The 72,089-nt window shown below is 37.0% G+C and overlaps 1 protein-coding gene across 1 annotated transcript; it reads right to left on the bottom strand.

Annotated features, from left to right (window-relative positions):
- Positions 1-21,758: 21,758 nt before the first annotated feature.
- On the bottom strand, positions 21,759-31,627 carry LOC131076383 (dynamin-related protein 4C). The gene is given in 6 exon segments (XM_058013527.2): positions 21,759-22,308; positions 22,510-22,667; positions 22,943-23,204; positions 28,926-29,800; positions 29,802-30,842; positions 31,516-31,627. Coding segments are annotated over 5 exon segments (2,457 nt in total). The 5' UTR covers positions 30,809-30,842; positions 31,516-31,627; the 3' UTR covers positions 21,759-22,153.
- Positions 31,628-72,089: the final 40,462 nt, after the last annotated feature.

A 72,089-nucleotide genomic window follows, 5' to 3' on the forward strand; every position in this document is an offset into this window, starting at 1 on the left:
AGATTGAGAGGTGTAAAAGGAGGTCGGCTAGGATTAGAGGGTAGGTAAAAGAAATAATAAAATAATGAGAGGGGTAGGTAGTGTATGAATTAAGAGATGAATGACATGTGTCATAGGTAGAAAAGACTAATGAATTAATTAATTAAATAAAGATTTATTTAATTAATAGAAGAAGTGGGATCAATTAAATAAATATTAAATAAGATATTTATTTAATTTAGGAAAATGATAATTTAAATAAATAAATGTATTTATTTAAATGAGAAATAAGGCTAGAAGAGGATAAATGAATTAATTAAATAAATAAGGATTTATTTAATTAATAGAAGAATTAAGCTTAGATAATTAAATAAATAAAATATTTATTTAATTAGACATGACAATTTTAGGTGTCTACAATATTAAATATAGATCTCTAGACACATGTGCATCAAATCTGACTATCTAGTTAAATTAAAATTAAAATATAAATTGTAACGCACATACATACATGTAAATATATACAAAAAACCATAACTAACTTGTCCACTAACAGTATTGAAAGAATCTCTCCTACACACACGCTTAGAGCTCAAGCTAGGAGTGACATGAGCTAACTGTTATACATACATACATACATACATATATATATATATATATATATATATATATATATATATATATATATATATATATATATATATATATATATATATATATATATATATATATATATATATATATATATATATATATATATATATATATATATAAGGATTAGTCCAGGATCAATTTAAATAGATACAAATTAACTTAGAACTATTATTTATTAAATGATCTACATATTTAAATAGATACAAATTAACTTAGAACTATTATTTATTAAATGATCTACATATAGATTTATCATACATTACAACATATACATGTCTTGTAAAAATTTAAACACGCATGTATGAACATACCTATGTATCAGGAATAGGTTGTATCGTATGATCATGTCCTATGATCATATCAACCACACCACTCGTACCTACATATCTCTCTCTGGTTGTACGTATGACTGAGGAGTATAAGGGGCTAACTAGATGACTAGGCATCGTGGAATAAGTGTCTGATTGTAGTAGCATATCCATAAACCTAGTATGGCTCAAACCTCACAGATACTCCTTAAATGAATCCAAGCCCTCATCTGTGATATTGATCTGATCAACTCGTATCTCCTCCTCTGCAACAACAGAGTGATCTGTAGGTGGGTTAGTGCCTAAAGCATGCGTAGAGTGATGAGAATATTGTGACTGCCTTGGGGTATGCGTTGATGCAACAATAGCCTTCCCGTCTCTAAGAATATCCTCTCTAACAGCAGTCAATGGTATCCCAAGTCAAGATGAAATAAAATGGTAAGAATGTAGTAGGTCCTCGGCTAAATATTGCGGCATTTGTACATGTCTACTACCTCCGACTATAGTTGCTACCTCATCTGGGGAGGGGATGCCAGCAATAATATACTGATCTTCTAAATCTAAAGCCACCCTATGACTAGAAGATGCATGACCTGAGGATGATCTCGAACGTGGTCGACTCATCATATATCTGCCCAGCCTGTCAGATGATATGGTGTCTGCTACTGATGCAATCTATCCAATCCTATCAATTGCTTCTCTCTGAGAATAAATCACAACGTGATCCACTATGGGGGCGAGGGTTGGGACAACTGTCGGAAATCTCTGGCCAACAAGGTCCCTGTGTCTAGGTAGATCTCTATCACACCTATAATATGCATCTCTATCAGCAATCTTGCCCCTCCTATGTCCATAATATGCTAGAATATTAAGGTAGTTTGGTTTCATCTGACAATGAACCTCAGCAAATACCTGTTGTGCAAAGTATAACAGTATCTGGTCATTATTAGGATAATAACCATGGGCAGCTAAGAAGCATGGGTAAACAAATGATGCAACCTGTGGGTTGATACATCTCGTGACCTGATATCCTCTCACCTTACTCTTCTCTTGATACTGTGGAAAGCATCTATCCTTGATGGTCTCCTTCGAGACCACCCTCACCACATCAGCAAAATAATCAGGACCCCTCACCTCACTCCTCAACTATCTATAAATATCCTCTATAACCTTAGGTGAGAATGGCGTGTGAGAAACTAAGTGGTCCCTCAATGTAGACCTGCAAACTATCAAAAATGGATGTACATGTACTCTTGTACATGCCATTAGTATGTTGGTCATCTAATATGAACCTCAACCTATGCAACTCACAATCACTGTACTGGAAAATGGTAGCAATGTCGAGCAATGGGGGATCCTGGTGTGGAGGATCTATATCATCAATGTGTGGCTCTTGATCAGGAGCCTGTGCAGGTGGATCCTGGGATGCCATCTATCTAGGTAGGTCATAAAGTTTAAAATAAATACTTAAGCACACACACACACATGAAGTGCATTCAATTTAAAACATTAAAAATTAAAATCAGTTAAATTCTAGAGAGAGAGAGAAAGATCGTTAATCTTGAGCTCATTAAAAATTAAAATGTACACATGTGAAGTTCTCGCATAATATATATATATATATGTACATGTATATTTTAAATTTAATTAAAACATTAATGAGAGAGAGAGGGAGATCATTTTCATGAGAGAGAGAGAGAGAGAGATCTAACATTAATTTTAGAGAGAGATAATTTCAGAGAGAGAGAGAGAGATAACATAATTAATTTCAGAGAGAGAGAGAGATCTATCATTAATTTCAGAGAGAGAGAGAGAGATCATTAAAGATATTTACATACAACCTTACTAAATTAAAACATATATATATATATATATATATATATATATATATCATTTTAATCTTGAATACATAAAAGATTCAAGAACATGATATATAATTTCTATAAGTCAATAACAAAAAAAATTAGACCTATATCTTATTGTAACGTATAAATATTTTTGTGTATATCAAAATTATTTTTTTAACATTCACTAAAACATGGGCATTGATCATAAAATGGAATGTAACTTCAATAAAATTTTTGACATTATTTGTTATTGAACTCCATATCTCAAAAAAATAGAGGTCATTGTATTTTTGTAATGGGCATATGATTATAAAATTATTAAATATGTAATATGTGATCCTAAGGGGAATTTCGTATGTACATTAGGATGTTATAAGGTGTCATATGTGGTCCTAAGGGGTCACACATGTTTTAACGCATGTGTGACCCCTTAGGACCGCATATGACCCCTTAGTACACTATGTGATGGTCTAAGGGGTATGTTGTTCATACTAGGATTTTATAAGGGGTCATATACGGTTCTAAGGGGTCACGTATGTGTTAGAACACATGTGTGACCCCTTAGGACACTATGTGATTCTAAGGGGAATGTCGTATGTACACAACGATGTTATAAGGGGTCATATGTGGTCCTAAGGAGTCATGCAACTGTTAATGCATGCGTGACCCCTTAGGACCACATATGACCCCTTAGGACACTATGTGATGGACTAAGGGGTATATCATTCACACTAGGATTTTATAAGGGGTCATATACGGTTCTAAGGGGTCACACATGTGTTAAAACACATGCGTGATCCCTTATGACACTATGTGATCCTAAGGGGAATGTCGTATGTACACTAGGATGTTATAAGGGGTCATATGTGGTCCTAAGGAGTCACGTATGTGTTAATGCATGTGTGACCCCTTAGGACCACATATGACCCCTTAGGATACTATGTGATGGACTAAGGGGTATATTATTCACACTGGGATTTTATAAGGGGTCATATGCAGTCCTAAGGGGTCACGCATGTGTTAGAACACATGTGTGACCCCTTAGGACCGCATATGACCCCTTAGGAAACTATGTGATCCTAAGGGGAATGTTGTATGTGATGAATAATTATAAACTACTAAGGTCCTAACTGAACTGAGAGGGGGGGTGAATCAGTACACACAAAAACTTGCTCTGATACTTTGACAAATCAAAACACAGATAACCAGTTGTCTTCACCATTGTACTTAACCATAGCAATAACGGTTAACCAGAAATACTTTAGACAGCATTCAACAGATCTCAAATCTTGATGACTACTTCATCGATATAATCATGCATGAGTTGTATCAATTATACCACAACCATTTAACGCTTTATGCATATCTAACTTAATCTGAATCACACAATCATCACATGAAAAACTCACAACCCATAACACACAGATTTTTCACGTGGAAACCCGAATGGAAAAAACCACAGTGGGGATGAATACCCACAAGCTTGTTTGTGAACTCTTTTGAAGTCCACTCTGTTAGGAGCCTAGTCTGGTTAAAGACTTTACAATAAAGGTTCTATTAGGAACCGATCCTGTTAGGGATCACCCGGTTAAGGGATGGCTATATACCCTGTTAAAGGTTGAAACCCTGTTAAGAGTTACCTCGCTAGAGGATTTAAATAACTCAATGAACTTGAGCCACCTGGTTAGAGGATTTACAACAAATCCTGTTAAAGCTACCCGGTCAAGGGATTTACCTTCTATTGAAATGGTTAGAAGAAAACAAGTAAAACACCAATCTGATAACAACACTCCTTGCTAAGGCATATCCTTTTCAATTCCTCTCTTTTGCAATCACATTCTACAAATTCCTCACTCTAGTTTGGCAAGTATCAAAACATGTGGACACAAACACAATGTTTGTCAACACTACAATAACAAAACTCATCGACCTTATAGACAACAATTAGGCCGGTACCATAAACCCTAAACCCTAAACATTTTAGGTTTACAATTACAAGCGGTACAATCCTGACCATCAAATACATTACAAATAATGAAACAATCTAAAACAGATATCAAGTCATTCTGCATCGTCCAATCTTCACCGCATCTAGAAAACAGTAACCCATCACGTGCTTTTCACATATCGCTAAGAAAAATGCACATTCCTGAGGTAGACATTCAATGCATTCAATCTTCATGTGCAAGATCCTCAAAGAGAACCTTCATGTGCACATAGTTGACGTGGCATCTTGATCCTTATACTTTTTCTTAACTAACTCATCACAAAACATCATCGGTTGCACCGCACAAGCCAAACCGGAAACCCTAGAGCTGAACTGAGACTACCAACCGGTAGTCACACTTAGTGAACCCTGACACTAGTTCACTCCATCCCGGTTGACCATAACCACTTCCAATCTTCATACCAGTTCACCTGCTTGAGCACTTATTGACATCAACACTTATTGACATCAATGACAACATACATTATCACCACTTCATCATACACCAACAATCTCCCCCTTTGGCATTGATGGCAATACTCAGTGTATCATCGCTCCCATTCTCAATAACATACACCAATTCAACTTAAAAGTCACCACCACCACCTGGACTGGTCAGTGTGCACTTTGCTTAGTTACTTCTCACACTTGCATATTGTCCTTCAAACATATATCTTCTCCCCCATATATCTTCACCATCAGATATCTTCTCCCCCTTTGACAGCAATTCCAAAGTGGAGGCACATGCTTTCGATCTCCACTATGCTTCTCCCCCTATGGAGTAGCATCCTTCAACACATCAATCCTGTAAGATCTGACATGGCAATACCTGACTGATGTGGAGCACACAACTTTAGTTTACTTCATGAAGGGGCAGAACCCCTAATTCACCTCTCAAATAGGTAAATGTATCCTTCGGCAAGGGCTTAGTGAATATGTCTTCTAGTTGCTCCTTACTGGAAACATGTTCTAATACAACCTCTTTATTCTGAACCTTTTCTTTCAAGAAATGATACTTGAGCTCAATATTCTTTGTCCTAGTATGCAATACCAGATTTTTGGAAATATTTATTGCACTAGTATTATCATAGAAAATACTCACTGGTTCAGATATAGTCATTTTGAAGCCATTCAGTACATGCTTCATCAAGATTGCCTAAGTATAGTTCATAAATGTTGCCACATACTCCGCTTCAGTTGTAGACTAGGAAATACAACTCTGCTTCTTGCTCATCCACGAGACTAGTCTTCCACCAAGGAAGAACGTTCCACCAGTTGTGCTCTTCTGGTCATCCACATTACCTACCCAATCTGCATCGGTAAACACTTTGAGATCAAAGTCGCCATTGTATTGATACCACAATCCATAATCAACTATCCCTTTCAGGTACCTAAGAATCCTCTTTACCGCTACCAAGTGAGATTATCTTGGACTTCTAAAAATGGGCCACTATGCCCACTGCATGAGCAATATCTAGTCTGTTGTGCACCACATAGTGCAACTTATCGATCATTGACCGGTACTCCTTCTCATCCACCAACTTTGTATCATCCTCTTTTGTTAATTTGCAGTCGGTCACCATCGACATTCCAACCGGTTTTCTCTCCTCCATGCCAAAGGTCTTCAATACCTCTTTGATATACTTGGACTAGGTAATGAAGATACCCTCTTTCATCTTCTAAATCTGTAGACCAATGAAAAAATTTATCTCTCCAATCAGAGACATCTCGAACTCCTTTTTCATCACATCTGCAAATGCATGACTCATATCATCATCTCCACTGAAGATTATATCATCTACAAATACTTCACATATCAGAATTTGATCACCTCCAGAATTCAGGTAGATGTTGTTGTCCTCACTTGTTTTTTGAAATCCTATCTTCACAAGATGAGAGTGTAACCATTCATACCATTCCCTTGGTGTCTGTTTCAATCCATATAGGGCCTTGTGTAATATGCACACCATGTCACTATCTTCTAACAAAGGAAACCCATTTGGTTGCTCAATATACACTTCTTCCTCCAGGATTCCATTCAAGAAGGAAGATTTCACATCCATCTGGTATACCTTAAATCCCTTGAATGTTGCAAATGCCAGTAGCATTCGGACACCTTCCAGTATAGCCACTGGGCCAAAGGTTTCTCCATAGTCTTCTCCTTCTTCTTGAGCATATCCCTTGCATACAAGTCTTACCTTGTTCCTTATCATTGTGCCTTCTTCATTCAACTTATTCCTGAAGACCCATTTGGTACCTATGACATTCTTGTGTTTCAATCTAGGTACCAAGGACCATGTTGCATTATTCTTTATCTGATACAACTTCTCTTCCATTGCCTTTATCCAGTCTTCATCGGTAAGTGCCTCTTTAGCGGTCTTAGGCTCAAATTCTAAAATCATGCAAGAATTTTCTCTCACCTTTCTCCTTGTAAGTATTCTTGCATCTTTGTCTCCTATGATTTTCTTTGGATCATGATGCAATCTTACATACCTAGGAATGATCGTAGCTGGTTCAGTTTGCTTTTCCATCCTTTTTCGCTTCATCTTCTTCTTCACCTACTGAAGCTTCTACCGATATAGAAAAAATGAGGTCTTTGTAGTGTTTGTCACTTGTTTCTTTCTTAATTGGTTCCCAGAAGGCTAAACCCGGTTCATCTTTCATTTTCTTGATGTCGGTTTCCTCAAACTTCTCAAGGGATTCATCAACCCTAACATTGATACTCTCAACAATCTTCTGAGTACTCCTCTTGTAGCACTTGAGAGCTTTGCTTTTAGTGGAATATCCAAGAAATATTCCTTCATCACTCTTAGCATCAAACTTGCTCAAGTGCTCACCTCTCCTGATATAGCATTTACTCCCAAACACTTTGAAATAACTTACATTGCGAGTTCTCCCGTTCCAGTATTCATAGGGGGTTTTGTCTTTACCTTTCTTCATGAGTACCCAGTTCATGGTATAGACTGCAGTGCTCACCGCTTCTCTCCAAAATGTATGAGCTACATTTCCTTGGATCAGCATAGTTTTGGTCGCTTCAACTATAGTCCTATTTTTTATTTATGCTATGTCGTTCTGTTGTGGTTTCCTTGGGGCAAACAACTGCCTTTTGATACCATTCTCCTCACAGTACTTATTGAATTCATCATAAGTGAATTCACCTCTCTGATCGGTTCTTAGGAATTTTATCCTTCTACCGCTCTCCTTCTCCACCAATGCCCTAAAGGATTTGAACTTTCCAAATGCCTCAGACTTGTCTTTCAAGAATGTGATCCACATCATTCTTGAGCAATCATTGATAAGAATCATGAAGTACCGATCTCCCTGAATCCTTCTAATTTTCATTGGACCACACAAATCATTGTGCACTAGATCAAGTAAGTTCTCAACTGTAAAGGACTTACCTTTGAATGTTGAGGAAGACATCTTCCCAAGTTGGCATTCTCTGCACAAGGCATTCTCTGGTTTGTTCAGCAAAGGCAATCCTCTTACTGCCTTGATCTTACTAGCCTTTATAATATTGTCAAAATTTATATGAAAGAGTATCCTATGTCGTATCCAACTGTCATCAAATTTCGCCATTAGGCACTGACTAATCTTGGCATTCAGTTGAAATGGGTTTCCTCTGGTCTGCTTACCGGTGGCAATAAGTTTACCACTCTTTCCAATTATTCTACAGAGTCCACCTTTGAACTCCAGAATGAGTCCTTTTTCATTCAGCTGAGCAACACTCAAAAGGTTGTGCTTAAGGCCTTCCACCTAGTAGACATCATCTGCACTTCTTTTTTCATTCAATGAGATGGATCTTTTTCCTTTCACCATGCAAGGTGCATCGTTACCAAACCGGACAACACCACCATCATATTCTTCAAGAGTCGGAAACTTTCTCCGATCACCAGTCATGTGGTGAGAACACCCGCTATCAATGATCCACTCGTTGGAGTTGTCAATGTGTGAGACAAGGGGTTTCTGGTCAGACAACTCTTCCTTGATAGCCACAAACACTATGTCCTCATTCTCTTCATCCTCAAATTCCTCATCGGTAACACATTCATCCATTGCAACAAGACAATTTATCCTACCTACTCCTTTATACTTCCTAAACCTCTCTGGTTTATCCTTATTGTTATTGTTAGGATAGTTAATAGCTATATGTCCTATCTTATTACAAGAAAAACACTTCAGAGGAAGCTTACCTTTGTATTTTCTTGTGCCTTTTGGAAGTCTCTTGGCAAGAAGGGCTTCAAACTCCATCAGAATCTCCTCATCGTCCATATCTCTGCTTGGCCTGGATTCATAACTGGTACTGACCTCCTTTCCTTTCCTAGTCGGTGCGGAGGAAGCAGATGCTCTAAAGGCTAACTCGGTCTTCTAAACACTGCCATCATAGCCATTCAATTCATATGCAATCAACTTTGCAATAATAGAGTCTAAAGATACCTTGGTTTTGTTGATAGACCTTAGCTCTTGAATAGCGGCAACCCTAATTGCATAGACCTGTAAAAGTGATCTCAGAACTTTACTGATAACAGTGGCATCATCAATCGTTCCACCAGTGCTCTTGATCTCTCCAACCACTGTCTTGATTCTTATGCCATATTGTTGAATGGTCTCTCCTTCAATCATCCTCATATCTTCAAACTTTCCTCTAAGGCTTTCTTCCTTAGCCTGCTTGATATGTTCATCACCGCCATAAATGGATTCCAGTTTGTCCCACACATCTTTCAAATTGTCCTTATCTTGTACATAAATGAACTCTACATTAGACAAGCTGCTAATAAGGGCTTCCATGACTTGCCCATTTCTTGTATCTCTCTTTTCTGATCATCGGTTAGAATACCAGAGGGGATTACATAAGCATTCTCAACATAGTTCCAGTGTTGTGCACCCAAACTCTTGATATATATCTTCATTTGTCCTTCCATATTTTAAAGTTATCCCTATTGAACTTAGGACCTTCCCTCTTCATCATTAAAGCATGATCTTTTGCCTCAAGCGGTTAAGCTTATATCACCGAGGACCTAGATGAGCTATGATACCAATTGATGAATAATGATGAGCTAATAAGGTCCTAAGCGGTACTAAGAGGGGGGGTGAATCAGTACACACAAAAACTTGCTCTGATACGTTGACAAATCAAAACACTATAACCGGTCGTCTTCACCATTGTACTTAACCATAGCAATACTGGTTAACCAGAAATACTTCAAACATCATTCAACAGATCTCAAATCTTGATGCCTACTTCATCAATATAATCATGCATAAGTTGTATCAATAATACCACAACCATTTAACACTACATGCATATCTAACTTAATCTGAATCACACAATCATCACATGAAAAACTCACAACCCATAACACATAGATTTTTTACATGGAAACACAAATGGGAAAAACCACGGTGGGGATGAATACCCATAAGCTTGTTTGTGAACTCTTTTGAAGTCCACTTTGTTAGGAGCCTAGTCCAGTTAAATACTTTACAATAAAGGTTTTGTTAGGAATTGATCCTATTAGGGATCACCTGGTTAAGGGATGGCTATATACCCTATTAAAGGTTGAAACCCTATTAAGAGTTACCTCACTAGAGAATTTAAATAACTCAATGAACTTGAGCCACCTGGTTAGAGGATTTACAACAAATCTTGTTAAAGCTACCCATCAAGGGATTTACCTTTTCTAGAAATGGTTAGAAGACAACAGGTAAAACACTGATCTGATGACAACACTCCTTGCTAAGGTAGATCCTTTTTAGTTCTTCTCTTCTGCAATCACATTTTGTAGATTCCTCACTCTAGTTTGGCTAGTATCAAAACATGCGGACACAAACACAACTTTTTCCAACAATACAATAACAAAACTCATCGACCTTATAGACAACAATTAGGTCGGTAGCATAAACCCTAAACATTTTAGGTTTACAATTACAAGCGCTCCAATCCTGATCGTCAAATACATTACATAGAATGAAACAATCTAAAACATATCTCAAGTCATTCTACATCGTCCAATCTTTACTGCATCTCAAAAATAGTAACCCATCACGCGCTTTTCACATATCGCTAAGAAAAATGCACATTCCCGAGGTAGACATTCAATGCATTTGATCTTCACACGCAAGATCCTCAAAGAGAACCTTCACATGCACATAGGTGACGTGGCATCTTGATCCTTATCCTTGTTCTTAACTAACTCATCACAAAACATCATCGGTTGCACTGCACAAGCCAAACCGGAAACCCTAGAGCTGAACTGAGACTACCAACCAGTAGTCACACTTAGTGAACCCTGACACTGGTCCACTCCATCCCGGTTGACCATAACTGCTTACAATCTTCATACCGGTTCACTTGCTTGAGCACTTATTGACATCAATGACAACATACATTATCACCACTTCATCATATGCCAACAGTATGTACACTAGGATGTTATAAGGGGTCATATGTGGTCCTAAGGGGTCGTGCATGTGTTAACGCATGTGTGACCCCTTAGGACCACATACGACCCCTTATGACACTATGTGATGGACTAAGGGTTATGTCGTTCAAACTAAGATTTTATAAGGGGTCACACATGTGTTAGAACACGTGCATGACCCCTTAGGAGACTATGTGATCCTAAGGGGAATGTTGTATGTACACTAGGATGTTATAAGGGGTCATATGTGGTCATAAGGGATCACGCTTGTGTTAATGCATGCATGACCCCTTAGGACCACATATGACCCCTTATGACACTATGTGATGGACTAAGGGGTATGTCGTTCACACTATGATTTTATAAGGGGTCATATGCAGTTCTAAGGGGTCACACATGTGTTAGAACACATGTGTGACCCCTTAAGACCACATATGACCCCTTAGGACACTATGTGATCCTAAGGGGAGTTTCGTATGTACACTAGGATGTTATAAGGGGTCATATGTGGTCCTAAGGGGTCACGCATGTGTTAATGCATGCGTGACCCCTTAGGACACTATGTGATGGACTAAGGGGTGTGTCGTTCAAACTAGGATTTTATAAGGGGTCATATGCGATTCTGATGGGTCACGCATGTGTTAGAACACATCTATGACCCCTTACGACCACATATGACCCCTTAGGACACACTGCGATCCTAAGGGGAATGTCGTATGTACACTCTAGGATGTTATAAGGGGTCAACGGATCTATTAACACATGCGTAACCCCTTAAGACCACATATGACCCCTTAGGACACTATGTAATGGACTAAGGGGTATGTCGTATACACTAGGCTTTTATAAGGGGTCACATGTAATGGACTAAGGGGTATGTCTTACACACTAGGCTTTTATAAGGGGTCATTAGGCTTTTCTAACACATGTGTGACCTCTTAGGACCACACGTGATCCCTTAGGGTCGACTATGCGATCCTCTATGGTCCTAAGGGGACGTATAGTGTCATCAAGGGCATATGTGGTCTTAAGGGGTCGTAAGGGGTCATGTTGTGTGTGTAATAGGATGTGAAAAGGGGTCACATTGTAGAGGATTTATTTTGTCTAATTTGTTTAAATTTGTTATCTAAGTTTTCTAAGGTTTTTTTTAAATTTAAATTTATTAATTTTTATAACGTTTTAATTTATTATTTTTAGATTTGTAAACATTTTTCTATTTTTATTTTTTTTGCTAATGTTTTTCTAAGTTCTAATTTACTACCTTAGTTTTCTAAGTTTTTCATAACATTTTTTTTAAAAGTTGAAAAAAAAATACATATACAGTTATGTAATGTTAAAAACAAATTGACAAATTTAAATCCAAACATTAAATTATCAAACATTTTTATAAAATGCTGAAAAACAATAAATATACAATTATTTAATTAAAAAAATTAATCAACAAACAAATTATTTATTAATTTTTTAATAAATTTAATAAAAAAAGACATTATTAAACAAAACAAAAAGGGTTTTTTTTTGCACCTGAAATAATGTAGGAGCTAGAAGGTGAGACGCACTGGCTGCTGCAGACAGGGCATGGTGACGTGGTGCTGACATCGAGTTCACTCTAACCCCCTCTAGACACAGAAAAACATAAGTTTGCAAATGACAGTTTAACTATCGTTTTCGGATTTTATACAAGTTTGAAGAAAAAGCAATTTTAAATAGGGTTCAATCAAACAGGGGGTTCAATCAAACCCCTTAAAAATAAATATTATAAGGGGTTCGATCGAACCCTCAAACCCACTTGGGGTTCAATTGAACCCCTGTCCAATGGAGGGTTCGATCGAGCGAACCCCCTAAACAAAATTATCCACTTTCGCCAATTTCCTTCATTGGCAAAAGTGGGAACCATTAATGTGGGATAGCCCTTATATAATTTACATTCGAAAAGTTAACATAAAAATAAATATACATTGAACTATAATTGAACTTTAAAATTGAATTTTTTATTACCTCATCTCCATATTTTCTCTTAATATGGGGAGGAGCCCTGGAATATATCTTTGCTAGAGCAAGGATGTCATCAAGATTGTCATAGACAACCTTTATATGTTCACAAACATAACATTTATACAAGTTAGCATATAATTGTCGATGATAGGAACAAATTATATCTTCTAAACATAAAATAAAATAAACACATGTACTTGAGGAATCTCTTCTACTTCTTCAGGTATTGTGGGTGTAACCAACAAGGATGTGAAGCCAATAATTCTCTGTACATAAAGACATGTATGTGAAACTATCAATCTATGTAGACATGTATAATCATTATAAGTTTTTTAAACTCTTAATTCAATCATGTTTGCATTCAATTACCTTTCTCTTGTCTCTGATGCACTACTAGAGCCTGCATTGCACGACATTGCACTTGCGCTAGGTGTGTCCTACAAGACTAAAATAAGATAAACATGCAAGTCACTATATAATTTAATTAATGACAATTTAAATGACAAGCATGTATACAATAAAAAATGTAAACGACTAGGTGCAATAATATATGTACGTACCATATAGCTATCAAGGCCAAATTAAATGGTTGTCAAGGTGACGTCATGGACCTATGATAACTCCTCCTCATACATCAATTGTTAAATAGATCATGTATATAAACATTAGTACTTAATACTATCTCTTATAAATATTCATGTTAAATAGAATGCACTATGAAATTACAAGTCTTACCACTATATTGTCAGTGTATGATGAAGGTACCTCCTCATCTCTAGCATGCGAGGACTCCTCAAGGTAAGCTATAGTCCATGTCCTCACATCTGGTGCATCGAGCATATCATGCACCTCGTAATCAGTAGTGTCCATGGGACGATCAATAGGCTCTCTAGTAGGACCTAGGCATACTTGATTGCACATAGCACAAGTATGCGGCACACAAATATGTGGAGCTAAAGAGGATGTGTCAACACCATTGGATCCACCACTAGCATCACCAAAAGGCTGAGCTAGTGCCCCAACCTAAGAAAACAAAAGGCTACTCAAAGAGTGAATAGCCGATGTAACCCATGACGTTGCCTCAGCAATAATATATGGATGTTGTACTAGAGGTGGTAGATCAATGAGAGGAGAGGGAAGATATGCGCCCTGTAATACTCGAAATGCCCCAGGTCTATCTTGAGGCATACCTAAACCCACACCCTAGAAAGGCTTGATGTCAAAGTGGTTGACATGCTTGCCCAAAACAAACTCAACATACAATTTTTCTATGAAATAAAATAGGACATCATGATTGTTGTTGGGAGGTCTATCAAAAACCATCCACCAATGATCCCAAAAAAAATTTACAATATCATCATTTTGACACCATTTGATAGAAATTTTTATTTTTCTCACATCTACGGATTGTCTAGTGCGAGGATTAATAAACAATGCGACAATATTAGCTTTGGATATCTCAAGCTCCTTCACTTGATCATAGGTCAAGCCATCCACACATTTATTCCTCATGGACTCTCACCACAAAAGAACAAAAATATGCTCTATGGTGATGGTTTCCACATTGTTTATGATGGCATAAAGTGGAGCTAACATTGGGGCTAGACAAGGGATTCTACTATAAATATTAGCAATTCCCTCAATTGGTTCAAATTTTGACGAATTAAATCTTGAATTGAGGGGGGTTTGGATGGAGGGTTTGGTGGTTGGGACGGTTGGGGCGGTTATGGTTGTTAAGGATTGTCATTTTTATCGCCCATTTTACCTGATTGAAGTTGAAAATTTGAATTTAGCAAACAAATTTCAGAGAACAATGTATTTCAAATGAAAAAAACTTGATTTCTACCAAAAAATAAAAAGATAAATTAAAAAATGTGAAAAACTGATGAAAAGACAACAAAAATGGAATAAAATCACACCTCTGCTAAAGATTTCACAAAAAAATGCCTTAGAATTGAATATCAGATTAAATTTGATATCGGATTTGGTTGATTCGCGCAGCCCGCAGGTGAAAAATGACCCATGGGTTGTCTTAGTGGTTATAAAAATACCTATAGGGATCAGATATTCGATACCTATACCTTTTTCCCGGCATAGAATACAACATCTTATATGTTATATATAATACATTATATATTATATAATAATTAATATAATATGTTATATGAATAATATAATTTATTAAATTAATATATTATATGATGTATTATATGATATATTATATATAATATAATATATATTTTATTAATATAATATTTCATTGATATCGGATATCTGATTTGCTTGGGCTTTTGTCATGGCTAGATGTACTGACATCCAATCCAAGAAAAATGTCAACACGGATTTTTTGCGTTTTTGGGTGAGTGGAGAAGGCAATTTTTTTATATCGCAACTTTTTGGACCCTCATGTTCCTGCACATACCGAGACAAAAGAAAACATGATATAGGTATGGTTGTATTCTTGTATAGATTATGGATCACATTTTTTAAGTTTTCATTTCATCTATCATCTTTACATTGACATGGATAGAAGTGCATTTATAAAGTGAAGAAGAATAACATTGAGGTGACATAATACAATTGTTTGTATTAAGTGAAACCACAAAAAATATAAAAACTTAATGTGATAATATTATTCAACAAAAAGCATGTATAAATATAAAGCAGAATTAGGTATACCATTGATAAACAATAAGCTTTGGACTAGTAAGGAAGGTAAGGTAACTAACAAAGCATGTGATGCATCATGCTAGTTACATTCCTCCCTTTAATACTTTGGTCCTATAAATGTACCCCCAACACAACTCAAATTTCACCTTGCCAAGATGATTGGTGAGCATATCTATAATATAAGGCAATACTAGAGTTGAATGTGGTGGTGCATCACCTACACTTGAATGTAATGACATTTGACCTCTATGTGCTTCATTCTCTCATGGAAAACTAGATTCTGGAGAAGCTTCAACAACCCCTAGTTGTCACAATAGAGAATCGGTTTTGTGCTTCATAAATGTCCATATCAACTAGAATGTGACGTATTGCCTTGCATACAGCTCCTTGTGTGGCACAATATTTAGCCTCGGTGGATGGAAAGAAATACTTTTCTTCTTACTTATCCATGAAATATGACCAAATTCAAGATGAAAAATATAGCCTAAAGTTGATTATTTATCATCAATAGATCTAGTATAGTATGAGTCACCATATCCATGCAAGGATAGCTAATTGTTCTTCTTATATTCCAAACCATACTCTTGAGTGTACCTCGGACAATTCACAAAACATACAGTTGCAATCCAATGACTTTTCTTTGACTCCTACATTAATTGGTATAGATAGCTTATAGCAAAGAATAAATCAGGTCTTGTATATGTCAAGTAAATGACACTCCCAATAATTTGCCTATAAAGAGTCACATCAACTTGAGGTGAATCCTAGAAGTGAGAGAGTTGTAAACTTTTCTCCATTGGAGTGGCATGGCTTTACAATTAGACATGCCAAACTATTCCAAGAGCATCTTGGTCTATTTCATCTAGGAGATAAGAATATGATGCTCCTTTTACCATATCTCCAAGCCAAGACAACAATGAAGTAGCCCCAAATCTATGATGTCAAAAGATTTCTTTAGATCATTATTGACAGTATTATTAAAATTTTCTTAACTCCCTATGATCACAAGATCATCCACGTACTTAGAAGATTGACAAGCTTTGTGCTTACCTTCTTTATATAAATATTAGGATCAAAGGGGCTATTAGTGAAACCATGTTGCAAGAGGTGACCATCTATCTCTATGTAACATAGCTAAGGGGATTGCTTAAGCCCATAAATTGGCTTAATCATATGTCATACCTTGTGAGGATTATCTTCATCACTAAAGCCTTTAGGGCATATCATATAGACTTCTTCTTTGAGATCACCATTCAAGAATGCGCTCTTCACATCTATTTGGTGAAGATTCCATCCTTTACGTGGCTAATACACAATAAACTCCAATGGTTGCAACTAGTCATTCTTTATATTTGTCAATGGATCCCTCTGCCCTCTATTTTGTCTTGAAAACCCATTTGCATCGTATGGATTTCTTTCCTATAGGTAGATCGACATGCTCACATATTTTTTATTCTTCATTAGAGAGTTGTACTCAACATCCATGGCTTTCTTCCAATGTGGCTAATTAAGGGCCTCACAAGCTGTATCTAGTTTAGTACTATTTGCAATTGAACTCATCAATGTAAGATTCACCTCATTTCGTGCTTGATTTCTAGTCCTTACTCCTAAAGAGAGATCTAGAAGAACACATAGGTGGGAGTCCTTGATGGTGGATTAAACCCACTATAGAAATAGATGCTACTATTGGTCTAATGAGCGATTCTCCAAATTACTCAAATAAATAAACAATTCTCCTTGCAACTCGTCTTCTTTTTTAGAAGACTCCTCTATCACAGCTTCTTATTATGAGAGATATCTATAAGAAGTGGATGGATCTTCCTTGTGCAACAAGGAGTCAAAACATGACTCATCACAAACCACTTCTTGACTCTCATTAATATCATGTCTCAAGATCCATGAGATGATAAGATTTTGAGGTAAGATTATAACCTAAAAAAGATGCACTAGTGTCTTGGAATCAAGCCTTTTATTTTTGTTAATTGGGACATGCATATATGAAGTACAATGAAACACTCTAAGATGAGAAATTGATGGTTTATGACCACTCCATACCATTTTTGGCATCTTAACTTGTAAAATATTGGTGGGAGATTTATTGAGTAGATACACAGCTATCTGGACAACTTCATCCCAAAATCCATCCTCAACTTGGTTGAGGAAAGCATTTATGGAGCCATCTCCATGGCACTTTGATTGTGATGCTTTGCAATGCAATTCTCTGAGGCATATAGGTAGTAGTCAAATGTTGTTTGATGCCATAACACTCAAGAATTCCACAAAATCCTTAAAGGTGAATAGCCCCCCTCAATCTGAGCAGAGAAGAAGAAGAATGCTAGACTTGCACAAAACTTGATTGTCAATGTCCTAAAAGTGTGAAAATGCCTCTCTTCCTTGTGAGAAAATACACCCAAGTCTTGCTAGAGAAGTTATCCTTGAACAATTGGAAGTACTTGTGTCCTTGAAAGGAACTAGATAATAGTCCACACAGTTCAATATGGACAACTCCAAGATGCTCCATGGTATGATAGGTGCTTGACTTGAATAGATCCTAATGTTGTTTTCCTACAAGACATTCATAACAAATAGGCAAAGAAGAGGGAAGATGAGGAAGACCTCATACCATTTCCTTAATCCTGAGTTGATAGAGGGAGTGGGTAGAGAGATGGCCATATCTATAATGTTAGAGAGAAGTGGACTCAATTGTAGAGGCATAAGGAGAAATCGCATAGGAGGTGACATCGAGGAAAAATAGGTGACCCTTCTTAAAACCCCTAGAAATGATCATTCCATCTCGTGAGATGAGATAGGATTTGACAACATCCTTGATCTAAAACTCTACCTTAAGTTTGCAATTCAAAATTTTACTAACAATCAAGATATTTGTTGTCAAACCTAGAACATAGAGCACCTTAGTGAGATAACATCTTCTCATTCCGAGAGGGATGGTGATAGTACTAATGCCTTCTGCAATGCTCCTTATTATCTCCTATCCAAATCAGATCACTAGTAGGTTGAGTAGTCAAAGTATCAAACAACTCTTTATTTCCACTCATAAATTTGTTGGTGCTAGAGTTAGTCAACCAAACATCCCTCAAGGACTATGAAGTTTGGGAGGCAAGAACTAATTTTTTACTCACACTACAATTTGTTGTGTTCGGTGTATCCTCATGAGAAGCCTCATATTGTTGGGTTGCTACATGTCCTCAATGCTTTCTTCAATGAGGACAACCTCTCGACTATTTAGAATGACTATGACCAAATAAGCCTTCCTTACTAGAATTGCCTTGCGTAAGGCCATGAAACCAACACAATTAATATCATGTGTGTCAGTATGAAAATGTGACACCATTGATTAGCCTTCGTAGGCTTCTATTGTTGTTGTGGTTGCTTTTGTGAGGACCCCTTTTAAAGGCATCTTGTAAGGACTAGATGGTGCATTTATCTTAGCATGTGATATATTATCCTAACATTAAGGATGATTCTCCCCTAGCGCATTTTGTGTTTGGAGCAACTCTTTATGTTCCTCAAATTTGTGTTCCTTATTTATAATAGTGTGGAGATCCTTTCTAGGATAATGCTTAGTGAAGTGTTGATTTGTGGGTTTTGATATCGAATTTATCAACCTTAACAAATGATTGAATTACATTATACATAATGATTGTTACCTTAGGGAACCTCCATGCAATTCATAAGTAAACAATAGGTTTATTTTCCTTAGATATGACCATTATCCTTGATTGTGAAGGAGTGCTTACCTTATGCATAAGCAAACTATTGAATACAATCTAATATTGAATGAAAATATTTAGAAATATTAGTTAGATATGGTGTATTTGATTTATACATGTTAGTGTTCCATTGCTCTGGCTATAATTTTCTTATGATGGACTAAGTGAACCATATATCAAGTATGAGATACATGTTGTAAGGTTATGTCAATGTGATGTTCTAAGTCAATCAATTAATAAATGTAACATTAATTTTTTTATGTGATAGCAATGTTTATTTCATTTTTAAATGATTTTATTGTTATTTTCACTACATTATGTGTTTCCTAACCTCATATATCATAGGGCTATGGGTTAGGACTTTTTGGGGAAACTTAGTTAATCATATGTGAGTTTTGACCCCTCTTCTATGGCCATTTTGAAATGTGACAACATTTGACCACAAGACTTTTGGGGGAAACTTAAAGTTAATCATATGTGAGTTTTGACCCCTCTTCTATTGCCATTTTGAAATGTGAGAACATTTGGCCACACAGCCAAGTCGAAGAATAAGGCATGAGAGAGTTGGGGACACAAACATCAATCCTATGAAAGGCATCTCTTCCACTATCATGTTCACCCCCTTGAGAGAAAAAACTGAGGAAGGCCTGGACTCGAAAATAAATTTCTCAGTGACTGAGAGAGCAAGTGGGAAGATGAAAAATGACATCTTCATAATGACAGAAGGAAGGAGGTTTCTACTTAGTTTTCAAGAAAAAGGAGGGCATTAATACATGCAAGGAAGAAAACTTGAAGGCATTTTTTGTTGTCTAGGTTTTGAGAACAGAGAAGGGTGAATAAGAAGGAAGGAGAGGTGAATTTGGACAAGGATGGACTGGAAAGTGAGTGATTCATAGAGCTACATCAATCTTCATAAAGACGTGGAGATAACTCAAGGTGAATTTGGACAAGGATGGACTCGAAAATAAATTTCTCAGTGATTGAGAGAGCAAGTGGGAAGATGAAAAATGACATCTTCATAATGACAAAAGGAAGGAGGTTTCTACTTAGTTTTCAAGAAAAAGGAGGGCATTAATACATGCAAGGAAGAAAACTTGAAGGCATTTTTTGTTGTCTAGGTTTTGAGAACAGAGAAGGGTGAATAAGAAGGAAGGAGAGGTGAACTTGGACAAGGATGGGCTGGAAAGTGAGTGATTCATAGAGCTACATCAATCTTCATAAAGACGTGGAGATAACTCAAGGTGAATTTGGACAAGGATGGACTCGAAAATAAATTTCTCAGTGACTGAGAGAGCAAGTGGGAAGATGAAAAATGACATCTTCATAATGACAGAAGGAAGGAGGTTTCTACTTAGTTTTCAAGAAAAAGGAGGGCATTAATACATGCAAGGAAGAAAACTTGAAGGCATTTTTTGTTGTCTAGGTTTTGAGAACAGAGAAGGGTGAATAAGAAGGAAGGAGAGGTGAATTTGGACAAGGATGGGCTGGAAAGTGAGTGATTCATAGAGCTACATCAGTCTTCATAAAGACGTGGAGATAACTCAAGGTAGGTCCCTCGACCATCACTCTTGTGTAGTATATCAATATCATGTTGCGCTGGGAGATAGGTTGAGTAAGCTCCCTTAACGAGGATTTTGCTTTATGTATTGGTATATGTATGAGGCATTGAGGGAGGTTTTCCATTATGTTTTATCTAGTTTGTTGGAATGTGTCGTTCAAAATTGAATGTGTTATTTTACCTGATTCGACAATTGCTCAATTATACATGTTTCTAGGGATTTGTCATGGATCTCCTCTATTAAAAAATTCATTATTTACAACCTTAGATCATCCCATTTAAATCTAGTTATGTCCATAGGTATTCTACAATACAAAATAATCAATGTATATTGTGTTGTATATGAAAAACCAAAATATAGTGACTATATTTAAAAAACTAAAATTAACAAAATTAAGACAATCTAACGCGCGCACACATGAAAATAAAATAGTTAATCAAAATAATTGTTCAAATAATGTACGGTAGCTTTTTAAAAAGAGAGATTAAACTTGCATGCAAAAATAGAATAATTTTAAAAATTAATAAAAATAATAATTTTCCAATAATTTATATATCCTCCCAAAAGTAATAAAATAATTTTAATAAACCTTTTTTAATACCTGTATTGAGCATATCGAATCAAATATATTGTATTGCATTTAAATTTACAATATTGTACACTTCTTTTTCTTGTTTGTGAATTTCCGAAAAAAAAATATATTTCGAGTCTAAATTAAAGGTCGTTTGGATAACAAGACAAATTGGCACACTCAATTTCAAAATACTTTGCCATTAGGCGATTTGCTTCAGCACTTCCATATTGCCCACACCATGGTCCAGTCTTTCAATAGCCATGACTACTAAATAACTTTGTCAACTTCTGATTTTAATAGTATACTACAAAACTGACAGAAAGAACAGTGGCATTCTTAAATAGGTGAATTTATGTATATAGCATATTCAATTCCATGATTCATGATTTTGTCCAACAAACCCGGCTTCCTCCTTTGACTCTCATTGTCAACAGCCATCAATGTTTTGAACGACGACATCTGCTTCTACAATAAGAGTATCATTAACCAGATAGCCCATTGAAGGATCATGAGTTTCTCTTAGGGCAATGAACGATTTGAAACCCCAGTCCGTCTCTTGAGAATTGAAATCGTGCTGTGTCTCTGCATTGGAAACATATATCACAATAAGTTTGTATCACAGAAAGGCCACGAAGATGTACATGTTAAACAAATAAAACATTGTGAAGGCTTTGCACCAAAAGAAACATGAACATACCAAAGCAAATACAATATTTTTATATAAAACATTAAAAATATATAAGATAGCTTTTATTTTTTTGTTTTAAATAAAAAATTATATACCTTTTCGTATAGAAAATTTCGAGTTAATCTGATTGATGACAGCCAGAATAAATTTTGCTCGTCTGCTCCAACCATTAGGTAACGTATCAGCATCAGCCACACCCAAATACACAGATAGCTGGTCTACATTGTTTCCTTTCGGATAAATTAGCAGCCGCCTGCCTCGTACCAACAAAATTCAGCTTTCCGCAAAACAAACTCAAATTAACCACAAATGATTCATGAACATCAAAATTAAAGTCTACATACTGTGAAGCAATCTGCTAGGGTTTTACAGATTTTGACATTCACAAGCTCTTAATTGCAAGGATTATGATTTTGTATTCAGGAAATTAATTATTGTACCATGTATGTGAGATTTCGCCCACCCTACTAAATGAAGCGGAAGTAAAACAACTGAAACACAACAACCGAACAAACAAAAATCACTTGCCATTTGAATCCTCCGATGGTAAAAATGTCAGAGTAGTGTGTCTTCACGTTTAACCTCGAAAAATTATTAATGGTCCAGGTAAATCTAGATGCAGGAAGTTCTTCAGAAGGTTGAACTTCCACAGTACTGGCAGTGTCGGTGAATTTAGATGCAGAAGGATCTTCACAAGGTTGATTTTCCACGGTACTGGAAGTGTCAGTAAATTTGGATGCAGAAGGATCTTCAGAAGGTTGATTTCCCACAGCGGCAATGTCACGTTGCACTACAAATGTGTCAAAAATATATTTTAAAATTAGTAACTTAACAGTTAAAGCTTAGAGATGTCCACGTGCTAAATATTGACACTCGAATCAACTGTATTGTATGCGTATCCTCTTCACTTTCCCAAAGCAGTTAACCATCCTCTTCACTTTCCCAAAGCAGTTAACAGGGTGAAAACATTTAAAAAATATTAACAAATTTTGCAGTTAAAAGATTTAATACTTCTAATCCCAGATACATGTCGGTAATAACTGTATTAACTATTATATAAGCATCAACTGTAATTCTGCACGAAGTTGATTCGAGACATACTTATCAAAATTCAGTAATTACTGAGAATGGGACAAGCTTAAGTGGTAGGCATACGTGACTTTCTTAGCATCGACAGAATCGAAGCACATAATAAAGAGAGAACAAACATTGAATGTGATGTGTAATGTATATGATTTTTTCCTGTAACGATCAGCTTTTCTTCTATGTCAGTACTGGAGCCTTTCGTGTGCCATTAATTAATGAAAGAATACAAGATCAGATCTAAGTGGCATTGTTAATGAAAGTAACGAATACAGAGATGCTTCCACTCGTGTAATCATTATATAGATTAAGTAATAAGATTCCACTCGATTCTATTTACAATTTCAAAATAAATGTAACTGTGCAAATAATACCAATGAAATATACTGGAAATCAACAATCAACTCCGCACACATCTAGTATGGACTGACATTTAAGATTTAGAATTCAATAACTTTGAAACACTTTTTTAGCTTCGACAGAATTGAAACGCATTATAAAGAGACGAGAGAAAAAACATAGAATAAAATGTGTCGTCCATACGAGTTTTTCCTGCGATGATCAGCTTTTCATCTATGTAAGGGGCATTAAGATGCATCCGCTTGTGTGTACATTAAATAGGCTAAGTATAAAATTTCATTCGTTTAAATTTACAAATTCAAAAGCTGGCGAAATCCACAATTAACTCCGTACACATCTAGAATTGGACTGACATTCAAAATTAAAATTTAGTGACTTTCAAATTAAATAGTATATGTGGCTTCTGACTTGAAATTAAAAAATTATGTCAACGACAGGCTGGCTTACGTTTTTTATGTATTACGCTAAATTTTTAAGCAAAGAAGCACAAATTTGGTGTGCTAAGAGCCCATCAACTTTCTAATCTTTAAAAGAAAATAGTTCAGGTTCAACTCCTCTGGATTTACCTCCGCATGGGTGGAGGGCAGATCATGCAGATGGAGGTTATAGTGGTATGTGTTAGGGCTTCACATAGCTGATCCTACCAAGTAGTGATTTGTTCATTTAAAAAATAAATGAAATAAAAAATAAAAATAGTCCATGCATTGAAAACACAGTACTTAAGTTGGCTGCAAGCTGGGGACAAAAATACCAATTTTTTTCATAACTCCACGAAACAGAGAAGATCTGCAAATAGAATTGTCAGAATAGAAATTCAAGGTAACCAAATAGTAGAGGATCCTAAAATCATTCGTTCTGAAATTACAGGGTTCTTCCATTCCTTGCTTACTAATGTTGAAGAATCAGATCTCCAGGAACAAAATAAATTTCTTTCATGCATCCCAAAAGTCATTTCAGATGAACAGAACCAGAAGCTAAATGAATGTATTACTATGGAGGAGGTATCAACAGCGTTAAGCCAAATCCCGTCAGACAAAGCCCCTGGGCCGGATGGCTTCCCGGTCAGCTTCTTCAAAAAATGCTGGCAAGTTTTTGGGGTGGAGTTAGCTGAGGCCTTTGAGTCCTTGAGGAGATCAGGTCATGTCCTCAAGGAAATTAACAATACCTTCATAACTTATTCCTAAAAAAGAGAAAGCAGTTAAGCTGGAGGACTTTAGACCTATCTCTCTTTGCAGTACTATATATAAAATCCTATCCAAGGTACTCACTAATAGACTTAAACCTATGCTAGATAGCATAATTTCAGAAGAGCAGACTGGATTTGTTTCTAGCAGGTCAATTCTAAATGGGGTGATCATCGCTCAAGAGGCAATTCACACACTCCAAAACATCAACAAACTAGGGATGATCATAAAGCTGGATATTTTGAAGGCTTATGGCAATGTTGATTGGCGGTTCCTATGCAAAGTTATGCAGACTTTTGGCTTTAATAATAGATGGATCAATTGGATCTTCAATTGCATATCATCTCCCAAGTTCTCCATTCTCATAAACGGGAACCTAGAAGGATATTTCTCTTCTTCTAAAGGCATTAGACAAGGGGACCCCTTATCTCCATTTCTATTCATCATTATGTCAAAGGCATTGGGACGAGCACTCAAAGACTCTCATAGATCGGTTCTGCTTAAGGGCATCAAAATTGCAAGAGGATTTTCAGCTACCCACCAACAATTTGCAGAGGGCACTTTGATAATGGGTGAAGCCACTCCTAGGGAAGCGAAGCATCTTCATAACATCCTAACCTCTTATGGCAAGGCCTCAGGACAGGTTATCAATAGAGAGAAATCAGAAATTTATCTCTTTTTTACTCCTTCCAAAGAAGAACTTAGAATTATGAGGATACTCAACTGTAAGAAAGGATCTCTCCCCTGTGTTTATCTTGGAATCTCTATTGATAAAGGACTGAGGAATTCAAAGCTTTGGGACCCTTTGAAGATGAAATTAGAGAATAGTATCAACTCTTGGAAAGGAAAATGGCTCCCTTGGGTGGGAAGACTGATTATGTTGCAGACACTAATTTCTGCCTTCCCAATTTATCTTCTATCTCGTCTTGCTTTAACAGCTGGCATGAGTTCCCTTTTAATTCAGAAAATGAGAGTTTTTCTCACAAAGCTCTGAGCAGAGGCACAAGATTGCCCTTATATCCTGGGACAAAATTTGCAAGCCTAAGTCTATAGGTGGATTGGGCATCCGCAACCAGTGCCAAGCTTGCGTGGAAGATGATCAAGGACCCAACAGCAAGATGAGTAAGACTCATGAACGCTAAATATCTAAAGAATGGGATATCTAATAACTTTATGAGAGTCAATAGGTTGCCCAAAGGATCAAGGATATGGAATTTCATAATCAAATGTAGGCCCTTAGTGGCTGATTACTTATCTTGGGATGTCCATGAAGGGTCTTCGTGCTTATTCTGGGAGGATTCTTGAGGGGGTTATCCAGGTATTGATAGCTTGATTTTCATTCAAAGCACAAAAGATTGGCTCAAACTAAATTGGGGAATATATATCAAGGACTATGTTGTTCACTCTAAGCAAGACCCCTTAGGCTGGCATTGGAAAACCTTTGAGGGGCTTCCTCTTCCCTAGAATGAACTTGATCTTCTTTGGAAAACCATCAAAATCAGACAACTGTTCTTCAGAAAGGGTCAGGATTCCTCGATATGGACTCCTGCCAAATTTGGGCAATACACGGTTAAGGATGGCAATAATCTTATAGCATTCCACCATGAGCAAGAAGCCTTTGGAATTCACCATAAGCTCTTCTGGGGCAGCAGTCTCATCCCTAAAGCTGAAGTTTTTGCCTGGCTAGCTACGAGAAAGAAAATCCTCACTACAGAAAGATTCAGGAAAATGGGCTTCGATGGTCCTTCCAAATGCATTCTATGAAGGCTCAAGAGGAAACACTTGATCACCTCCTTCTAAATTGTCCCTTCTCGGCCAGATGCTGGAGGTGGCTTTGTGCCAAATTGGAATGGATTTCAGCACTTCTAATGATATTGTCTCCCTCTTCCAAGGATGGCCAGTTAGACCAATTGAAGGTGTTTTCAACCCCCTATGGGAAATCAACCCTTCGAGCCTCATTTGGGAGGTTTGGAAGGAACGAAACAGAAGAATTTTCGACAACAAAGCCAGGAAGGTTGAGTCTGTCATCAATTCCATTGACAGTTTAATAGCGGAGTTTATCAATTGCAAATTGGCTTTCAATCTTAATCCCAAACAGAAACTTACGAACTGGGATGGCAAGGTAAACGTAAGATGGAAGGGCATTAAAATTCCTCCCCTTACGAGTAAGAAGTTTGAAGAAAGGAGACTTGCTGCTTGGTCTCCTCCCAATCCAGGAAGGCTCAAATTGAATTTCGATGGCACCTCAAAAGAAAACCCAAGTCATTCAGGTATCGTCTGTGTTGTTAGGGATTATCTTGGATCCTTTATAGGCAAACTTGTTGTTCCTATCCCGCAGGATACAAACAATATAGCAGAATTTAAAGCTCTTCTTATTGGCCTTATAGAGTGCTCAAGAAGAGGTATTAAGGATTTGGAAATTGAAGGGGACTCGGCCATTCTAATAAATGCAATTACTTCCCAGAACACTCCTGATTGGCGTTTAAAAGCTTTATTGGAAAAGATCTTTTTTGGTACTGGAGGAATTCGATAACTATTCTATCAGGCATATCTACAGAGAAGCCAACATGGAGGCGGATCAACTTTTCAAATTAGCTATAGAAGGGACAAAACTTTGTCGGTGGTCGGATGGTCAATATCTCAATCCAGGCCATTAACCTTTCCCGCCTTTTTTGAATTAGTAAAATTTTGATTTATAGGCTATGGCTAAACGATTAATTAAAATGATATTGGGATGGGGGCACCTCGACCGAAATGAATTCTGCAGGGATAACACCCACATCTCCTCTCGTTTTGTCGCCTCTGTTCTGAATACAGGGTTCTCTGAGGATATTTACCTTTGCTCTAGCTTTCGAGCTTTTTGAGCCGGAATTACTCGACGAGTTAGATAAGGTTTTATACCATGCCCTTCCTGGCTCGAGCGTTCCAAGGCCTACACCGCTACAGGTATTGAGGCAACCCATGAGGAAGGAGAAACCGTCACCTACTATCTCCTCCTAGATCTTAAGGGTTCTGACAGAAGAAATCACAAGCAAAATGTCTCTACAGCGGTCGATTACTTGAAATGGAGAATCCTTCCCAACCAGCCAGAAGCCCAAAACAAAGTGAAGGATTTCAAAGACTATGCAATCCTTAACAGTTTCCTCCAGGAGGATGAACCAATTGACCCTCGTCTCTCGAGTGGAGATTCTCAGGTTGCTACTTCGAATGTTTCTGAAAGTGGGGATGGCAATGGTTTGTTTTGCAGCAGAGGTCGCCCATGGGGTGGTGGTCGCAGGAGGGGTCGGGGTCGCTTACCAAGAGTATAATTGTCACAGTTGCTCCATTCGAATTTTGAGAGATATGCACTCCCCTGTTTTTTCTTGATGTGTGCTTTCAGTTTTCCAAGAAAATCTTGCTAATTTTCAGAATCTGCTAGGAGGCTCTCCCTCCTCTTTCTATAGATGTTGGACTTAGTTTCATATTTTGTGGTCTTTCATAATCTGCACTTTCAGCTTTCCAAAGAAAATCTGGCTAGTGTACAGAATCTGCTAGGAGGCTCTTCCTCCTCTTTCTATAGATGTCGGGCTTAGTTTCGTATTTTGTGGTCTTTCATAATCTGCAGGAACTCTTTAGTATCATATGTATGGGTTTTGAAGATCTGCAAGATCTCTTTTAAACATATCTCTGCAAAACTTATCCTTATTATAATATAAATTTTGGCTCTGCCTTTATCGACCAAAAAAACAAACACAGTACTTCACCATATCAGCGAACAAACCGATCAGATTGAGATGCAAAAAATGTAATATTCCACATTCGAGTCTGATATATACAGCAATGTAAGAATTTTCAGCTTTGATTGATACTACAAGCCAAAAAAACATGTAGTAGAAGCAACTTACCGATGATTTTTGAAAGTGTAGACTTTGATTCTCTCAACATACAAACACTCTTGAGGAGGTTCCTCCGCTTAGTGACTGTTTTTGGGCTCTCTTCAAGAATAGCACCCATCTTTGCTGACTCTCCAGTCCCTACCACTTCCTCAACAATTAAGTTCACAATATCATTTTGAACCATTTTACGAAAAATAAAGCGAAGACGGAGAGGAATCTCATCAGCAAGCCTCATCTTTACCACATTCCAATATGCCATGACACTCATCTTCATCTCAAATGCTGCTTCCAGCTGATTACTACCTTTTGGCACATTTTGTAGAATTATTTCACCAATTCCTTTAAGTTTAACAGTCTTGTGATTCTGTTTTATCGCTTCCATAAACATTTTCTTCCATCCTTGCCAGTTTTGCCGGGACTCCAAATAACCAGGATTCATGGTAAAAAAAATGGTCTTCTGCATGTCAAGGGTATCTACCACAAACCGGATGCATTCCTCCTTTTTCCTATCAATAAGAGCTTGGAAAGCTCTGCGTGAAGCTGAATGAAGGCGGGGATAGCATTGTGTTTGGATGTCAATAACACGGCATACAACCTTGTCTATATACTCGCAAGCCTTTGTGGCTATATCCCTGCTCCTCTCTGAAACAGACTCAATACGGCTTTGTATAAGACTGACTAAAACAGAATGGGGTACAAAGTTTGGAAAACTAATGCCTTGGGCTTTATCCAGTAATTTTACTTCTTCAACCAGAAATTCATCCGGGGCTTCTTCAATTGCACTTGATAGATCACACAGATAGCTCTCAAACATCCTGTGTAGGAAGGCAATACAGTGCATCTCGGGTTCATCAGGAAACAGCTCAATATCCCCCTGTACAACAAGCTTCTGCAGAGTTAGACACATTGTGAGGCAAAGCATTCAGTTCTGACTGCCTCTTCAAAAGTGTAGCATCAATGTTTTTTACTATTTCTGGCAAGCATTTACTGATACCCATTACTTGAATCTGCATAAGCTTTTCAGCCAATACAGGTATTCCAACCATAGTCTTGTCAATTTTAGAAAGGTCAGGATCTCTTGTGAACAGTTTACTCTCCATTTCCCTTGCCTGAGAATTAGTTTCATTCCCAACCATGTTTCTCACACACACATACCCAAGACCTATATTTACAGCATTATCTGTGACTTTCTCTAGTACACCCTCAGGGGCTTTGTCAACCTTAGTGACAACAGCCAGTGTTCTTTCCCCCTTTTTATCTACTTGTTGGGACATTCTAATTGACTCACATGTGGAGAAGTCCACAGCCGCAGATAACACATTCAGTATTATGCTCTCCTTGGGAGCTATATATTGCATTATGATACGTGAAATTTGCTCGTAGATATCTTGTGGCTGCCCATGCACAGGCACCCTTGTTATACCAGGTAAATCAACCATTGTGAGTTCTGGAGCATTGGGCTTGCATACAGTGAGTATTATAGGAGTGTCACCAATACCCTTTTCTGTTCCTGAAATCTCCTCTGTGATTGAATTGAGTGTTTTTGTTATACTCGATTCTGCAATGAACTGTTTCTTTCCATTGTATTCAATAATGGTTAGGCATTCCTCTGGTTTGCAGTTCTGCATTCTGATAACTACAGGAACTCTAGTACAAATTCCCTGACCTTTTGGCAAGCTAATACCCATGAGAGATTCCAGCACACTCGACTTTCCAGATGACTGGTCTCCAACAACAACAATGCTTGGAAGATTAATACCTTCTTTCATTACTCCCAGACGACGTAGAGTGTCAACTGTGTCCAGCAGTGGACGAATGTGCTCATTGTAACTCTCACTAAGAGATAGGGTTTCCCCTTTCTCAATATGTAGACTGTCATGTATTTGAGTCATATTACCTCGCTCTTCAACTGATGTGTAAGCCGTGCTGCATGCATAATAATAGACAATTTATAGAAAATGTTTGATTTACAAATCTACTACAATCAATGCAATCATGGTGTATTGAAACACATTATCTAACACAGATGACCAATATAGGGGAGGTAAACCAGTAGTTTAGCATGTACTAATATTTGTGTGGGTACGCATCATAGTTTGATCCATTGATAGAACGTAATCCCATTATTGTTTCAACATTAACAATATCAATAACTAAATTGTCTTTGTGTTAATAACTACCATGTTATTAATCCTTCTCAATTTATTTACATATATCATTGAACACCAAAATATGTCCAACTGCCCTTTAGACAGTACCAAATAGATCACCGTTAATGGTTCATTGCATACTCCATAGAAAACAAAATGCATCGTAATTCATTGCAAACGAAGTTTACTTCTGAAAATGTAACAAACTTGTAATAAAGTATCATGTTAAAGTTTGTACAATCTTACAAGTAATTTGTCCAGACACATAGTCAAGGCTGTCAACATCAATACGTGTTTCCTATTTAATAAAAAAATATAGAAGTATACAATTTGAGGTACTTAAGCAAAGCTATCAACAACAATACATGCTTCCAATTTAATAAAAAATGTAGAAATGTACAACTTGTGGTCCTTGAGCAATTAAAACTAGTATCGTCATGAACATTTACATGTTCCCAACTTGACATAATTGAAAACCCTTTTCAAAGTCATTCCATCTCTAACAAATACTCTGCAATAAATGTTTAAGTTGAAGACATCAAACACCAGATATTCAGTACCTGTAAAGAAAATGTTATTAATAAAATAGTATTACACGGGGAATGCAGGAAGACATTGTCTTATGAATGCAATCTATGAGTCCAATAATAATGTTAAATAATGTTAATATTATTTTAATATTTTTATACAATGTAAAATGTGCCTTTCTACTCAAAATATTACTATCAAGAAGTAACTTTGTTTGCAGCATTAACATGGTCAATAGACATGAAATGAAAATTACAGTAATCTTGAATATGGATGCTAGAGTTTATAGAAATGAATATATAGCTGCAACAAATATAATGGTGCAGTCCATGTTGGAGTAGCAATAAAAGCCAGAACAAGGCACAAAACTATTAACAATAAATACATGATACAAGTCTCTTCATAATATATACATGGCACTGTCCACTTCGAACATGCTTCTGTCTGTGATATCAAAACATCTTGGTATGACATTGACCAACCCGGCATGGTATTATTAACAAGAAACCAACTTCATGCATGAGTCTATCACATCCAACCCAACAACTCGCAGTATAGTTGTTCGGCAGATAGAGAAAATCTAATTGAAAGGGAGAGAAATTGAACGTGTACAACATATAGAAAACATTGTGTAAGATTTAATTTGAAGTCAGCAAATACAATGCGATGGTGTAGTGAATTAAAATGTGGTACAATGAATTAACAAAGGTACAATCAAGTATGGTGCAACCCAGACGGTATAGCATAGCCAGCAAATGGAGAAGCGTGTAGTGAAGATGCTTAGAGAATATGGCACAACAAAAAGGTATTATGCAGCTTTTGTATTTCCACGTCAGCATTTCAAACCCGATCCATCCATTAGTAATATTGTGCAGAATTTATAAATCAATAAATGAATCAAAAGCCCGCACAAAGAAAACTTAAAAGACTACAATCCCATTATCCCAAGCAAAAATATGTTCTTTTGAAACTGTCGCCCTAAAATAATGAATACTATGGTAAGTAAAGAGAAAAATGGAGAAACATTTGCATTTCTGATAGGAGAAAATTGCACTCAAGATTAAGGTTTCGACAGCAAACATACCCACATCCAGCAAGGATAATACCCAGAAATACCCACAGTCAGCAACTAGATGATCTTAGCAGCTCAAATATCAAACAAGATCCCACATTGGAATATAAGGACAGCTGCAGATGGGTAAAATTTTGCTCAAAATGAACTGATATTGATAAATAACTGTTCCTCAAACAGGTCCTACTAAATTAAAATAAGAAGCTTTTAGAAATTGCTACACATCTGCCAGCAGATGTAACTGTTGTGATGTTTTCACACATTGCCCCATCGCAAATGGGGACCCCCACTTTTTGCTTGTTAGCCTAGGTGTTTTGGCTTAGTTGTCTTAGTTTGGCAATAATTTTAGTCTGTTAGCCCTTTTGTTTGTGAGAGTGTTTAGTCTTATCGGTCCAGGAAAGGGTGTGTTGACCTGTCCTTGAAATGAGTTAGAGTGCAAAGGTTTTAAGTGAGAATCGCAAGAAAAGTTGTAAACTTGTCAAAATTGACAAAAGTTGTCAAAAGTTGCAAAATCTTCTCAAGTTGACAAGATTGTAAAACGTTGTCAAGGCTGCTAAAAAAATTGCAAAAAATGTTGCAAAGTAGTTGTCAGCATCAAATTGCTAAGGATTTAGGGCTTTGGATTTAGTAAATTGAGGAAATTTAGTTAGCAATATGATATCATGTTTCACTTTTATCACGGTTTATTAATTGTTAGAACTAGACAAGATTTGATCTAACCGATTTCCGTGGGCCAAGTGTATGCAGAAGACCGTCGTCCTCTACAAAAGGAGGGTAAGTATCATCAGGTCGGGAGGTGAAAGAATGGAAGAACTCAATGTCATTTGAGAACCCTAGCCTAAGCCAGGTAAACCTAGGTGGATCTTGTCAGACCTTGATTAGCCAGTGTGTTAGTTAACCTGGTAGGTCAGTGCATAGAATCTGAGGTTTATCGCTTCCTGAAATAATTAATTATTAATATTAATAAATTATTTCGTTATTTATTAATTAAGTTGACTAGACTAATATTACTTTTTAATATATATGTTTATGTATATGTATATATACGTAACTGATATATCCTATACGAGTACCTAGGTACGGTAGCACGTATACCTGATCGTATACGTACTATCGCAGTCAGATATTCGTAGGGAGTATAGGTCGCGTATATATAAATATAAATAAATATGTATTATTAAATTTAACTATAATTGCCTGGCAAGTTTTATTTTAATTAAATAAATTATTTTATTGGCCAACTTTAATTGGCAACTCAATAACTAAGTAGATGTAATTATTTTCTTTCATAGTGTTGAAGGAAATAAGACTTAAATAAAACTTTTTAAATCTTATTAATGTTAACCATTACATAATTCCTATTTAATGAGCAAAGCCTTAATATTTTATCGGCTAGTTGGAAAGTTAATAAGAGCAAAAAGAATAATGTAAGGTAAACCTTGTATATCGCCATCCTTCATTATGGAGTTATCGGGCATTGAAGGAAATGAAGGAAAAAGGTTAAAGACTTTACGCATCATTATATATCAATGTGGAAAGATATTTTTGCATTTTTTTTGGAAGGGCTTTCGATGAAAGCAAAATGCAATCACAGGAAATGCAAGCATGCCCTGCGTGACTCCTTGGGGGTTTTGGATAATTTGCCTGGTATTAGGGCGTGGGTTTGGGACTGCATGGTATATGAAAACCAAAAGGATAAGAGAGGAAGATATATTTTTACGGCTAGCTTCTGGAAAAACGGCAGGAATAGGGGTTTGTTTGGTGTTTATTTTCATTCACAGCTCTACTATTTGATATTCTAGAGGGAGTTCTCAAACGAATATTTCATATCTCAGGTCATGTTATCTTCAGACCTGCATTTTCCTCTTCTTCTTACTGTTATTTTCTCTTATGAAAAATGAAAAGAAGAAATTGCATAAATGTTTTTGTGGTTGTTAAATGCTGAAAGTCTGAAAAATTATCATGGCAATCACGTGGGTTTGAAAACCCTTCTGCACTTTTATGTTTTATTTTAGCTGTAATTTCAGTTTAATCATGTGATACCAGCATGAAGAAATTGTAAAATATTATGCTAAGGGACCACTGACAGTCTGTAATTGAAAGTGCATACATGTTTTTCTCCTGTTAATACTCTGTTAATATTTCAGTAATATATATGTTTCTGGAAATTATGGAGAAGGTTAACCCTATGCAATTAAATAAGACACATAATAAATCTCCAGTTTTAGTGAGGAAACATAATGGGTACTATTTACATCTATTAGGAAGTAATTATCCTTCCATGCTGCTTTTTATTTTCATATATAGAGTAAGGGGACTTACGTAGCTGTGACTGCATCTGTTTATTTTGTTCCCATTATGGTGAGGAGTGGTAATAGTTTCTTATGCATATATATTTGTATATACAGTAAGAATATATATAAATATGTGTGTATAAGAACCTATTCTATGGTTTCTTAAGTCTGATGTAAAATGTGAAGGTTTAAAAGAATCTAAACTACTGATGTTAGACAAGGGTTTGAACAGTTGGCAGACTTTAAGGAAATATAGTCATTATCTTCTGCTGGAACTATGTTACAGTTTCTTGAACAGCAAAACCCTGCTTTCCCCATAACATATTTTGGCAAACTATAAATATCTGGGTTGCTTATACGGAACTACTGGATCTTCTTTTTATATTAATACTGAGTTAATGTATCAGTCTCTTGTAGGAACAGTCCATTCTATTTCCATTATGGAAAGAAAGGGATTAATTCATTGGTACTTTTGCTATTTTCCCATCTAACGAATAAGGTGTATGTAGTGTATATAACTACTTGCATACATATACAACATGTATAAGTACTTGCATATACTAGGTTGTGTGTGTACGGAAGCATGAAGGTGTAATACTACGTACCAATATATGTATGATATATAGACTGAATCCTTAAACTGCAAAATTAATTGAAGAAATTATAACCACAAAGCCCCTCAGTATAGAGTCGGAAACTTACATAATCTCATGTACTAGAAGATTGTCGAAACCTGAATCGAGCTTACTCAGTTTTGCTTAAACCTGAACCACTGATCAGCAATGTTATTTACACTATTCAATTGAGACCACCGGACCCTAGTTTCCCTTTTTGAGTTTCAATTGAACTCCCTAAACCTAGACTTATTGCCGAGAAGGGTGAGATCATTGACAGCGCGAAGACTCGTGCTTACAGTGTAAAACCTTGGCCAAGGTGGTGCTACGTAATGCATGCACTAGTCTAATCTTTAGCACCAGATAAAACCTTAGTCAGAGTGTCATACTAGTAGGGAGTTGCCCTTAGTGTATGACAGACTAAGTGCGTAGGTCCTAACACCAAGTCTCAGATAGCATTGAGTTCTCGTATTCCTTTACCTTCCCGCGAAGGGCCGGGCCAATCCAGGAGGACATGGCACAGGGGACTAGGTAGTCCGTGGTTGGGCGGAAAAGCGCTCTAATGATACTTTCCCTCCCCACCAGTATCATGACAGAGTTTGAAGTTCAGAATTTAGCATCAGTTGAAAAGTACTCTCTAAACCCTATCTCTCTTTCATTTCATGCAAGTTAATTAGTTCTTAAATATTACATGTATGATTAATTTTTAGTTTTAATGCACTTAATCTTTCAGTTATCGTTATTCATTTTCCTGTTTGAATTTTTTTTTTTTTTAAATATATTCATCTTGCTATGCTCATGTTAATGGCTATTTTTACACCGGTTAGATTATTTGCATGGTTATCTCTTTTAAAATTTCCAGCATGTTACACTGCAGCCATCGTCCAAAGTTTGGAAGCCGCATCTGAAGGGAGGCTGAAAGGAGCACCGCCACAAGGAAGTCATTGTGTGAAGAAGAGTTGAAAGATGCCAAGTACTAATTGAAGCAATCTGATTTAGTTTTCTAATTTTGATCTCTTTGGCCAGCGGTAGGGGAATTTGGTTTTATATGTTTGTTTTTGAGATTTTATGCTTTTTTGTGTTTTGTAATATATATGCCTTGGGAATTTGACAATGCAATTGAACAACAATGATAAAACATGAACTAATGACTGGAAAGAAATTTTCAGATTGACTGATTTTATAACAACAATTAACAAATGCCAATAAATAATGGAATTCAACAATGATATGCCAAAGTTGGCCTACCAAGAGTCCAACGCCTTGCCCGGAGGGCTTTTTTATTGACTAAAATGAATCCAATTGCTGCTACAGGAACTTCCAAGGTGTTTTAACTGCTCCTTGAGGTTTCATTCTCCTAAATAATAATTATCAAAAACAAATCTTGCACAAATAGATAGAACTGTTGCTGTTTCCTTCGGGCCCCCAGGACACTTCACTGAATTTGGTCAATTTTCCCCACTGATTTGCTCATATCTCTCCATTGATATCATAAACCTAAAAGAATGATTCTACTCTTTATTCCTAATGCTGACAATGAAATTTGCACAAAAAACCAAATGTAAACCCCTCCAATTTATTTTATGTGGATCCCCAGGCAAGCTAGGAGTGTACGGCTACGCTGGGAGAGGTATGGCTAGTCACAAACTGCAATAATTCACCAAAATCTGCCCTCTAATTGCTCAGATCTGATTCTCGTGGCCAATTGCTACTGTACATGTAAAAATTCCTCTAATTAATGCCCTTGTTGGACAGATATAAGCATTCCCAACACTCCAAATTGACAAATTATGAAAGGGTTTTTGTCCTTTCTCAGAAATGGAGGTCTACGTACCCAATTCCAATCCACACACCTGCAAAATAGTTTTCTTCTCAAAAAGCCTCAATCACATAATGCAAAAATGAGCTCCCAAATGCTCTTTTAACATTCCTCAAACCCTAATTCGAATTTGGGGTTAGGGTTGGACTTTTGGCATCATTAAACATGTTAAAATGTTTACTTTTATTAAAAAAAATACTTCCCCTAAGTGGTTTGACCCATTGAGGGTCTAATTCCTCAATAAAAGTGGCCATATATTTAAGTTATAACTTCTAGGAAAATGTGCCAAGGGGCCACTTTATTAATATACAGTGATTGTATTATTTCACTTTATTATTATTTATTTAATCCAACTTAGGAAATATTAAAATATTTTAATATTTCCTAATTTATTCATAAAATGAAATCCGCGGCTCAGATTTGAATTCCGTCTAAAGCACTGTGATCATTGATGTTGCCTGAGCCCTACAGGCCAACTGACAGTTCCTCCTAAAAAGTAGGGACTCGCCCTAAAAAAATAGAAACCTCTCTCCAAACACCTGTAATTGCTCAAAAGGATCCTGCTCTACTCCCTGGTTCCCTGGGTGGTCATCCAATCAACTGCCAGTTCTCCCTATAAAATAGAAGACCTCCCTAAAAAGTAGGAACTGTCGTCTAAAGGTCCAAAACAGCTCACAGAGCCTCTGCAAAGCTCCATGACCCTTAGAATGAGTCCCCTAACCATACCGTTGACCTACAAGAACTCAAATGGTAGGTCAACCCCTGCTCATCTCATGTCGCCTAGAAAAATGGACATTACAAGAGTGCTGGTAGAAGACAAAAAGAGATGCAATCAAGGGAGATCCAAGAAAGATCGATGAAGTTGTAGCTGATAAAGAAAGCCACCAATAGACAATTCATGGTTGATTGCAATAGAAGCAGTTGTTTAAAGTAGCTCAGAAACCATTACAAAGGAAAAGGTCAGAGATTGCAGTTTCCAAAAGTCTAGATAGCAGATATCAAAAAGGAAGCGTAGCTACTAAGTTGTTAATTTAAGGCAAAAGACTGTTGCTGGAAATCAATCACAGTTTTGCAATGCCTGAGAATTACCTGAGTTTATAACTTTGTAAAGTCTACCACATTCATGGTTCCCTGAACATAGTTATCTTCAGCAGTAGTCTAAAATCTCTATCTGATGAAAAAAGCGGAGATGAGAAGCTTCATGTGCTTACTAGCATATGCAGGTTGTTGTGATGTGACTAACTATAAAAAATTGAAGAAGTAGATGACAACATTCTATTATTTGAAGGACTATTAGGCATTTTTATAACTAGTTTGCTGGTAACAACATTGTGAGTGTATTTGTCTGAGTTGATGTCATTTTGTATGGATGTGTAGATTATAAATTTGCAATTGTGCTTATTAAATTTGTCATAAGTTCTTCTAAATGGTGAAGTAGTGTTTGAAGATTCCAAATTAAGAATCAAAACTAGTGTATGAGAAGAAGATTATTTTTCAGCTCTATAAAATTATCGGTATCCGAAAACGACACAGCTCCTGCAGATGTGAGAGAAGATTTTCTCTGCCAAGAAATGACATTCAGAGTCTGTGGAAGAGGATGAGGTCGAGGAAGACCAGCTGCAAATGCAGAAATTCTAGAGGAGATGAGGAACATTCAAGGTTCAAGGGTATGGAACTAGCACAAAGAGGAGCAGTTGACATGGAAGATGTCAGTGATAGAGAGGAAGAACCTCAAGAAGAGGAGGCAAAGCTTGAAGTAGGAGTTGAAGCAAGAACTGCCAGAGCACTTTTGGGAGCATGTTCCAAACCAAGATCAGAGGTACCTATGTATGAAGGTAACCTAAATGTTTAGGAGCTGATTGACTGAACTAGTGCCAAGGATAAATACTTCAAGTATGAAAATGCGGATGATGACAAAAAGGTGAAGTTTGCAATAACCAGACTGAAGCATCCCTGTAGTGAGATGAAGTACACGATGAAAGAAGACAAATGCCAAGCTCAATTTCAAGAGTTGGGATAGGATGGTGGCTAAGCTAAAAGGTAAATTCATGCCCAAAGAATACTATTGTAACGTTTTCACTCATCGCCCCATTGCAAATGGGGACCCCCACTTTTTTCTTTCTAGGATAGTTGTAGAGTCTTTAGCTATTAGCCTTTCACAGGAGGTAATTAGGTCAAGTCCCTCTGTTTAGGATGAAGTGAGGTCAGTTAGTTCTCAAGGCTTAGGAAATGAATGATTTCATGACGATCATTTCATTTGATCATCATCGTTGGCTTGCAAAATTGGAGATGAAGTGTTGAGGTTTGATCTAGGCAAATTGCTTAAAGAGAGTAAATGCTTTGAAGGAAGGATAGGCTAGAGTCCGAGTAGCCATGAAAAGGCTTAAGACGAAATAATTAAGTTAGCAAAGTTGTCATCTTGAAGTCACTTCCAGTGGAGCCTCGAATGTGCGGACTTCTTGTGGGGTCTCAAATCAGCGAACTTTACCTTGGACATTTCCTTTGCTTGAAGATGATCACAACCTTGCTAGAACATTGCTAAGAAGTTATCTAAAGCCTGATCCAAGACAAGTGAAGGGAGCAAATGGAGCAATAAGTCAATCAACAAGTGATGAATTGCTGTTTGTGCTTCCCAAAAACATCGACTTTAGCATTTCCTTTGGGGTCCCAAAGGCACAAACTTCCTTTGATGACCTCAAAGCATTAACTTTACCTTGACACTTTCTTCGCCTCCCTCAAAATGCTAACTTCCTTTGATGGTCTAAAAGCATGACATTCACCTCACCACTTCATTTTATCATCCAAAATCAGCAAACTTCCTTTGAGGCATTTCCTTTAACCTACCAAAACCGTGTCCTTCCCTCAAGCTCTTCTTTTGCATGGTCAAATCCACAATCAAGCTTTAGGTCACTGTCAATGCCTCCCTAAAAGTCAGATCAAGCAGGAAATGTTCTTGTTTTGGTGAATTAAATGCTGGTTGGAGAAAGTGCTTAAGATTCTGGAAGTTATTGTTGTCTTAAGATTGGTGAGGTTGCTGAGAACGGAAGAAACAAGTCACTTCCTTTGCCCTATGAGATTCACGAACTTCTTTTGCCACCTGAAACCAATGCAAATCAGGCCTGTCTCAGGCCTGTCTCAGACCTAAAACCTACCAAATCAGGCATATAAAAGTAAGAAATCAGAGATAAATCAAGCCTGAGACACAAAATCAGACTCAAAATCAGATGTTTCCTGAAGTATTCTGAACTCGGTTTCTTGAAAGGTTTTTAGGTTAAGCTTGAATGAATTGTTTAAGTTTTGATCATGCCACGAAGTTTTGTTCATATTACATAACTTAATTGACAAGAATGTAAACAATTAAATTTATTCAGTAGAAAAATAACAGAATTCTGATTTGTATTATTGGGATAGATAATCTTAATACTCAATACAGAAAATATATTGCTGCAATTGCTCAGAAACTCGAAGTCACTTCAAACATACCCGGATCTGCATGGGTGTGCTGATTTTAGCAATCAGATTAAACAATAAATAACAGAAAATCAGAATGCAATGAAGAACAAACATAAAACACACAGATACCCTGGGAAAACCTCCCTCTTGGAGGTAAAAAACCCAGCCACTAATCTCAGATCTTTATTAGGCAACACCAATTTAATTTACAATGAGCTTCACTCTTTAACAGCAACCTAACCACAGTAATATTTCTACCTAGGGCACACTGAAATGATGAACTTATCTGCTGAAGTTTGCTGCCCTTTAATGATATTTGCAGATCTCCAAAGGTGATCGCTGTGCTCTTAATCAAGTTCGCTCTGCTACTAATAAGGTTCGCTGAGCCTTCAACCAAGTTCGCTGTGATCTAATGATGCTCGCTGTCTTCTAGATATGTCTGCTGATCACTGGATATGTTCGCTGTCTTCTTGATGACAGATAGAAGATATTCGCTCAATGTGATGAAGACAATTCGCTGAATGTGTTCACTGAATGAATTTGCTGTGTGTTATGGCATACAATGATTGATGCCTTGTATATATAGGAGACTTAGCCTTTTAATTATCCCAAGTCGGCTTGCATGAAGAACATATTTAATTACAATTCAATGCTTTAAGGTTGGCGCCAAAACTGAAATAGCCCTCATGTTACAAGTGATCTTAATATAGGTCAGCCCCAACACGTTTTAATACAAGTTACATTCAATATAGGTCTTGTCCTATCCACAAGTTACATTATATATAGGTCTTGCCCAATATTCATAGTAAGATATAATTACAAGTTACTTGTAATCCGAACTTAGCTATAATTTCAACAGGGTGCTACCACAGCTCGGTGACTTTCCCATGATTCTGCCTTAAACTCCACCTCGATTTTGTTCCAGAACAGCAATTCCAGCAGATTTTGTTCCAGAACAGCAATTGACTCGAAACTGCTACCAAACTGAGTATCAGCAAATAGTAGTCACTTAGCCAATAGGGAAGACCTCTGTAAATTTCTGAGTGTTTGATTGGAATGGAGTAGATTGCTTTGGGGTTGCATCCAAAGCCAGATTCAGGGGTTTCGTCCTGTATTCAGTTAAACAATTTGCAGAGTGAAAATTTTCAGCCAATATAATAGTCGTGAATTATTTCCAAAAACCCTATCTCTCTTTATTCCCGTTTTCCTTTGTTCCTTCAATCATGCGATATACTGATATAGCGGTTCCTTTAACAATAGCCACCCCAATTATTTACTTTTAACTATGGCTTGGGAACATAGCTTGCCCAAGTAATTTAGGTGCTCAACACCATAGTGGGCCCACTTTATTGGATACATGGCCTAGGCGAGGAGGTGAAAACAACTTATTTAGTGGGGCCCATTCCAAAGTCCCTTATTAATAATTTATTTGATATTTTATCCATTTATTCAAATGTAGGCTTGGGCTAAGGGGATAAATAAATTATATTATAAATTTATTGTGCTGCTGAGGGGAAGGGAACATCACATTTCCATGATCAGAAAATTCATTTCTAGATTTAGAGAAGGTAGTGGGAAACTTGATTAAGTACTTTTTGCAATGTCTTGATTCAAATTATGTTTGTTTCCAGGTTTGATGCAAGGGGGATGACCATGCAAAAGAATGTGAAGAGGATCAAGATTTCAAGGTGTGGAAGCAACATCACACTCACATACAAGAGTGCGAATCAAGGCCCGAAGGATCAAACACAAAACAATTCAGGCAAGCTGGAGAAAGAGATTCAAGCTATGGGAGGACTTAACAATGAGTGATGAGGATCAGCTCCAAGCTGAGAGCTCATCAGCTCACATACAACATCAAGATTTCACCACATAAGCAAAGACAAGGGCCCATGGAAGACATTGCAACACTTCAAGTCTAAAGCTCATGCAAGGCAGCTAATGAGATCATCATCACATACTATAAGGAAAGAGTAGGCATCCTCTACATCGAAGCGAGCACAAGAAAACTCTGAGCTTGGAATGAAGGATTTCCACCGCATGAAGAAGATAACATTGTACAAGGAAAAACAAGCAAGCTGAGGTGGTGCCCAATCATCACTTAGCCAATCATAACATTTCAAGCTAAGGCATCCAGATTCAATGTACTTGACATATCCAACAAAGATAACATTGTACAAGGAAAATCAAGCAAGCTGAGGTGGTGCCCAGTCATCACTTAGCCAATCATAATATTTCAAGCTAAGGCATCCAGATTCAATGTACTTGACTTATCCAACAAAGAGATAACTACCACATGCGGGCACAAAGTTTGACGTACCTACCCTCATCATGTATTGGTCAAATATTAAAGGAAGGAAATGTGTCCCATCAAATGTAAATCTATCATTGGTCAAACATTAAATCCTTTGTAATGGGTGTAACAAACCCTAATTAGGGCTTCTATCTTTCAATCTTGGCCATTGATGTGAATTCAAATCTTGGTCCTTCATTGTAATAAGAGCACTATATAAGACTCCACTTCTTCATTTGCAAAGGTTAATAGTGAATAGTTTAGTACCAGACAATAGTTGATAGATGTTAGCCAGCTAAAGTAGAGTAGGAGGAGAAAGAAAAGATTATTGTCAAGACTTTGTTGTAAGAAGCATGTAAACTTCATTGAAGATATGGTGAAATTCATATGTTGATTCAGCAATTTGCATGGTCTCTACTTCTCATTTAATTTTCATGTTGTTTAGATGAATGGAAGAACTTTGTGTATGATCAATGATGAAATCTGTACAACCATACTACTAACACCTTGCTGATTGTAAAGTGCCTTGCGTAGTCAACTGGAGCAATCTTACGAAGCTTAACTTCAGTTGCTACTTCTTCATTGATATACTTCACCCTGAGGGTATCCATGCTTGTAATAGTGATTTGAAAATCATAAACCTACCTATTGATGTGTTTTTTATGCGCATGTGAACACAAAATAAAATACCCAAAAGTATCTTATCCTCTCTTGAACAAAGTTTCTCAAATGCTGAAGATTCGCATAAGGATCACTTGAGATAACTCCAAGGTTCTTAATATCGGGTCATGACGTGTGAATAAGCTCAATGGTTGATGTGATTGCTAGTAATCCAAGGGGACTTACATTGAATTGAATGCTTGAATTGTTGGAGCTCAGATCCTAACTACTTGATTGAAAAATAAATGGCAAAAGACATAAGGTTTGAAGGGTCTATTCTAATCCTAAGAATTCAAGAACAATGAACAATTGGGTGAACTTCAACCAAGCTCTATTTCACCATCAATGAACAACTCCACAAAGCTAGTGCGATCTTCTAGGGAGAGAGACAAAATGTTCAAATCACTATCACTAACAAGGATACCATCAAGGTGATGCATATCAAGGTACGAATAGCAATTGAAGTTAAGCTCATTCAAGGATTCCAATTGACCACACAAGGCAAACTTACAATCAACAAATTGCTAGTGGTATGGATATATGAATTCCACCTTTAATTATTCACAATTCCTTTCATTCATCCAATCAACATGAAAGAAAATAAATTGAGAAGTAGAGACCAAGCAACTTGTTGAAATGATACATTAATTCACCATAACTTCAATGAAATCATGTTCTTTACAGCAAGATCTTGGCAACAATTTCTTCTTCTCCTATTCTAATCTATCTTCTTGCTATCTAACATCTATCAAGTACTCACTATTCCTCTGCTACTAACTATTAACCTTTACAAATGAAGAGCTTGAACTTTATATGGAGAGCTCATTACAATTCAAAGGCTCAAATCGATTTGAGATCAATGGCTGAGATTTTACAATAAAACCCTAGTTAGAGTTTGTTACAACAAACTCTATTCTGGCCAATGAAATAATTGCAACATTTGGACACATGTCCTCTTTAGAATATTTGACCAATAGATAATGGGGGTAGGTACATTGGAGTTTGTGCCCCCATGGATGAGCTTGGTTCATTGAATCGGGACATGCTTATGTAGAACTTCCTGATTGGGTGAGTAGTGACTAGGATGCCACCTCAACTTGCACTTGTACTTGGATTCATCATCATCAATGGGTATTGAGCAATATCTCTTGATACTCAACATTATTCAATTTCCTCGATGTGGTGTTGTTCTTGGCATATGTGCAGAGTTTGATGACATGATGATAATGTATGTTGTCATTGATGTCAATATGCTTAAGTGTGAACCAATATATTGAAGTAAGTAAACTAGCAAGTGAACCGATATGATGGTGTGAACCGGTATACGCAAAAAGTGAGCCGGTATGATGAAGTGTGAACCGGTATATGCAAAAGTTTGTATCGGGGTTTCATTTGATATGACTATCGGTTGGTAGTCTCAGCTTCAAGGTTTCCAGTCGATGTATTCCAAGTCTGTGTGATTCGACCGACGACATCCTGTGATGAGTTAGCATTGAAATGAAGATTAGATCGCGTTGCCACGTCAGCCTTGTGCGCGTGAAGGATTTCCTTGAGGATCTTGCATGAGAAGATTGATTCTATCTACCTCGGGAATGTGCAAAATCTTAGTAAATGGTGGAGAGCGCGTGATGGGTTATCAACTTCCAAAAGCGGTGAAGAACAGATGATGAAGAACATCTTGAGATTTGTTCAAGATTGTTTTACCCTATGTAATGTGTTTAAACGGCCAGGATTGGACCGATTGTATTGTTAACCTAGATGCTTAGGGTTTTAGGTTTTGGCCACCGACCTAATTGTTGTCTATAAGGTCTATGATGATTTTCATTTGAGTTGGTTGGCAAATGAATGTATGTGAGGTGATTCTTGCCAAACCGAAGGAGTGAGCAGAGATTTGCAGAGTGTAATTGCAAATGTAAAGAAACTGAAGCGGATTTGCCTTGGCATTAAGTGTTGTTATCAGATCAGTGTATTACCTGTTGACTTCTACCCATTTCAGCAGATGGAAAATCCCTTTATCGGGTAGCTTTAACAAGCTTTTTGTAAATCCTTTAACAGGGTGACTCAAAATCATTGAGTTCTTCAAATCCTCTTACAAGGTAACCTTTAATAGGGTTTTAACCTCTAACCGGGTATTTAGCCATCCCTTAACCGGGTGATCCCTAGCAGGATCGGTTCCTAGCAGAACCTATTGTAAAGTCTTTAACCGAACTAGGCTCCTAACAGAGCAAACTTCAGAAGAGTTCAAAAACAACTTGTGGGTATTCATCCCCACCGTGGTTTTTCCCAGTTGGGTTTCCACGTGAAAAATCAGTGTGTTATGTGTGATGCTTTTTCATGTGATGTTTTAGTGTTTTCTGTTAAGCGGTAATGCAAGCTGATCCAATGGTCATTGCATTTCTGATGTATTACTTGCTTAAGCATGTGGGTGAAGTTGAGAAGATCTAAGTGTTACCGGTTTATAACTTTCACAGTCACTGTGTTTTACCGGTATTGCCTTGGTTTAGGTTGGTGAGGTTGTTTACCAGTTAGTGCAGTCTTTGCAGTTTAAAGTTGTTTAAGAAGTTTTTGTCTATACTGATTCACCCCCCCCTCTCAGTATCTGTTGGGTATTTACTGTTCATCATTATTCATTAGTTGTTACAGGCGAGTCATTCATCTATCTTTGCTTGCTTATCCAGCCTTGAGATGGTTGTATAATCTCTCCTTCACGCTCCAAGGTTTTGACCACTTCAGGTCAACATGATGCGGTGAGAGCTCTTGAATACCTTGAGGTCCTTCCTCTGTAATCTCCTTCCTTGATACCCTTGTGCTTGCTGATGAAGTTTTCTTCTTGAAGTTGCATGGTGGCGGGGCCTTGCAATCTTCCTTCTCTTATTCCTTCAAGGTGTTGCTTTGCAATTTGGATCATCATCCTTTCACATCTGCAAAACAAAACAAATAAGTTAGCAAACACACATGATATATAACCTTTTTCACACCACCTTAATTTGATATAATCTCTCATTTTTCATGTGTTGCAGGTCTGACAAGTGCATTTTAGGGAAATCGCTCCAAATTCAAAGCAAAGGAAGTGGCTGCTAGGACAAATTTGCTTTAATTCAGAGGCAAAGGAAATGCATCAAGGCAGGTCGCTCAAATTTTAGAGTGAAGGAAATGGCCTAAAGAGGAGATCACTCCAATTTGGGAGCAAAGGAAATCACCTTATACTTAGTCAAATTTCAGGTTGCTGATTGAGGATTGACTTCATTACTCAAACCAAGACATCATATGGTGACTAGAAGGTATGTCTTAGAAGGTTTGGAGAGGTAGTTCACTCCAAAATTCAAGCAATGGAAGTGGAATCTAGGAGGTTCGCTCAAATTCTAGAGCAATGGAAGTGGAATCTAGGAGGTTCGCTCAAATTCCAGAGCAATGGAAATCACTTTAAGGAAAATCGCTCAAAAACATGAGCAAAGGAAGTCACTAAAGAGAGGATTGCTCAAAATCTAGAGCAATGTAAGTGGCTTGAGAGTAAATCGCTCTTATTTTAGAGCAATGGAAATGCACTCAAAACAAATTCACTCCAAGTCATGCATTAAAGAATAGATGCTTCAAATCTTATGCAAAGGAAATCGCAAAACTAAGAGCAAAGGAATTGACTCAAGGGGGGATCGCTCAAATTTGTGAGCATTGGAATTGACTCGAGGGAGGATCGCTCAAATTTGTGAGCAAAGGAAGTGCACCAAGAGGAGATCGCTCAAATTTGTGACCAATGGAAGTCACTTTGAGAGAAGATCGCTCAAATTTGTGAGCTAAGGAATTGCCTTAAGGGAAGATCACTCAAATTTGGACACAAAGGAAATCATTCAACTTTGCCATCTTCTCTCCATTCCTTTGTCAAAATCTTCAAAATTTTGATGAATTTGATCCTTTTAATGATCAAAACAAAGTTGCACTAGTTGAAATTCATCAAATTGCCCTTAAATATGCAAAGGAAGTCTAAATCACTCCAATGCCAAGGCAAAGGAAGTGATCCTTAGGAAGATCGCTCCAAAGCATGAGCAATGGAAGTTTTCCCATACTTAGACATATTTCACCTTATGTGACCTCCTTGAATTGACTTCTCATCTCACATCACTTCATTCCACCCCTCACAGAAAGGGCTATCCTCCTGACTCCTAGCCTCTTGACCAACTATACCTCTCCAATGCAAAGGTTAATAGCAAAAGACTTTAACTACTACCCTAGAAAGCGAAAAAAAGTGGGGGTCCCCATTTGCAATAGGATGATGTGTGAATACGTCACAACACTACCCCTAGAAGATTGCACTAGCCTTGTGGAGACGTTCTTTGCATATCAAAGCAAAGCTTAGTTAAGTTTCACCAAAGATTGTTCATCACTCTTACATTCTTAGAGTTAAAATAGCTTCTTGAACCCTCATCCTTTGTCTTTTTCTCAAATTAAGTAAATTTCTACGTTCCAGCAGCATTCAAGCATTCAAGACTCAACGTAAGTACCCTTGTGATGCTAGTAAAATCACATCATACACACTGAGTCTATACAAGAGCACGTCTAGACCTAACATTCGGAATCTCGGAGTCATCCCATTTGATCACACAGTTTAGCACTTGGGAGGATTTTGTTCCAGAGAGGATAGAATACTTAGTATTTTATTTTGTGTTGCATAGTGCATAAAAACACCATCAACAATTACCCCCTTAGTTTTTTCAAGAAATTGCAAAATCTTAGACAAAAGGAAATGTTAATCAAAGATTATACAAAAGAATTTTATAGGTTGACCATTAGAGCTGGCTTTATTGAAGATGATCCTGAGAAAGTGGCTCGATATCTCAATGGTTTCAAATAGAATATTCAAGATGAAATCAACATTTTGTCTCCAAGAATTGTTGAAGACACATATCAATATGCTCTTAAGGCAGAGGAGATACTATCCAAAAAACAAACACAAAGAATGAAGGGAAAAAGAAGAAATTTCAGAGGAAGAGGACAACAAAGTGGTAGAGGTCAGTGGCAAGTTCTGAAAAAAGAAGCCAATAGCTCATATAACCAAGAACAATCCTCAAGAGGTAATGCTTCTTTTGGAGGAAGATCTTACTCGAGAGGAAAGAGTAGAGGATTTTTTGGCATGTGTCTTAAATGTAATAAATATGGTCATAGATCTTATGAGTGCCCAAAGGATCCTACAAGAAGTCAAAGGAGTGCACATATTGCTCAAGCTAAAGAGGAGAGTGCAAAATCACCTATTCATGAGGATGCACTTGAGGTTGGAGAGTCATTGCTCATGAAACGAGTCTTGCTAAAGCCAAACAAAGAAATTCAAGAGCCCACTCAAAAAAAAAGCATTGTTCAAATATACATGCAAGACTAAAGGTAAATGTTGTAAGGTTATTACTGATAGTGGAAGTACTGACAACCTTGTGTCTACTAAAATGGTTGATAAACTAGGCCTAAAGAAGACAACACATTCAACTCCATATAAAGTGTCTTGGCTGCAAAAAGGACATCAGGTATTGGTAAATGAACAATGTTGAGTGGAGCTTTAGATAAGAAGTTACAAAGATCAGGTAATGTGTGATGTTATGCCAATGGATGTCTATCATGTTCTTTTAGGTAGGCCTTGGCAGTTCAATAGGAAAGCAATTCATGATGGAATAAGTAATACTTACACTTTCGAAAAGAATGGAAAGAAGCATACACTCTGTGATGTCACCATCCAAACAATCAAAACACAATGATGCCACTCTAGAATGAAATTTAAATAAATAAATAATAATACAATTAAAATATTAAATATTAAAAACTAACAAACAAGATTTAATATATAATTTATATTTATTAAATATTAATATTAATTTCATATTTATCAAATAATAATAATATAAGTAATATAAATAAATGAATAACAATAAAATAAATATCCAGTGAGAACATTCGAGTTAAGATAACTACAATACATGGACAGTCCTCCATATACCAAATTGGTACCAAATGGCCTAAGTATCGATGCTACTTAATAGCAGTGATCTGGCCAGTAATCGAATCTGCTCTGAGTGCTCGTTGCAATCATTCAAGATAGCCATCGTACTTCCTTTAATATATCGATGCTCTACAATCAGTATGGTCGACTTAGCAATCAGCTAATTCGCCGATCATCATCGTATCAAACAAACCACGCAAATACCATTATCGCCGCCAAAAAGGGATGGTATAACGGGCTGCTAACTAATCATTGATTAATTATCCAGGGAGGTACGATGAAGCGTTGTATGTTCAGGATGCAATGAAGAGTTACAATTCTTCTATTCTCCCCATAACATTAAACAGAGGCATTGCGACAAAAGGGAAGGATATCAAGGAGAACATTATTAAAAATTGGAGATTATTAATAAAATCAGAAACACCCACCGCTACAACAAATACAAATCAAATTCGAAGATAACTCAGACTCGGGAAGCGACTTCCAGTCCTGAATCGGCTTGGAACTTTGTCAATCTTGAATCCTCTCGAATCTGCTTTGTCGGATAGGAACCAGGGACATATCACTCTCAGATACATCAGATACGACAAGTAGCATTGCCGGCCATCAAGGGGGAATATTATTGTTTTACGGAGATCAGTATTTGACTCTGCTCCAGCAGTGCAGTTTGCTGTTGACACATATAGGACTGCAGATTTAATATCATTTCCGGATGATTGCTGAACAGTGACTTCTACTCAGATTACGGGTTACAGATATATATATGTGTGTGTGTGTGTGTGTGTGTCAAGTCCACCCTCCATATATCTAGGTGCTCCATTAGAGATGGCAGTAATGTTGGCTTATATACATCATATAATATCTGAATATAAGTGCCACTGACTTTACTTCCTAAGAACAGTCATTTATAAAGAATCATTATAAACTATCATTCTGCAGTTAAGGAATTTTTACTATTGTCGCTTTAAACATTAAATGATCAACTGAGGAAAGAAGTCCTTTATAACTGATTCTTATGAGTTAAATGTCCCTATTTCCTAGGGCATCACACTAGTGGACATTACAAGTGGTATCAGAGCATCTTTTCTGCCAACCTGTGGAAGATAGCACATGCAAACATTTACCACAAGGGGACACAAGATGAGTGAGCAGTAAGCAATGATTTAAGAGCCTTTCTGGAGCAAACAGCTCAAACCACCAAAGAAATGATGAAACAAAATGAGAGAACTAATCAACTCCTCCTCCAAGCTATACAATCAATCAGTAACAATCAGGCTAGACCCCACCAGAGTAATGGAAGGGACACCAATTCCAATCATTCAGAAAATAATCATAACAATACTCCCAATATGAGACCAACTAGACCCCCCTTCCTACCAAATGAAGTCCAGAAGGAAGAAGGAGAAGAAACAAACACCCGACCTGTGGATAATGTTGATACAATCCTAGAAGCATATTCTAAACTTGATCCCGAATTAAAGGGGAATGTGTCTTTTAGAGAAAACTGTGATTGCAAAATGAGGGCCATCCCTTATAAGAAGAGGAAAAGACAATCTGACAAGGATCTTAGAGATAGAATAAGCAAAATAACCCTTCCTTGTTTCGATGGATTCGGGAAATTTACAGCACGTTCATGGGTCCAAAAGTTAGATACTTATCTATCACTAAGCCCCATTACGGAGGAAAATGCAATTAAATTTGCAGTGCTACACTTAACAGGAACAGCCCATGATTGGTGGTCATGGTCTCATCACACAAGGCCATCAACACATAAGCACTTATGAGGAGTTTACACAAAAACTCATCAAAAGGTTTGATCGAAGGCATCCACAATGGTACTTCAAAGAACTAACTCAACTAAGGCAACAAGGGTTAGTAGAAGAGCTTGCCTCCAAATTTCAAAATTTGGCAGTCATGGTACCAGAAATATCTCAAGAGAGACTCGATTACCTCTTTGTGGAAGGATTAAAGGAATCAATTACAAACATAGTAAGTGCCATGGAACCAACAAACCTCAAAGAAGCCATTCAAAAGGCCCAAAATATTACATCTACGTATTTTCATAAGGAGGACAGGCACGAGGGAGTATTTCTTTCTCAAGCCACACGAGAAGAACTTAGAAAAAAAAGATTGTTCTTTAAATGTTAAGATCCATGGAAGCATGGGCATGTTTGTAATAAAGGACATCAAGAGGAAAAGTTGTGTTACAAGTGTAAAGATCCCTGAGAGGAAGGGCATGCTTGCAGCCGAAGTAATCGTAAGAATAGAAGCTTGTGCTACCGATGCAAAGAAAATGAGAATGCAATTGAGGAGATTAGTTCTAAAGTGTTGATGGTAAGCGGTAAAGAATTCCTAAACCAAATAAAAAATGAGGAGGTAAGTTTTGCATTAAGTGGTAAGCCAAGAGTAGTCACTACCATTGGCACAAAGTTGATTGATCTGCCTATAGCCATCATATAGATATCCAGGAGCTAATTTGCCAAATAAGGCAGCTTATAGGATGACTCCATGTGATAAACCCGCATCAGCCCCTGATATAAAGTTATGTAAATAACTATTAAAAAGAGGAAATATATTTAAAATAAGTATTCTATTAAAAAGAGAAAATATATTTAAAATAAGTATTCTATTAAAAAGAGGAAATATATTTAAAATAAGTATTATATTAAATAGATTGAAATACATTTAATATAATAAGTATTATATTAAAGAGGAAATACATTTAAGAAAAGAATTAATTAAAATATCATATATTTTAATTAATAAAAGAAGTGTTATTTTAATATATTTTAATTAATAAAAGAAGTGTTATTTTAATATATAACAAATAAAACAAAAAGTATTAAGTTTTATTAAAGCAAATAAACCAAAGCATTACGTTTAAATATTAAAGCAGATTTAATATTATTATTTAAAAAGCCAACCCCCGATTCCCCCACACCAAGAGGTGCGATGGTAATCGCAGCATGGGCTGTGATTGCCACTGCACCCCTTGGTGTGGAAGGGGATCGTGGGGGTTCACATCCCTTCACAAGGATATAAAGGGAAGCAGCCACCGCAAGGAAAGGGAAAAGAAAAAGGAATACGGGAGAGCAACCAGGAGCAGACCTCAAGACCAGCAGGTAAGAGGTAAGGTAAATATATTATAAATTAATATATTAGTATGAATTAATATATGGGAATAGTAACCATTGTATATTTCATTAAATATTAATTAGGTATGATACTTAATAGATGTTAATGTTAATTAATATATGTTTCATTGTGCATTAATTAAGGATGATAATTAATATGTTAATATTAATTAAAGTACATTTCAATGAATAGTAGTAAGATTATGTTAAGGCATTAAACATGTGTATATTAAGGAATACAATTAATTAATATACTAATCTGTTCATAAGGAATGATTAAGGAATATGGGTGTTATCAAGGAAGGTGTAATGCATATGTCAACAATGATAGGGTACATTTAATATGAATATATGTTAAAGTATACATCAGGAATACATGTTAACATAAAATGTAGATTAGGAAATTAAATAGTACTAAATCTTCAAAGTACATTATAAATACAAATGTAAAACCATGTTGGAGGCTATAGGGAGGAAACTCCTTTAGTCTACGGAAGGGATTATGAAATCCCTAGGGCAGTATATATATTGATTATTGATATGCATATGTAGGGCTTGGTTGATTAAATTCAACCAAGAGGAGATGGATCTGGCCGGTCCACTCCGAGGACTTGGGTGATGGGATGCATCACTCAAGGCAAGGAATGACTCATGGTCTTCCTTGGAGGGCTTGGGTGCAAGAGGTTGCACCCAAGACAGGAATCGAAATAACCTTCGATTTCCTGGAGGGCTTGGATGTAAGAAATTACATTCAAGACAGGAGTCGAATTCACCTTCGACTTCCTGGAGGGCTTGAAACCAAGATAGGTTCCAAGAAGGCGAGCTTCACGGCCGCCTAAGGACATACTTTGTATGGCATTCGTATCCTTTTTTTAAGATGAAAATGATGATTATGTAATTAAGTATGTTAAAATTCAGTGGCAATTTAGATTATATATATATATATATTTATATGTCTATTGTATTCTAACAATTTGTTTTTGCAGGATAGTGATCCCTAACTAGCAGGGACATTACACTCCAAAGGTAAATGAAGAAATCAAGAATCAGGTACAAGAATTATTGAACAAAAGGCTACTAAGAGAAAGTTTGAGTCCTTGTCCCATTCCAATAGTGTTGACTTCAGAGAAGGATGAAAATTGGAGAATGTGTGGAGATTTGAGAGCCATCAACAAAATCACAATCAAGTATAGATTTCCTTTACCCCGGATTAATGATTTGATGGATTGTCTAAGTGGTGCAAGATATTTTTCTAAGATAGATTTAAAAAGTGGGTATCATCAGATAAGAATCAGCGAGGGTGATGAATGGAAAACAACATTAAGGACATATGATGGGACTTTATGAATGGCTAGTGATCCATTTAGGTTAACAAATGCTCAAAAGACCTTCATGAGACTCACGAATGAGGTACTAAAGGAGTTCATAGGTAAATTTGTTATTGTCTACTTAGATGATATTCTGGTTTATAGCCATTCAAAGGAGCACCTTAGACATCTAAGAATGGTTTTGAATAAGCTACAAAAGGAGAAGTTGCTAATTAATCTTAAAAAGTGTACTTTCATGAAGACAAAGTTAATCTACTTCGGATTTGTTGTAACATAAGAAGGTTTGAAGATGGACAAGGAAAATGTCAAAGCCATAATAGAGTGGCCTACTCCAAGGAATTGTTTTTGAGCTTTCATGCTCTAGCTAGCTTCTATAGAAAGTTTATAAGAAATTTCAGTGGAATTTGTGCTCCAATTGTGGAAACTAGAAACAATTAAGGGAAATAAGCAGCTACTCCAATGGATGAGAAAGCTGAAAGGTGCTTTCAATTACTTAAGAAAAAGATTACAGAACAACCTATTCTAGCCTTACCTGATTTTGGTAAAGGTTTTCAAGTGGAATGTGATGCTAGTGGGATTGTTGTAGGTGTTGTCTTAAGTTAACAAGTTAAGGCATGTAAAATGGATTGAGCTTTTGCAAAATTTTACCTTTGTTATCAGGCATACAAGTGGAAAATCTAACAAAGTTGCATATGCATTAAGTAGGAGAAACCTTATTATGCGGGAACCTAAAGTCAATAACTTGGGATTTGAAGTCTTGAAAGACATGTACAAAGAGAATTCAGATTTCAGAGAGGCTTATGCAGCATGTGAAGATCCTATAAGTAAAGATAGGAGTCCATGGATGGACTACATAAGAGGATTCAAATTTCAAAAAGGCCTGTGTAGCATGTGAAGATTCTAGATTCAGATTTTGGAGAGGCTTATGCAGCAAGTGAAGATCCTATAAGTAAAGATAGGAGTCCATGGATGGACTACATGATTCAAGGAGGACTACTATTCAAGAGAAGTAAGCTATGCATTTCTAAATGTTCAATGAGGAAGAATTTGTTGAAGGAGAAACATACTGGTAGTTTGCAGGACATGAGCAAAACAAGACATTTTCTCAATTGAGTGCATACTATTTTTGGCCAAAAATGCAAGCCAATGTGAAAAGGTTTGTCAAAAGATGCAAAGATATGTCAGCATGCTAAGGGAAGAAGCCAAAACATAGGATTATACCAGCCTTTTCCAATTCCTAATCATTCACAGGATTCAATCAGTAAGGATTTTGTACTTGAACTACCAAACACTCGAGTTAATGATTTTATATTTGTAGTTGACAGATTCTCCAAAATAGCACATTTTATAGCATGTTCTAAAACAAGCGATGAAACCCACATTGCCAACTTGTTCTTCAAGGAAGTAGCAAAATTACATGGAATTCCTAGAAGTATTGTCTCTAACAGGGATACTAAGTTTGTTGGCTATTTTGGAGGACTCTTTGGAAGAAGTTGAGAACAAATCTCAGTTTCAGTTCAGCCTATCACCCTCAAACAGATGGGCAAACTGAGGTAGCCAATAGAAGCCTTGGTAACATCTTGAGAAGCCTAGTAAGTGAACATCCCAAACGGTGGGATCAAGCACTTGCACAAGCAAAATTTGCTTGCAATGATTTATTTAACAAAAGCACGGGTTTTAGACCATTTCAGATCGTGTATTGTATGCATCCAAGAGGTGTTTATGAATTGAGAAACTTGGGTAAGCAAGAAATGTGAAGTGCAGATGGAGAAGCATTTGCAATAGTTATGCAAAAATTGCATGAAAATGTCAAACAACAACTTCAAGATAACACAAGCAAGTACAAGAAAAGAGCAGATTTGAAGAGGAAAGTGGTACATTTTGAAGTTTTAGATTTAGTCTTGGTGCATTTAAGAAAACAAAGGTTTCCAAAGAGAGAATACAACAAGCTGAAACTGAAAAATGGTTGGGCCTTGTTAAATCTTGAGGAAGTTTTCATCAAATGCCTATGAAGTTGAGCTTCCAAATGATATTGAAATTTCTCCTATATTCAATGCTCCAGATTTCTATCCTTTCAAAGGAGAAGACGATTCAACAAATGCACCTGAACATTAGGATGATAAGATTATAAATTGGGAACATCAACAACCTAAACCGCAACCAAAGAAGATTGAATTGATCTTAGTATTAGAATAATATTCTTTATTGTTAATTAATGGTCAATAATGTAAATCATAGTTTTAAAATTCGTGGACTCGCCACGGACTCGCGAGTCCATGGGAGCCACGAGTCGACTCGCCAAGGACTCGAAAGGCGAGTCCTGGCGAGTCCATCTAAAAGACTCGCGTGACCCAAAAAAAAAGTCATGCAAGCTTTAAAATTGAGTTTATTTTTAATTTTTTTGCCTTCGTTTGGCATAACTGAGGGAGTGAAAAATAACACCCGGCGCCTTTATAAAATAATAAAAGTATTTTTGGCCTCGCAGGGCACTGCCTCTCGACCCCGCCCTGTATCACGACAGGGAGCACGCAAGGGGCGCTGCCCCTTGACCCCAACTTGGGGGCGCTGCCCCCAAACCCCCGTCAAAAAATATAGGGGGAAACTGTGCCGATGGAAGTAGGGAAAATTTAACCTCCAAGTCTGATTAGGCTCCATATAACAGCATAATTAGCATTGAATAAATCTTGGTATCATACATTTTAGAGTTGAAAGTTTGAAACTATGAGTATATGACATGTGTAATGTTTCAATTATGGCTCTTATGCTCTCTAAATGCATTAATTTCTTTATGTTTTTTTGTAAAACTACAGTTTTTCTTTTTGCCGAGTCCTTGCCGAGTCTTTCACGAGTCCGAGTCCAAGTCCAAATTTTTGGTTTGCCGAGTCCGAGGCGAGTCCAAGATTTTCAACTATGATGTAAATATTGTAAATTTAGTTTCTTTCTATTTTTTACAATTGTTTCTTTTAGAAACATCGTTATTGTAATTCTTTATTATGATCTTCATGATCATTTGTTAATACAACTAATTTTTACCAATTACGTCTTCGTAATATGGTATTAGAGCGGTAATTTTTCTGGGCGATTTGTTCTGAAAAAACAGTTTTGTGTGCAAAGGTTTTCCGGGCGCATGTTTCTTCTACACCAGTTGCCATTTTCTTTTATGCCCTAATCATGCACGATCTGCACGTGATGGCTCTGCGTGATTTTTTTTTTGCCCCTGACATTTTTTTCTCTACGTGACTTAACGCAACCCGCGACTTTATTTGTGCGACCTCCCTTGCGTCTACATCTCGCACTTCTCTCTCTGCGCGATTTTTAAATCGCGACATTACAGCAAATGCTTGTTTTTTGCGCGATAGGTTGTTTTTCTCTGCGATGGATTTTCTTTAACGGTGACAGGTTTCGTCGCTCTTAGCACATGATTTTTGTTTCTTTTGCATAGTAACTTCTCTGCATGGCTTTTGTGTGCGGCGGCTAAAGTTTTTTTAACCCTCCAAATTTCTTTTGCATCAAACCCGCGTTTTTCTTCAACGACTGAGGGTTTTGCATTTTTGGCTAGGGTTTATACGCTTTGTTTCAAGTCGGAAAAAATTTTCAATTGCAAATTCTTTGTGGGTTTTTCGAGATCTGAACTTGGTTGCCTTCAAATTTTTCTAGGTGCATCGTTTTCCATGCGCCGATTTTTGAGTTGTTGGATCTGAATTCTGATTTCAAATTCCTTGTGGGTTTTTTGAAAGCTAACCTGGGTTGTCGTCAGATTTTTTTGGATCAGCCGAAATTTTTATTGAAATCTGTGCCAACCGTACATTTTTTTCAAAGTTTGTACTGGATTCATGCCTTTTCAGATTTTCTCGATTTTCGTGCATTGGGAAACATGCAAGATGGCGTCATTGACCAACTTGATGTTGGAAGGCAGTCAACGATTTAATGGCAAGAATTATAACACCTGGAAGCAACGCATGCTAACAATCTTCAAATATTGCCGCCTTGATGATCTTGTTTTGGGCAAAGAATCTCGTCCTACCGCAGCCAAATCAAATCAAGACAAATTTGATGACCGCAATAGGGAAGTTATGCTTCTCAAGCTCTCTGTCACAAGTAACCAGTTACCTCAAATTCCTTCTAGCAAGCCTGCCTCAAAAATTTGGAAGCATCTGAAGGAGTTGCATGAGACATCCAACAAAAGCCGAGCGTTCTTTTTGAAGAACCAATTGTTCTTCATCATGGCGGATGAACGCATGTCCTTATAGGAGCATCTCACAAAGATAAAGGACATTCGAGATCAGCACGAAACTATTGGTCGAAAAATGGAGAAAGAGGATATGGTAGTAATAACCCTGAAGAGTCTACCAAAATCCTACAAGCACTTCATAGAGACTCTCAACATCATATCTAGGAATGTTGATTTGAAATTTCCAAAGTTGTGCACCAAACTCCTACAGCAAGATCGTTGGAAACAATAGTTTGGTAGCGGTGCCACTTTGTCCTCGTCAAAGCAAGCATTTCCAGCCAAGTCCTTTCACAAGGATAAAGGCAAATCTCAATCCTCTTAGTCATCTCAGCAGAAGGGCTCCAGTCAATCTCAGGATGGTTCGAAGAAGAAGGTTCAATGCAATTATTGTCACAAATATGGTCATATGATTAAGGATTGTCGCAATCGCATAGCTTCCGAACAATGGAAGCAGGTGGGCTCTCAGCCTAAAGCCAATGTTGCTGAGCAAACAGAGCAGAAAGAGTCTGCATTTTACACCTTCATGGCTAAAAGACCTGTAGACCATGTGAAATCTTTTGCTTGGGATATTGATTCTGGTGCTTCTCGGCATTTCACTCACAGGCATGATTGGTTTACAGAATTCTCTCCCTATACTAATTCAGTTATTTTTGGAGGAGGTGAAGAGTATACTATTGTCGGCAAGGGCAACGTTCAGATACAATTTGGTGGGAGGAATCTCATATTTCTCAATGTATACTATGTTCCTGGCATGGAACTGAACCTTCTCTCTGTGAGTCAGATTATGCGACATTCTCCTCAGCTTGATGTCATCATCAGTGCACATAAGTGTTTGATTGTTGATCATGCGACACGCACTACAGTTGTTGGTATTGAGGATCATGGTCTTTATAGACTTGAGGATACAAGTGATTCTCTTGAGCATGCCTTCGCAACAAAATCCTCCTCTATCACCCGTTTATGGCATTAGTGATATGGTCACCTAAACATTCACTACATTGCTCACTTGTTCGGGAAGATTTAGTACATGGCCTCCTTGAAATTCAAACTCAGAATCAACGAGTTTGTGAAGCTTGTCAGGCTGGGAAGTTCAGCAAAATGGCGTTGTAGAACGTTGCAACCGCACCATTACAGAAATGGCTAGGTCTATGTCGGAACACAAAAATGTTCCTAAGAAGTATTGGGCAGAAGCAGCGTTTACTACAGTCTATCTCCTTAATAGGTCTCCCACTCATGTTGTTAAGGGAAAGACTCCTGAGGCAGCACGGACTGGTCGCAAACCCATGATCAGCCATCTGAAAGTTTTTGGCTCTCTCGCATATGTTTGGATTCCAGATGCCAAGCGCTCTAAGTTGGATTCCAAGTGTCAGAAGATTATGCCTATCGACTGATTGATGTAGAGACCGATCGTCTCATCTTCAGTTGTGATGTTGTCTTTGATGAAGATCGAGGACCATTTCAGCTTTCCTCGTCTGAGCAAAATTCTGAGGATCGGCCTTTGAAGGCTTCTGATTTAGGTGTTCGTCTTCCATTTGGTTCACCTGATGGGAGGGATGATGCAGATTTTGTATTTGATGATGCACTACCTGAATTTCCTCCTGATGATGCTAATCTTCTACCTGTTCCAGATCCTCTTCCACCTCCAGTTCCAATCATTCCTCCTGCATCTGATGTTGGCACCTCTACTCTCCGACCTAAGTGGTGGGCTAAAACCATCAGTGATCTTCGTCCTAATGAGCTCATTGAGGGTAGATCTTCCAGAAATAAGGGCAAGCAGCAAACTATAGTTAACTTTGCTCTCATCGACAACATTCATAGTATTTATGAGCCTCAGACCTATGCAGAGGCAAAAGGGATTCCAGAGTGGGAACAGGCAATGGACGCAGAATACCAGAGCCTTCTGAAGAACAACACCTGGGTTCTCTTTGATCTTCCTCCAGGGAAGAAACCCATTAGCTACAAATGGGTGTACAAGGTCAAGTATCATGCAGATGGTACTTAAGATAAATACAAGGCTAGATTAGTTGCTCGAGGATTCACACAGCAAGACATTGATTATTTAGAGACCTTTGCTCCTATTGCCAAGATGAGTTCCATTCGTCTTCTTCTCGCTATTGCAGCTCAATTTGGATGGAAAGTCCATCAGATGGATGTTAAGAGTGCATTCCTCAACGGTGAATTGCAGGAAGAAGTCTACATGACGTAGCCTTTTGGTTTCAAGGTTGTCGGCAAAGAACATCAAGTATGTAGACTTGTTAAAGCACTATATGGACTCAAACGGGCTCCTCGAGCGTGGTACATTAAGATTGATCAGTACTTGGTTGCTCATGGTTTTCATCGTTGTCCTGACAGTAATCTGTATGTAAAAAACTCTGGTGATGATATTCTCTTTCTTGTTGTCTATGTGGATGACTTGATCATTATTGGTCGTTCAACACATTTGATTGCAAAAATCAAACAGGACCTCTGCAAGGATTTTGATATGACAGATTTGGGGCTTCTCAATTATTGTTTAAGTGTTGAGGTTTGGCAGACTAATAGTAGCATTTTTATTTCGCAATCTAAGTATGCCAAGAACTTGCTTAACAGGTTTCGAATGCAGGATTGCAAACCTGCTTCCACACCTATGGAGACAAGACTGAAGTTGTCAACCAAGTCTGATTCTCCTCCTGTAGATGAAACACAATTCAGGCAACTAGTGGGCAGTCTCATCTATCTTATTGCTACTAGACCTGATCTCAATTTTGCAATAAGCTACATTCCACGCTTCATGGCAGCCCCCAAGGTTGATCATTGGGTAGCAGGGAAGAGTGTGTTGCGTTATGTGAAGGGCACCTTTGATTATGGACTTCTTTGCACTAGGAGTCATGATCCTAGACTCAGTGGGTTCACAAATTTAGATTGGGTAGGTTCAGTTGATGATAGGAAGTCAAGCTTTGGATATGTGTTCAGTTTGGGATCCAGTGCAATCACATGGACTAGTAAAAAGCAGCAGGCAGTGGCTCTCTCCTTGACCAAAGCAGAATATCGAGGAGCAGTTAAGGCAACATGTGAGGCAATTTGGCTTCCTCGGATGCTTGCGGATATGCAAATATCTCAAGCAGGTCCAACTCCCTTGTTCTATGATAATCAGGGAGTGCTCAAACTTGCCAAGAATCTCGTCTTCCATGAAAGAACCAAGCACGTGAAAACTCACTGTCATTTCATCAGAAAGCTTGTTGAAGACGGTTCAGTTCAGTTGTTGTATGTTCCAACAACGGAGCAAACATTAGATATTCTCACCAAGTCACTTAGTCCAGATAAGTTTGCTAAATTTAGGGGGCAGCTTGGTGTTGTTGACAGATTGACCATTAAGGGAGGGTATTAGAATAATATTCTTTATTGTTAATTAATGGTCAATAATGTAAATATTGTAAATTTAGTTTCTTTCTATTTTTTACGATTGTTTCTTTTAGAAACATCATTATTGTAATTCTTTATTATGATCTCCATGATCATTTGTTAATACAACTAATTTTTACCAATTACGTCTCTGTAATACTTAGACAACAAGGTGGTGAAGAAGACTAGAAATAGAGAGTATCTTCAATACTTAGTCAAGTGGAAAGATCATCCCCTTGAAGATGCTGACAACTTGAGATATATCAAAATATGATGGCAACATACAAAACCTCAGGGACAGAAGCCCATGAACAAGTCTTCGTTCCTTGGTAGTCTATTGCAAGCTCATCACTTCGGTATTTGTGGTTTTATTCTGATTTTTTCTAGATAGCATAATTAGGAGGTTTTAAGTGAAATGATAATCAATAGATTAAAAAGGAGCGAAAGACTCCTTAAATAAGAGATTACAACCGATCTTTCTATAACAAAAACGATCAACAACAAGGAAAAGAAAACTAACTGAAAGAAGCAAAGAAAGCTTCTAAAAAACTAACTAGATGACTTAAATGACCATTATAAGATAAATATAACAATATTACTTTAATACCCTCCCTTAATGGTCATTCTACTAACTACACCAAGTTTGCCCCTAAAGTTTACAAACTTGTCATGACTTAGGTCTTGGTAAGAATGTTTGCAATATGATCCTTAATTGGAACATAGTGCAACATCAATATACATCTTCAACAAGTTGTTGTATGAAGTGACAATGAAGCTCTACATGTTTTGTATGTCATGGAAGATTATTTTTGGAAAGCTTTAACACGCCTTAATTGTCTCAAAACAAGGGCAAAGGCCCTACTTTAAACATGCTCATGTTAAATAGCATCCTATAAAACCATACTGCCTCATATGCTACTTTGATAGTTCTCTAATACTCTACATTTGTCGAGTAAAGAGCTACTACATGCTGCTTCTTACCTGGTCCATGTGACTGCACCAGTACCAAGACTGAAAACATATCCAAAAGTAGACTTCTTGTCATCAACAAAACCCGCCCAGTCTAAATTTGTAAAACCAATCAGCTTAGGAACTTTGCTTCTATTATACAAAATGCCAAAGTCAAATGTCCCTTTCACATATCTCAATACTCACTTGTCTACAACCCAATGTTTTGCATTAGGGAGCCTCATGAAACAAGAAATGAAACTCACAACATAACTTAAATCAAGTCTAGTGGTTGTAAGATAGATGAGGCTGCCTTCTAGTTGCCTGAAAGATGACTCTTTGACCACTGGTGAGTCTGGTTGGACTAAAAGTTTCAACCCTTTCTCCATAGGTGTAGACAAGATTTTGCAATTTGTCATTCTAAACTTGTCTAGCAAACTTCTGGCATATTTACACTAAGAAATGAAAATACTACCACCTGTCTACCAAACTTCTACACCTAGACAATAGTGTAGAAGGCCTAAAACTGTCATATCAAAAGCCTAACACAAATTCAATTTGATTTTCTCAAAGCAAATGTGCCCCACTACCAGTAATGATAATATCATCCACATAGATGACAAGAAAAATGATATCACTACCAGTTCTTTTGACGTATAAATTGGGATCTAAAAGACTTCGCTGAAAGCCCTATGCATCCAAATACCTTACAATCTGTGTACCATGCCCTAGGGGCCTACTTTAGGCCATAAAGAGCCTTCACCAATCTACAAACCCGATGATCTTTTCCTGCAACCTAAAAACTTGGAGGCTATACTCCTTCCTCCAAATCTATATTGAGGAAGGCACTCTTCACATCCATTTCATGGACTTTCCAGCCAAATTGTGTTGCAATGGCTAGAACAAGATGGATGGAACTCATATTTGTTGTAGGAGCAAAGTTCTCGTAGTCTATGCCTTCTCTCTATGAGAATCCTTTAGCCACCAATCGTACTTTGTATTTGTCAAGTGTTCCATCAGCTTTGTACTTTGTACACACATTTGCAACCAATGGGTTTCTTCCCTAGTGGAAGATCTAAAAGAACCCAATTATTGTTCTTCAAAAGACTACGATGTTCAAATTCCATTTTCTTTTCCCATTCAGAATTACCTTTTTGCCTCTGAATAATCTTGGGACTCATAAACATTTTGAATGTTGGCCATAAAAGCAAAAGTTTAATGTACTCTACTTGCTCTTACCTCTGGATGATCTACCCTCAACCAATTCATTATCTCGAACATCACCAATGAGCTTTTCCCACCACTTAGGCCTCAGGGTAGATGCATCTTCTTCCAAATCAATGTGACTATCATGACTTGGGCTACCTGGAATGAATTCATCTGGATGCTCGTCCAAGTTGTCTTGAGAAAAAATCTGCTAGTATGGGTAATTGCCTAGGAGATTCCACAAGATTGGAATCATCAGAATCTCCCCTTCACATGGAGCTAATGGAAGTTGAATACCCAAGTCTTTAGCTCGCAAGGGCTATTATTCAGGACTCTTGATGTTAGAAGAGAGCCGAAAAGGCCCACCTTTTTCATCAAAAATATACCTGCCAAATGTGAGACGATCAAAGTCCACGTCAATCAATTGTCACTATATCCTATAAGCATCAACTTCTGACTTTTGGAATCCAATTTGGTTCTCAACATCTAGAATCCAAACGTATGCAATAGAACCAAAAACCTTCAGATGGTTAATTCTTGGTTTCCTCCTAGACCAAGCTTTCTCTAGGGTTATCTTATTGACGGCCTGTGTGGGAGACTTGTTATGAAGGTATACTACACTATAAATTGCCTCAAAACAGATCTTGAACATTCTTGCTCTCCAACATACATCACACCATTTTCGTAATTGTACAACTCCTCTCAACTACACCATTGTGTTGAGGGGTATAGGGTGTGTGGCAAGCTTACGTTTGATATTGTGTTTAGAACAAAAGTCAATGAATTCATTGGAATAGAGCTCACCCCCATTATCTGACCTAAGAGTGATGATTGGACATCTTGACTCTTTTACAAATAAGGCTTTAAACTTTTGAAATGCATTAAAGACGTGAATTTTCTTTGAGGAAAAACACCCACATTTTCATATTGAAATCATCAACAAACAAGAGAAAATACCTAGAACCAGTGACTGATGCAATATTCATTGGTCCACAAACATCTGCATAAACCAACTAAAGGACCTTCGAGGCTCTCCAAGCTTGTCCTTCTAGAAATGGAGTTTGATGCTACTTCCTTTCTTGACAAGCTCCACATACATCGTGCATCTGCTACTGAATCTTAGGTAAGCCATCTACCATATTCTCTCGAGCCAACTGAGAGAGATAAGATATATTGAGATGCCCATAACGTTGATGCCAAAGAGTACTAATAGAGGAACTCTTTGCAACCGATGCATGCTCCTGAGGCTCTAATCTCAACCAACCGATACAACCCATGATCTTTGATGCCAACTGCAATCATTTTCTTGGACTCCTTGTCTACAATATGACACTCATGTGCACTGAAGATGATGTCCAACTTGGGACAGTGGCACATAATCTAACTCACCAAAAGAAAATTGAGCTCCATGTCCGGAACATAGTATACATTAAGAAAAAATGAGATATCTTCTGCCAAAAGTAATTTGAACATTGCCTTTGCCAAAAACTGTATGCTCTTCACCACCACCAAAGGCAACAAAATCTGAGCAAGCCTTATACTCCGTGAACCAATCTCTCCTGTGTGTAAAATGCCTAGATGCTCCAAAATCAATATACCATGCAAAAGACTTTGCATGATCTGCTAGTCGTTTGGCCATGAATGCATAGAAGGCAGACTCCTCCTACTCTAAATGCTTTGCAACATGAGCTTTCTGTTGAGACCCTCCCTAGTTGGATTCTTGATCAGCCAAATGCTTTCTACATTGCTTCTTCATATGACCAAGTTTAACACAAAAATGACGTGATATTCTTCAGATTCTTGGAAATATCATCAGATTTGCCTTGTCCTTTCTGCTGAGAGGACTTGCCTTTGCCTTTGTCCTTGGCAATAAACGCCTGTTCCACATTAACTGAAATATTCTTAATTGAAATTTTCAAAGAACAGATGTTTGCTTGATTGGGTTTTAATAATTTATAACAAACAACACATATGAAATACCCAGAAATTCTTATTATGATAAGAACAAATTCACAGAATGAGTTTTATAAGATTGCAGCTATCATTATTTTTCCCATTTAATTTCTGCTCCTCATTATTCTGTTCAAATCACACATGCAACAAATAAAAAGCTACCTCTATCGCTAAGTTTGGCGACCAAACCCACAATGCTTAGCACGATATTCACTAAGGATGGGAGCCTCTATTTCTGAATGTAAAATCTAATTGGAAATGTGCTTCTACAGAATTGCAAAGTTTGCTGACAGCTGATTCCAAACCTCCACGAATGCTGGCTGAAGTCTGCTTGAAATCCCAAGACGGTGGCTGGAGATCTTCTAGGCTTCTAGCACAGTGATAGGCGTATGGCAGTGCGTTGCTGCTGTCCAACCAATGGAGTCGCCACAGACAGACCTGGGGTTGCGTCAAGGCTGCAGAAGACAGGGTTTTCGTCCTGTGATTATGCTGGATTTGCAGAGTTCTTAAATGATAAAGAAGACAAATGATAATGCTTAACCCTTTTGTAAGAGCTTCGATCTCTGTTTATAATTAGCTGCTAACTCTTCTAGAACCCATCGATACTTCTAGAAATTCCTCCTTTCGCCGACTTAGGCAACTAGTACAAAGTTTATTAATTATTAAATAACCCCCACGTTTAGTTGCCTAGGGGAAACAACTTTATAACTTGAAATGGCCCCAACTTAAGTTGTATCGATGAGTTATAATTTTTAATCTCCAATCATTAGCTTTTTGGGCTACAAATTAAATTATTCATTCATTCCTTTATTTAATTCATTAATCCTAGCCTGGGGAATGCTGCAGGCCAGAATTTGACTCCCTGTAGCCTATCACTGAAGAGGGGACATTACATTGACTGTCTAGCTACTACTACCAAACTGCTTCTTCCACCTATCCTATTGTAAGAGCTTGTTGCACAAATCATCAAACGTCAAATCAACATTGTTAGAAGTGATGTTGAGAGTTTTGATGAAGTGCTCATAGGATCATGTTAAGCTTTTCAGAGTGATAACCACCATATCTTCCTCTTCCATCTTGCAACCAACGGCCTCCAATTGATCGCATATGTCTTTGATCTTTATTAAATGATCCTACAAAGACATCTTGTCATCCATCATGATCAAGAACAACATATTTCTACGGAAGAAAGCTCTGCTTTTATCTAACAATTTTTTGCAACAATCATGCTAGATGACACTTTTGGAAGCATCTCATCGGTGACAGATAACTTGAGCAGCATAAACGCTTCATGATTACGCTCATCAAACTTGTCCTAGTCTTTACCCACAAGTTGGACGAGCAGATTTACCAAGAACAATTTGATCACACTGATACTTGAAAATGGTGAGCATGCGATATTTCTAGGTATTATAATTCTCGTTGTTGAAAAGTTTGCTGCCTTCCAATATGATGTTGGTCAATGACCACATTCCTCCTCTTCGAAGTCACGAAACATGAGGGAAACTACAGCTTTTCAAATACCTTCAATTTAAAAGAAAAAATCATCAAAAATTATACAAGCTGAAAAACAACGATTTTGACCAAAAATCGTTAATAAATTGCTGCAGATTTTGAACAAGACCCAAGTTTGAAACTCTAAGTCCTCAAAGACACCCATGGTTTTGAACCCTAGTCATGCAAAGAAACCCATGATTTTTTTGAAAAAAACCTCCAAAGTGTAGCAAACAACCCTAGGTGTGGCATCACAGATAGAAGAAAACACCAGACATGGCAGAGAATACCTTAAGCAACCCGATGCAAGCTGAAAAAGTTTAAAGAAAAGCCCATGATTTTTCAAAAAATGGTGAAAAACTTTCACACGGCCCTATAGACAAAAAATAGCCCTTTACATGCAAGAAAAAACAATAGAAACCCACGATTCTTTTATGCCACATTTTTTGCAAAAAATAGACGTGATCTTCAACAAAGAACGAACCACAAAACTTTCACAAAAAAAAAATCCCACGATTTAGATTAAAAAATCGTTCAAAACTTCTGAAAACAATTCACCAAGTTTTAGGTTAAAAACACTTTTAAAAAATTTCCAAAAAAACTCCCAGAACGAATTCCTCTGTGCTGATACCATGAAAGGATAATCAATAGATTACAAAGGAGCGAAAGACTCCTTAAAATAAGAAATTACAAATGATCTTTTCATAACGGAAACAATCAACAAGAAGGAAAAGCAAACTAACTAAAAGAAACAAAGAAAGTTTCTAAAAAACTAACTAAATGACTTATATGACCATTATAAACTAAATATAACAATATTAATTTAATAGTAAGCTCTTCCAAATCATTTTGTTTTAACTAAAACATAGGAGGTTAGAGGAATTTTTGGAATTGTTATTTGGTTTTCCTAAATAAAGGGAATTGGATCAGATTAGTTTTAGGCTTGAATTAGCTTATTCTTGAGTATAAAAGATAGGCAATGTTTTTAGCCTGGACAGAAGGAGAGTAACCTGGTTTAAGTAAAATAAAAGCTTGAGATTATAATAATCTCATTTTTATACGAGACAACTTCTCTTCCATTTCTAAAGGTGTTTTGCATTGAATGTGGGTTTGAGTACATCATATCATGACAATCAAGTTTGACTATTAATATGGTGATGTATTGTAATGTCCCCTACTAGTAAGCTGCCAATTTTCTAATAATCAACACACATTACTTATATTAACATCAATTCATTAAACTAGATAACCATTATTATTCATAATACAATTGATAGTTACTATATTCAAGCCCCAATCCTTACTTCTTTTCTAATCCTCAAACCTAGATGGGGATTTACTTGTCTAGGGTGCGATGAAACCACCTCCACAATTGGGTCCAGGTCTCAAGAACACCCGTCCATACAACCCTTGGGGGTCACCTAATTTGAGATGGATTTACTCCGTCTCTCCCTACCAACACCATGTCTCTCCTTATGGGGGGAAAATAGAAAGGATTAAGTCATTAGACTATGAATGTAGTAATATCTCAGGCATTATGAATGTATGAATATATGTATAAATAGAATACAATAAGACACGTGCACAACTGATCTATTGTTATCAGCAAATATAAATGCTACAGAATTGTAGTAAAATAAATATCATTTTGTAAATTGATTCATTAACATAACAGCATAATCAGTGGATGCTCACACTAAACCTCTCGGCAATAAAGTCTGATTCCTTGTAGAGCACAGCAGGTATATTTATGAATTTGTGATCTCACTCAATGAGTAACAATGATTTCTGAATTTCAATCAGGACAGATGATCTTCTCTTAACTTCTTCGATTGATGTTGAATGATTGATGTTTGAATGAATGATTTATTGATTGAATGAATATCATTGATTGTATGATTTGAATTTTGAGGTATTGAAAAGTGATAATGGAATAAAGCGCTGGTTTGATATATTAGAGGATGATGACTGAATGATTTTCTGTTTGATTATTTTTATTGATTTGAACGATTGGAATGATAATTAGAATGATCTCTTTTATACTTCATTGGTGAAAGGTCACCACCTTTCATAAGACTTGAGTTACAACACTTCATTAGAATTGAGTCACCACCCTTCATTGCTACCTTTGAGAATAATAAATTATTTCTCAAGTTGATCTTTCTTGGACATCCTTATCAAATGAAACCTTATCCCCTTATATTTTCCAATATATGTGAGAGTCGCATCTCTTCTTCGTGCCTACCCTTTGTAATGGTCACAACCTTCCACAATTTCCACCCTTCGAAAGGGTCACAACCCTTCATCATTTCTGCGCTTTTAGAGGGTCACACCCTTTCATAATTATCACCTTTGAAACACTTCATAATTTCTACCCTATAAAAAAGTCACAACCTTTAACAAATATTACCATTTGAAAGGGTCACAACACTTCATAACTTCTACCCTATGAAAGAGTCACAACCTTTAACAAATAATACGCTTTGAAAGGTTTACAACCCTTCATAGTTCTATCATATGGAAGAGTTGCAACCTTTCCTTATTTTCTTCCTCCATTAATCCTTCTTTGATTCCCATGCTCCCTCCTTTCTTTCTTCTTCCTCTCCCCCCTCTCAAATGAGGTTCTCTTCTCCCTTTTTATATCTCATGTTTGAGGGAGTCACAACTTTCCATTTTATGCCTTTTGATCATTCATTAACTTAATTAAATTTTAATTATATATAAGGTTATTCTTTTATATTTTAATTTGATTTTTTTTTTGGTATTTTAATTTTCTAATTATTATCTATTATTAAATCCTATTTCAAAGTGGGGACGTGACATGTATTTTGCTATGTTATTTGACTTTTTGTATGGTGGTGTATTTTGAACTTAATTACTACTGCAAATATGTATATATTTTTTATATTTATATGTTTTAGTATTGACAAACACAAAACGAATCCAACCCCAAAAACAATTTTTGCCCAAACCTGCAAGCTGAACCATCGAACCCAAACCGGTAACTTAGTTTACAGATATAGAAGCCCAAAATTTTATGCTGTGTAGAATAGGTGTTTTGTAAACTAGATAGTATGGTTGGTAGAAAATGGGAAATGGAAGATGTCATTAGATAAGGTTTCATATAATGTAAAAACCATTTCACCAGGTGCTTGCTTAAGGAATGTATCTTCATTTTTTAAAAGACTACAATTATCAGAGCATTTAGTCATATTTGCTGGCTTCATGACAATGGATATGGAAGTTGGAGGTATGTGTCTGAATGGAGGATGCAGTGATGGAGTTGCATAAATGATTAGTGATTTCTACAAAGATCCAGTTGCACCAGAAAATGTTGATTCCACAGCTGTCATAGCTGATGTGAGTCCACCTCAAGTTGTTACAATGTAGAGGGAGTGAATGAAGCTTAAGCTAGGAGCTATGAATGGCTAGAAGTGCATCAAAGAATGAAATTTCGGTAAGATTCTTCTTCTCTAAACTGCGGATTTTTAACAGTAATTCAAAACAAAGGCATCTGAATTTAGAAAAATATCCCCCACAGCATGCACAGAACTTTCTAAAGTATTGTTGTTTTGTATCACTTGTCATGGAAGCTCAACTTACTAAATACTTCAGGAACAAAAGATTTTGACACCTGCCAATGAATATGATGGTTGCTTGGGAGGCCTCTAGCATGACAAGCAAGCTCTTGTTGACGTTGAGAATTCTATTGGACCAAAGGATTTTGAATAATCAGCTCCTATTATTCCAATTGTTGCAAGTGTAATCATTGTTCACAATCTTTTGGATGTGCCTAAAGGTTCAACTCAAGGGTTATCAAATCTATGGAAAACCAGTTCCGATAAACTAGTTATTTTTCCATGTAAACACCTAGATTCAGCATCTTCTCTCTGATATAGGTCTTCTCTCCAAGCAATCTTCCAGAAAAAGTGCCTTCAGCAATCACTCTCATTACCATTTCTTTCAAGAAAGCCAATATGCTTAGGCTTTCAATAAACTAGTTGGTGTCAATATGTAGATAACAGAAGGTCTCCGTACAGATGGATAAGATAGCATTTTCATCAATGGTAGCACTCTACTGCTTTTTATATAGATCTTACCATTGTTTCTACACAGTTGTAGCTTTCTATACAATAACAATCTAATGCTTCGTCCATAAAGCTCTCACCTTACTGTCTACACAGTTGTCAGTCGCTTTATGGTTTGAAGGTCTATGAATAGAGTAAAATTAAACATCATAAACCATTTCTTTCATAATCTCAACTACTAGTTTAAAAACAAATCATGCTTGTTTGTTACTTTCTAGAATTCAAAAGGTTCGTGTACAGAAACAAGAGAGGATTCAGACAGACATTCTATTTTCTCATTTATAAATCCTCTCATGCCCTCATGTGCAAAAAGAAAAAGTGGGTATGCAGAAATTTCCGTTCATTTTCTGAAAGAATTAATTAAACTGGACAGGGAAAACGAATGCATATACTGTGTATGCACCAAGGAATCCAAGTGCCATTACATTGGTCTGCCGAATATTATTAGTTTCGTTTCCTGATTTTAATGTGAATTATACCTTAAAAAATAAGCATTAATGCCTTGAATACGCTTCTAAAACTGAATGCCTTGAATACACTTCTGAAACCG

The sequence above is a fragment of the Cryptomeria japonica genome, chromosome 7, assembly GCF_030272615.1.
Source record: "Cryptomeria japonica chromosome 7, Sugi_1.0, whole genome shotgun sequence".
NCBI lineage: Eukaryota > Viridiplantae > Streptophyta > Pinopsida > Cupressales > Cupressaceae > Cryptomeria > Cryptomeria japonica.